The 69975-nt window shown below is 51.0% G+C and overlaps 1 protein-coding gene and 1 long non-coding RNA gene across 3 annotated transcripts in view; both read left to right on the top strand.

Annotated features, from left to right (window-relative positions):
* The first annotated feature begins 29142 nt into the window (after positions 1-29142).
* HS1BP3 (HCLS1 binding protein 3) lies at positions 29143-56869 on the top strand. Its single transcript, XM_043980164.1, has 7 exons — positions 29143-29349; positions 32233-32398; positions 40993-41200; positions 42934-43159; positions 53310-53488; positions 54744-54882; positions 55980-56869. The coding sequence occupies exons 1-7, from the start codon at positions 29315-29317 to the stop codon at positions 56242-56244; spliced, it is 1218 nt and encodes a 405-aa protein (XP_043836099.1). The 5' UTR covers positions 29143-29314; the 3' UTR covers positions 56245-56869.
* A 10573-nt stretch (positions 56870-67442) lies between these two features.
* The window catches only part of LOC122743775, a 5557-nt gene continuing 3024 nt past the window's right edge, over positions 67443-69975 (top strand). For both annotated transcript variants that reach the window (XR_006355024.1, XR_006355022.1), the window contains exon 1: positions 67443-67835. This is a non-coding gene — a long non-coding RNA (uncharacterized LOC122743775). The remainder of the gene's footprint in view (positions 67836-69975) is intronic.

The raw sequence follows: 69975 nt of genomic DNA, 5'->3' as shown, positions 1-69975 counted from the left end.
CTGCCCCTGTCCTCTGAGAGCTGCTGCCCTCTGTCCTCTGAGAGCTGCTGCCCTCTGTCCTCTGAGAGCTGCCCCTGTCCTCTGAGAGCTGCCCCTGTCCTCTGAGAGCTGCCCCTGTCCTCTGAGAGCTGCTGCCCTCTGTCCTCTGAGAGCTGCCCCTGTCCTCTGAGAGCTGCCCCTGTCCTCTGAGAGCTGCTGCCCTCTGTCCTCTGAGAGCTGCTGCCCCTGTCCTCTGAGAGCTGCCCCTGTCCTCTGAGAGCTGCTGCCCTCTGTCCTCTGAGAGCTGCTGCCCCTGTCCTCTGAGAGCTGCCCTGTCCTCTGAGAGCTGCTGCCCTCTGTCCTCTGAGAGCTGCTGCCCTCTGTCCTCTGAGAGCTGCTGCCCTCTGTCCTCTGAGAGCTGCCCCTGTCCTCTGAGAGCTGCCCCTGTCCTCTGAGAGCTGCTGCCCTCTGTCCTCTGAGAGCTGCTGCCCTCTGTCCTCTGAGAGCTGCTGCCCTCTGTCCTCTGAGAGCTGCCCCTGTCCTCTGAGAGCTGCTGCCCTCTGTCCTCTGAGAGCTGCTGCCCTCTGTCCTCTGAGAGCTACTGCCCTCTGTCCTCTGAGAGCTGCCCCTGTCCTCTGAGAGCTGCCCCTGTCCTCTGAGAGCTGCTGCCCTCTGTCCTCTGAGAGCTGCTGCCCTCTGTCCTCTGAGAGCTGCCCCCTGTCCTCTGAGAGCTGCTGCCCTCTGTCCTCTGAGAGCTGCCCCTGTCCTCTGAGAGCTGCTGCCCTCTGTCCTCTTGAGAGCTGCTGCCCTCTGTCCTCTGAGAGCTGCTGCCCTCTGTCCTCTGAGAGCTGCCCCCTGTCCTCTGAGAGCTGCCCCTGTCCTCTGAGAGCTGCCCCTGTCCTCTTGAGAGCTGCTGCCCTCTGTCCTCTGAGAGCTGCTGCCCTCTGTCCTCTGAGAGCTGCCCCCTGTCCTCTGAGAGCTGCCCCTGTCCTCTGAGAGCTGCTGCCCTCTGTCCTCTGAGAGCTGCTGCTCCTCTGTCCTCTGAGAGCTGCCCCTGTCCTCTGAGAGCTGCCCCTGTCCTCTGAGAGCTGCCCCTGTCCTCTGAGAGCTGCTGCCCTCTGTCCTCTGAGAGCTGCCCCTGTCCTCTGAGAGCTGCTGCCCTCTGAGAGCTGCCCCTGTCCTCTGAGAGCTGCTGCCCTCTGTCCTCTGAGAGCTGCCCCTGTCCTTGAGAGCTGCCCCTTGTCCTCTGAGAGCTGCTGCCCTCTGTCCTCTGAGAGCTGCTGCCCTCTGTCCTCTGAGAGCTGCCCCTGTCCTCTGAGAGCTGCCCCTGTCCTCTGAGAGCTGCCCCTGTCCTCTGAGAGCTGCTGCCCTCTGTCCTCTGAGAGCTGCCCCTGTCCTCTGAGAGCTGCTGCCCTCTGTCCTCTGAGAGCTGCTGCCCTCTGTCCTCTGAGAGCTGCTGCCCTCTGTCTCTGAGAGCTGCCCCTGTCCTCTGAGAGCTGCCCCTGTCCTCTGAGAGCTGCTGCCCTCTGTCCTCTGAGAGCTGCTGCCCTCTGTCCTCTGAGAGCTGCTGCCCTCTGTCCTCTGAGAGCTGCTGCCCTCTGTCCTCTGAGAGCTGCTGCCCTCTGTCCTCTGAGAGCTGCCCCTGTCCTCTGAGAGCTGCCCCTGTCCTCTGAGAGCTGCTGCCCTCTGTCCTCTGAGAGCTGCTGCCCTCTGTCCTCTGAGAGCTGCCCCTGTCCTCTGAGAGCTGCTGCCCTCTGTCCTCTGAGAGCTGCCCCTGTCCTCTGAGAGCTGCTGCCCTCTGTCCTCTGAGAGCTGCTGCCCTCTGTCCTCTGAGAGCTGCTGCCCTCTGTCCACTGAGAGCTGCCCCTGTCCTCTGAGAGCTGCCCTGTTCCTCTGAGAGCTGCCCCTGTCCTCTGAGAGCTGCTGCCCTCTGTCCTCTGAGAGCTGCTGCCCTCTGTCCTCTGAGAGCTGCCCCTGTCCTCTGAGAGCTGCCCCTGTCCTCTGAGAGCCTGCTGCCCTCTGGTCCTCTGAGAGCTGCTGCCCTCTGTCCTCTGAGAGCTGCCCCTGTCCTCTGAGAGCTGCTGCCCTCTGAGAGCTGCCCCTGTCCTCTGAGAGCTGCTGCCCTCTGTCCTCTGAGAGCTGCCCCTGTCCTCTGAGAGCTGCCCCTGTCCTCTGAGAGCTGCTGCCCTCTGTCCTCTGAGAGCTGCTGCCCTCTGTCCTCTGAGAGCTGCCCCTGTCCTCTGAGAGCTGCCCCTGTCCTCTGAGAGCTGCTGCCCTCTGTCCTCTGAGAGCTGCCCCTGTCCTCTGAGAGCTGCTGCCCTCTGTCCTCTGAGAGCTGCTGCCCTCTGTCCTCTGAGAGCTGCTGCCCTCTGTCCTCTGAGAGCTGCCCCTGTCCTCTGAGAGCTGCCCCTGTCCTCTGAGAGCTGCTGCCCTCTGTCCTCTGAGAGCTGCTGCCCTCTGTCCTCTGAGAGCTGCTGCCCTCTGTCCTCTGAGAGCTGCTGCCCTCTGTCCTCTGAGAGCTGCTGCCCTCTGTCCTCTGAGAGCTGCCCCTGTCCTCTGAGAGCTGCTGCCCTCTGTCCTCTGAGAGCTGCCCCTGTCCTCTGAGAGCTGCTGCCCTCTGTCCTCTGAGAGCTGCTGCCCTCTGTCCTCTGAGAGCTGCTGCCCTCTGTCCTCTGAGAGCTGCCCCTGTCCTCTGAGAGCTGCCCCTGTCCTCTGAGAGCTGCCCCTGTCCTCTGAGAGCTGCTGCCCTCTGTCCCTCTGAGAGCTGCTGCCCTCTGTCCTCTGTGAGCTGCCCTGTCCTCTGAGAGCTGCCCTGTCCTCTGAGAGCTGCTGCCTCTGTCTCTGAGAGCTGCTGCCCTCTGTCCTCTGAGAGCTGCTGCCCTCTGTCCTCTGAGAGCTGCTGCCCTCTGTCCTCTGAGAGCTGCCCCCTGTCCTCTGAGAGCTGCCCATGTCCTCTGAGAGCTGCTGCCCTCTGTCCTCTGAGAGCTGCTGCCCATCTGTCCTCGGAGAGCTGCCCCTGTCCTCTGAGAGCTGCCCCTGTCCTCTGAGAGCTGCCCCTGTCCTCTGAGAGCTGCTTGCCCTCTGTCCTCTGAGAGCTGCCCCTTCCTTGAGAGCTGCCCCTGTCCTCTGAGAGCAGCTGCCCTCTGTCCTCTGAGAGCTGCCCCTGTCCTCTGGAAGCTGCCCCTGTCCTCTCGAGAGCTGCTGCCCTCTGTCCTCTGAGAGCTGCTGCCCCTGTCCTCTGAGAGCTGCTGCCCTCTGTCCTCTGAGAGCTGCTGCCCTCTGTCCTCTGAGAGCTGCTGCCCTCTGTCCTCTGAGAGCTGCCCCTGTCCTCTGAGAGCTGCCCTGTCCTCTGAGAGCTGCTGCCCTCTGTCCTCTGAGAGCTGCTGCCCTCTGTCCTCTGAGAGCTGCTGCCCTCTGTCCTCTGAGAGCTGCCCCTGTCCTCTGAGAGCTGCTGCCCTCTGTCCTCTGAGAGCTGCTGCCCTCTGTCCTCTGAGAGCTGCCCCTGTCCTCTGAGAGCTGCCCCTGTCCTCTGAGAGCTGCTGCCCTCTGTCCTCTGAGAGCTGCTGCCCTCTGTCCTCTGAGAGCTGCCCCTGTCCTCTGAGAGCTGCTGCCCTCTGTCCTCTGAGAGCTGCCCCTGTCCTCTGAGAGCTGCTGCCCTCTGTCCTCTGAGAGCTGCTGCCCTCTGTCCTCTGAGAGCTGCTGCCCTCTGTCCTCTGAGAGCTGCCCCTGTCCTCTGAGAGCTGCCCCTGTCCTCTGAGAGCTGCTGCCCTCTGTCCTCTGAGAGCTGCTGCCCTCTGTCCTCTGAGAGCTGCTGCCCCTCTGTCCTCTGAGAGCTGCCCCTGTCTCTGAGAGCTGCCCCCTGTCCTCTGAGAGCTGCTGCCCTCTGTCCTCTGAGAGCTGCCCCTGTCCTCTGAGAGCTGCTGCCCTCTGTCCTCTGAGAGCTGCTGCCCCTGTCCCCTGAGAGCTGCTGCCCTCTGTCCTCTGAGAGCTGCCCCTGTCCTCTGAGAGCTGCTGCCCTCTGTCCTCTGAGAGCTGCCCCTGTCCTCTGAGAGCTGCTGCCCTCTGTCCTCTGAGAGCTGCTGCCCTCTGTCCTCTGAGAGCTGCCCTCTGTCCTCTGAGAGCTGCTGCCCCTGTCCTCTGAGAGCTGCTGCCCTCTGTCCTCTGAGAGCTGCCCCTGTCCCCTGAGAGCTGCCCCTGTCCCCTGAGAGCTGCTGCCCTCTGTCCTCTGAGAGCTGCCCCTGTCCTCTGAGAGCTGCTGCCCTCTGTCCTCTGAGAGCTGCCCCTGTCCTCTGAGAGCTGCTGCCCTCTGTCCTCTGAGAGCTGCTGCCCCTGTCCTCTGAGAGCTGCTGCCCCTGTCCTCTGAGAGCTGCTGCCCTCTGTCCTCTGAGAGCTGCTGCCCTCTGTCCTCTGAGAGCTGCCCCTGTCCTCTGAGAGCTGCCCCTGTCCTCTGAGAGCTGCCCCTGTCCTCTGAGAGCTGCTGCCCTCTGTCCTCTGAGAGCTGCCCCTGTCCTCTGAGAGCTGCTGCCCTCTGTCCTCTGAGAGCTGCTGCCCTCTGTCCTCTGAGAGCTGCTGCCCTCTGTCCTCTGAGAGCTGCTGCCCTCTGTCCTGAGAGCTGCCCCTGTCCTCTGAGAGCTGCCCCTGTCCTCTGAGAGCTGCCCCTGTCCTCTGAGAGCTGCTGCCCTCTGTCCTCTGAGAGCTGCTGCCCTCTGTCCTCTGAGAGCTGCCCCTGTCCTCTGAGAGCTGCTGCCCTCTGTCCTCTGAGAGCTGCTGCCCTCTGTCCTCTGAGAGCTGCCCCTGTCCTCTGAGAGCTGCTGCCCTCTGTCCTCTGAGAGCTGCTGCCCTCTGTCCTCTGAGAGCTGCCCCTGTCCTCTGAGAGCTGCTGCCCTCTGTCCTCTGAGAGCTGCCCCTGTCCTCTGAGAGCTGCTGCCCTCTGTCCTCTGAGAGCTGCTGCCCTCTGTCCTCTGAGAGCTGCTGCCCTCTGTCCTCTGAGAGCTGCTGCCCTCTGTCCTCTGAGAGCTGCTGCCCCTGTCCTCTGAGAGCTGCCCCTGTCCTCTGAGAGCTGCCCCTGTCCTCTGAGAGCTGCTGCCCTCTGTCCTCTGAGAGCTGCTGCCCTCTGTCCTCTGAGAGCTGCTGCCCTCTGTCCTCTGAGAGCTGCCCCTGTCCTCTGAGAGCTGCTGCCCTCTGTCCTCTGAGAGCTGCTGCCCTCTGTCCTCTGAGAGCTGCTGCCCTCTGTCCTCTGAGAGCTGCCCCTGTCCTCTGAGAGCTGCTGCCCTCTGTCCTCTGAGAGCTGCTGCCCTCTGTCCTCTGAGAGCTGCCCCTGTCCTCTGAGAGCTGCTGCCCTCTGTCCTCTGAGAGCTGCCCCTGTCCTCTGAGAGCTGCTGCCCTCTGTCCTCTGAGAGCTGCCCCTGTCCTCTGAGAGCTGCTGCCCTCTGTCCTCTGAGAGCTGCCCCTGTCCTCTGAGAGCTGCTGCCCTCTGTCCTCTGAGAGCTGCCCCTGTCCTCTGAGAGCTGCTGCCCTCTGTCCTCTGAGAGCTGCTGCCCTCTGTCCTCTGAGAGCTGCCCCTGTCCTCTGAGAGCTGCTGCCCTCTGTCCTCTGAGAGCTGCCCCTGTCCTCTGAGAGCTGCTGCCCTCTGTCCTCTGAGAGCTGCCCCTGTCCTCTGAGAGCTGCTGCCCTCTGTCCTCTGAGAGCTGCCCCATGTCCTCTGAGAGCTGCTGCCCTCTGTCCTCTGAGAGCTGCCCCTGTCCTCTGAGAGCTGCTGCCCTCTGTCCTCTGAGAGCTGCCCCTGTCCTCTGAGAGCTGCTGCCCTCTGTCCTCTGAGAGCTGCCCCTGTCCTCTGAGAGCTGCTGCCCGTAAATGACGCGCGGGGTGTGTGTGTGTGTGGGGGGGTGTGAAACTTACTGGCGTTCGGCCCACTCGTTTGGGAGGGGCCACACCCGGCCCGCCCTGAAGTTCGAGGGCTCCTGAGGTCCCGAGGAGAAGCCTCTCCGGAGGGGGTTTTTGAGGGACCGCCCCCAGGGATTGAACTCTTGCTGAGGGCAGGCTGAGTCGCTGCTGCTCGCCCGCTCTCCCCTTGGTGCAAGAAAGGAGCAGATGTCCCAGGTGGGCTGAGTGAGCACAAAAGCCCTGCATTCCTTTGAATTAGTTTAATTGGAAACAAGCTGGGGATTGTATAGACTTAGGTCAGAGCTAGAATTTATCTGTATTTCTTTTCCCCTACTTACTTGATTTTTATTAATTTCACCTTTGTTGTTTGATTAATTCCCAAGTGATAAAATCTCATCCTTTTGTGGAAAAGAAGCCATAAGGGTCCTTTCTTATTGGCCTGGGAGAAATATCTAAAAGGAGAGGGAGCTTTGAACCTAGAGGTCCTTCATTATTTCCAGGACCCCAATATTTTGGTGAGTCACCCAATTAACTCCATAAATTAAATTCGGCCTCTACAGGGGTGTCCCCTCAGAGAGAGGGCACCCCCGGAGAAGGAGGGAGCGAGGAAGCTCAGAGGTCACTCAAGCAGTGGCTTCCCAGCAATGGACTGGCTAGGACAAAGGCGGGTACCTGCAGATCACTCTTAGGGGAAGATACTTCACAATGGATTTCTTGGGGGACCCAGAGATCAATTCCTCAGTCCTTTTGATGTAGGAGGCAAAAAGGGGTTAATAGAAAAACCTAAGACCCAAGCTTTAATTCAGATATTAGCTCCAAAAAGGAGTTAGACCCCACTTAATGGATAACTTACAAGTCAGCATGCTAGGTTCTCTTACCCACAGAAATTAGTGCCCATAATGGGAACAGAGAGAGAGAGGCCATGATGACCTCAGACTAAATGACAGCCTATGGAAATACAGACTAGAAGAAATAAAAGAAAAATGAAGGTGTTTTGAAACTAGCCATGGGAACCAGAAAGAGACATGCGCAGAAAAGGTCAAATTTGTCCCCAGATTCATCTTATAATGTGTAAACCCGCAAAACACACCTCCACTGAAAAAGGTACTCTACTCGGGGGTTGGCTTAGGACCCCAGGAACTCCAAGTTAGGATAGGCCTTCCCAAAGGTGGAAATTATTATAATGAGACTGATAATCAGTTTATCCACACTATAAATATAACTCCCTTATTGGAGAGATACCTTTCCACTATTCTGGTTTTCTCCTTGTGGTCACCTACAGTATTGCAATAAAACTAGGGAAACTGAGTCACTGAGTCTTGTAATTCTTTTGGGGTGACTCACTATCAATGTGACCCCAAATTCCAGCCCACATTACTTTCTCCTCCCACCCCCCCCAGAAAGTTCAGCTCTTTCTAGGGACAAACCCAAGGGAACAAAAGAAATAGGCTCTTTGTCTGGCTCAGTGAAGGACCACACCTAGATAATGGACTTCGTCTTAGGCAGCTTGATGGAGGGTCTTCTCCCTGATGTTATCTGTACAGTTCATTTTAATTTAGACCTTCAAGTCACAGCAACCAATAGAAGTGAATGATGCTGGGGTGGCTAGGTGGCACAGTGGATAAAGCACCGACCCTGGAGTCAGGAGTACCTGAGTTCAAATCCAGCCTCAGACACTTGACACTTACTAGCTGTGTGACCCTGGGCAAGTCACTTAACCCCCATTGCCCTGCAAAAAAACAAAAACAAAAACAAAAAAAAGTGAATGATGCTTACCAATTAACTTTGATCAATGGATAATGACCCACCTCAATTAAAGGGATAAAAATGGGAAGAGGCCAAGAGTTCTCTAGTTCTCTCTCTTGTCTGACACTTGACTCTCTCTCTCTCTCTCTCTCTCTGTCTCACCAACCCCCCCCCCTTCTTAGGACATCGTAGGTTTTGTAGGTCTTCAGAACTCTGAGAGACAGCATGGGTCTTTGGGACTTTTCTCCTATGTATGTTAACTGCCACATGCTCAATTCTTTACTGGTATATATAATAATAAATGCTTGCTGCCAAAACTGGTGCAATAGCAATAATTTATAAAACACAGCCTAATGATTAAAAAACACACTCTCCAAGAAGGTTCCACAAGTTTGTCGTCCTACCGAGCCATGAATGAGGGGACCTGTTTGTCCCAGCATTGTCAGCATTGGGCTGTGATGCTTATAATGATGTTTGCCAGGTTGCTAGGGGTGAAATGCTCTGACCTCAGAGTTGTCTTCACTGCCATTTTATTTTATTCCATTCCAAATCCCTTCATTCCCACATGCCCTCCCCCCTCACCCATTAGGAAAACTGGACCCCTGGTGTCATGGCCTTGCCCATTCCCTTGGCAGAATTGAAGCCAGTGCCTAGGCTTGTACCTTCCATCCCAAAGACTTGCTCCTCCCCTCCTTTTGTGTCTCTTGCCACAGGAACCAAGCCCTCTGGGGTCATGGATTTAACTGTCAAGAGTCCCCCAGAGCGGGAGAAGGATGAGGCTGATGTGCATGCAGTGGATGGTCTTGACTTCTTCCAGGAGCCTGTTAAGGGCTAAAATTCTAGCTAGTCTGTCTAAAATATCTAATGAGTGGTCGCCAATAAATTATAAGCTTTAGCAAGAGTTAGACTTTTAAGCATTTATTAAGGAGAATAAGAATTTGGTAAAGAGAGAGAAAAAGGCCTAAATTCCTATCTATTAAAGGGAGAGCACATTTCTAGCTCCCTTCTCCGCCAGCGTCCTCAGGAAAGAGCCTGAGACCGAGCGCCAGTCTCTTCCTTCCTCCTCCCACTCGTCCGCGTCACTTCCTGATGCCTGGTCTTGCCCTCAAAGACCTTCGCTTCATGGGCAGAACTCTTCTATAGTAAGTATCCAGCAGGTGGCGTTATTCCAATCGTTACAAGCCAGACAAGACACTGGGTGGGGGTCCCTGGCCTGGGCCTCCTGGAAGAAGAGAATGGGCCGGAGCCACCCCAGGCATCATGCAGTATGTCCTCATCCCAGTGGCTGATTGGGAGTCCCAGTGATGGAGATAAACTAAGACTTAGTCCTTATCAATAGCACATCAAAGAGTTAACAGAGAAGCTAAATTTGTGTTCTTACAGTAACCAAGAGGGTATGAGTCCCTATCAGTCCTCACCACCAACAGAGACAGTAACCAGGGAGCATTAACCATTAACAGCTACTGATATTCCTAGATGACACAACACCTAGATACCAAAAACACAGAGACCCTCTGGCTTTGAAAAGTTTAAGCAGGGGCAGCGAGGTGGCGCAGTGGATAGAGCACCGGCCCTGGAGTCAGGAGGACCTGAGTTCAAATCCGGCCTCAGACATTTAACACTTACTAGCTGTGTGACCCTAGGCAAGTCACTTAACCCCCATTGCCTCACCAAAAAAAAAAAAAAAGTTTAAGCATGTCTTTAGGAGCATGTCCAGAAAGGACAAAATGTGTCCTTAGGTTCACCTTATGATGTGTAAAGATTGTTAGGAAAACTGGAAAGCAGTCTGCCAGAAACCATGTGGAGACCAATATCTTACACCACTTACCAAGATTAGGTCAAAATGGATACATGATCTAGAGATAAAGGGAGATAGAAGTAAATTAGAAGGACATGTAGCATATTACCTATCAGATTTATTGATGGAAGAATTTGTGAATAAACAAGAGATAGCATCATTAGATGTAAAATGGATGATTTTGATTACTTTCAACTTAAAAGTTTTGTACAAATAAGACCAATGTAGCAAAGATTAAAAGGAAAGCAGAAAATTGGGGAGGGTGAGTTAAAACAAGTTTCTCAGATAAAGGTCTCCCATCTCAAATATGTAAAGAACTTTCTCAAATTTATAAGAATAAGAATCATTCCCCAGTTGATAAATGATCAAAGGATATGAACAGGAAGTTTTCAGAAGAAGAAATCAAAGCTATCTATAGTCAGATAAAAAAATGCTCTGAATAACTATTAGAGAAATGCAAATTAAAACAAGTGTGATATACCACCTTACACCTATCAGATTGGTTAATATGACAGAAAAGGAAATTTATAAATGTTGGAGAAAATATGGGGAAATTGGGACACTAGTGCATTGTTGGTGGAGTTGTGAACTGATCTAACCATTCTGAATAGAAATTTGGAACTATGGCCAAAGGGCAGTCAAACTGTTCTGTCAAGATAATGGAATGTGGTAGATATGGGGATTTAGCAGATACTCAGGGGCCTACCTGGAGATTGATCTATGTTCTAAACTGATTGAATCGGGTGAGAGCGACTGCTGACTCACTTTTAAGCACATCTGGCTGGTACTTAAGAGGGTATTCTTAGAAGCTAAAAACTTTGAACTTTACAACAAGACCACCTTCGAGTCCAGTGAACCAATGAATTTGAATGACGCTAGCCAATCAACTTGAAGAACCTCCCATTTCTGGGAGGGGAACAGGAAGGAGGAAGGGGAAGCTGGTGAGAAACTTCTTCCTCTTTTGGTACGAGACATCTGTGTGGTGGCTGAAGACTTCAGAAGTGGGAGGTCTAGGAAGTCTAGAACTTCCATGCTATAAGAAATCTGTTCTCGATCTTTCTCTTTACTATCTTATATCTTTTAATAAACCCTTAAAAACATAAACTCATTTATCAGTGATTTTAGCCAGTTTCCCTCCAAAACTGGTGCGGGGGGGGGGGGGAGATTAGAACCCACATTTAGAATTTTAAATTACACAGTTTGGCTGACCACGAAGAGAAAAGCTGAATCTCCATCTTCTGATCTTCTGGTTGGTAAGATTTCCCCTCCCCTGTCCCGTTAAATTGGAAAGTACTGCTAAGTATTGGCTGTTTTTGCTTTAAATTTTCAAATGGATCTTTTAATCTTTTAAACCCCTTTTCTAGCTTTAGCTTCACTGATCAGAGAAGTGGGAAAGATTACTTGGATACTTTGTCAGTTTGAATTTAATAAATATTTTTTTATTCCTATTCTTGGTTTTGTCGGGGTTTGTTATGTGGTATGGAAAGTTTGGCATGCCATAGAGGATATTAGAATGAAGATTATTCCCCAGGATTTCCCATTAGGAAAGCTACTCATGGATTGGAATAAGGGAAAACTTAGACTAAATTCAACCATGACCAGAGGAGAGCTTATCAAACTGTTTTATGTGGCATGAGGCATTACAGGAAGAATGGCCCAAATATGGGTCATTTAATCCCCAAACATTGAGGCATGTGCAAGGAATCCTACACAAGTGTCCACCTGAACATTCACTTTTGGAAAATCTGGGCCAGAGCAAGCAGGAATTATTAATTATTAAGTTACACACTTTGTATACCTTTTTTTTTTTTTTAGTGAGGCAATTGGGGTTAAGTGACTTGCCCAGGGTCACACAGCTAGTAAGTGTTAAGTGTCTGAGGCTGGTGCTCTATCCACTGCGCCACCTAGCTGCCCCTCTTTGTATATCTATTGATCCAGCAACACCACTACTAAGTCTGTATCCCAAGGAGATCATAAAAAAGAGGAAAGGATCTACATGAACAAACATTTATAGCAGCTCTCTTTCTGTGGTGGTGAAGAATTGGACATTGAGGGAATCAATTGGGGAATGGCTGAACAAGCTATGATATATGGTGGTGAGGGAATACTATTGTTCTGTAAGAAATAATGAGCAGGCAGATTTCAGAAAAACCTGGAAAGACTTATATGAACTGATGTAAAGTGAAATGAGCAGAACCAGAAGAACATTGTACAAAGTAAGAGCAACATTGTGCAATGATCAGCTATGATAGACTTAGCTCTTCTCAGCAATAGAATGATCCAAGACAATTCCCAAAGACTCATGGTGAAAAATCCTATCCACATACAGAAAAAGAAGTATGGAATCTGAATGCAGATCAAAGCATACTATTTTCACTTTTGTTGTTGTTGAGCCATTCCTTCAATTAGCTGGACGACTTTAGGCAAGACCCTCCCACTCTCCAGGCCCCCACCCTGCTCATCTGTAAAATCAGTGGTGGCTGAGATCAGTGGTCAGTCAGCCCCCAGTGAGGAAAACCTCTGCACCTCCTCTAGGACCTGGGGATCTAGGCCCCTCCGCCCTCCGCACACCTGCCCACATTCAATTATTCTTGGCATTTGCGGGCTGCCACCGCATTCCTGAGGCCGGGTGTGGCCCTAGGACATTAGGGTCAGCCAGCATCTCCCCCAGACTCTGGTAGACAGGAGGAGCTTTGTAGATCGCACCCTCCCTTCCCAACTCCCGGTAGCCCCCTTTCCAAAAAAGCAGGTGAGATTCAGTAGCATTCAGACACCGTAGGGGAGGTGGGGGGTCTGAGGGCTGCCAGGCAGGCAGAGAGTGGACCCACCGTGCGTGCGTGTGTTCTATCGGGAGCCACGGTCCTTTGGACTCCAAGGAGGCACACTTCACATGACCTGCTTGCCCCACCCACCTGTTTTGCACTGTCCCAAAGGTGCAGGGCCCCGACTAGCCGCCCCAGCATAATATATTCCCCAAACCAAATGGCAGCCTAAGGGCCCCCACTACCCTTCCATACAGAGTAGCGCAGACACTCCTCGCTTAGGAAGATACCTCCTTCTAGGCCCAGCCACCCACGGACATACTCACCTGCACACAGACACGCTCACCCGCAGGCGGACACGCTTAACTGCCCGCGGACATGCTCACCCACACCCTCCTCCCGGCGTATCTGGGCAGCACGCTGCTGGCACAGAGGAAGACCTCGGGGCTCCTGGGCGATGCCGATTGCAAAGTTTACGGGGGCCGAGCCCGGAGAAGCAGCGCCGACACACGCGCGCACACCGAGAGACACACGCAGAGCCCCCCCAGACTGGCAGGACGGAGCAGACCCTGGGACTGAGAGGCACAGGGAGGGGGTGGCGGCCACCAGCCTTGCGAAGGTACCTGGGGGCGCCTGGTCAGCGAAGCCGGTGACAGTGTCAGCGAGAGCCCGTCGGTTGCTGCCCGCGGAGGAGGGGGCGGCGGCGGCAGGAGCGGGCGCCCCTCCAGGAGCGAGCGCCCTGCTGGTCAGGCTCCGGTAAAGGGACAACATGAATTGGTGCGGCACCACCGAGGGAGAGGAGCCGTTCCCCGCCGTCCAGCCCGCGCTGAGCCTGGGCGCTCTGGCCACCGACTCCACTGCCGACGGCGAGACGCGGTTGGCAGCCGCGCTCGTCGCCCCTGTCGGGCTCCGTCTAGCGCCGCCGCCGCCGCCGCCGCCCGGGTCCCCGCCCTGGTCGGCCCCCTGGGCCCTCAGCACGGCGGCCGCCTCGAGCCCGTCCCGGGGGCGGCAGGCGCTCAGGAGCCACAGGCAGAGCGCCGCGGCGGTGCCCAGGTCCATCGGCGGCTGCTCCTCCGTTGGCTGCGCGCTGCTCCGACAGCTGCCGCTGCTCTCGGCTGCGCTCGGCGCTCCGCTCCCCTCTCCGCCCGCTCGGGGTGAGCTGCGCTCGGGTGGCCTCAGCGCTCCCCTCTCGGCCCCTCTCCCTCCTCACGCCCCTCTCTTCCTCCGCTGCGCTCGGCCTGGCCCGGCCCCGTCAGTCAGTCGGTGCGCGCGCGGTGGCGGAGGGGTTTGATGGCTCCGGGAACTCCCCCGGACATCCGTGGTGTCATGTCAGCCGGGCAGCTGACTGGGGACTCCGCTCAGACGCAGGCTCTGTGACTGCAATGGCAAGAACCAGCCAGGGGCCAGTGGGGCCCAGACTCACTCTGCCCAGAGTCTGGCTCTGAAGGCCAAGAGGCTGGATGGCTCATCATCAGGCCCTGAGGGCCTCTGGCTGGCCCAGAGCTTCTGTCGGTCTGCTCATGATGAGGACACCTGGCAAAACAGCTGGCCTAGGTGGAGACACATACTGCATACCAGCCAAAATGAACCCAGATGCATTGAATTAGGGACCCAAGCAGGAGGGGGGAGAGGCTGGAATGTGCTGGCCTCCCTCACCCCCTGGCCAAATGCCACAGATGGCTTCAGGTGGGCCTCAGAGACCATCTCCTCCAGGAAGCCTTCCTGGCTGGCCTCACCTCACCCACTCACTCCCTCTTCTGACCAAGGTATTTGCCCACCCCTCTCTATAGCTCTGACACCGGCCCTGACGCTTTTCAAGCTATTCTTTGTCCCTGGAGTTTGACTAGGAGCCGCCTGAAGGCAGGAATGAAGCCTCCCCCCACAGCAGGGCCCAGACCCTGGCACCCACGGGGGACTAGATAACTCCTGGATGTCTGTCTGAGGAGGAAGGAGGAAGACCAAAGAAAGAGGGAGAATGGAAGGTCAGGCAGCTCGTGCAAAGCAGCTGGACTGTGACTGCAGCCTGGGGTTAGAGGCTGTGGGTCCCAGGCTCCTAGTGTCTCTCCTTGGCCACATTGGAAAACCTTCCCAACCCTGGGGGTGGCCCTTAGGGCATAGTGGGCAGTCTCCTCCTCTTCCTCCTCACCCTCCTCTTCCTCCCTCTCTCCTCCTCCCCCCACCCCCTCAGTCACACAGGGAGGGATCTCTACAAATTCCAGGCCAGGATCCTTGGCTCCTGCCAGTTGCCCTGGGGGAGAACGTCAGACTCCTTTGAAGTGTCCCTCATCCTGTCCCTGTGAAAGGCCCTGCCTGCCTTGGGTTGCTAAGGGCAACAGTCCTGGCATCCTCCTGGTCTCAGGACACAGCCTTCCCACATGGCTGATATAAGAGGGGAGTGGGGAGAAGGAAGAAGGGGGCACGAGAAGGAGATGATGGGGAGCAAGGAGAGAGAGGAGGAGGAAGAAGGGGAGAGGCAGATGAGAGGGGAAGACAAAGGAGAGGAAGAGGAGGTAAAGTCTTGCTTTTGCCATGGCCTGGGGGGAAGGACAAGCTGGGGCTGTGGGCCCTGGAGACACTGGATCCATGGGCAGGGAAACACTTCCACCTGCTGTTCACTGGAGTTATAGCAGCTCCTGGGAAGGCCTCCACCACTTCTCTCACCAGCTGGGCAGGGTGCCAGCAGAGAGATGTGGAACAGAGTAGAAAGAACATCTCCTGCAGCCCATCCATTTGACTGAAGGAGAAACTGAGTCCCAGACAAGGGAAGGGGCTTGCTAAAGGTCCCAGAATTAGCAAGTGGCTCACATGGCTGGGCTCAGGGTCAGCCTGTTTGCTCCATTGGGCTGACCAAGGGCAGAAATTGATCTTCACTTCAAGGGTGACCTAGAAAATGGGGGGGTGGGAAGAAAGAGCAGGAGCTTCCATGGAGGGCCCCTCCCCCAGCTCTAAGCAGCTGCCTTGGGGGAAAGCCCCCTAAGAGCTCCTGGGGCCAGGGAGCCACTTGGCCAGCAGGCAGCTCAGAGAAAGCCTTGTTGCATGGACTCCTAGAAACATGCAAGGTCTCTAAGTATGTGTGGCTTGTGCCCTGGGGCCCAGTTCAGAGGGGCCTCTCCAGCACAAGTAAGCTCCAGAGGTCACACTGCAGAGCCCTGGGTGTGGCATCTGTCAGGGGCCCCAGGCTCTAAGGTGGACTCCATCCCTGATTTGCACCCCCTCCCCCATTCTGAGCCTCAGTTTCCCCCTGTGTAGACCAGATGCCTCCTAAGGTCCTTTCCAGGGGTCAGTCCAACATGGGGGAGGGGGGGGGCTGCAGGATGACAGACTCTCAGCTGGGCTTTGGGGGACTGGAGAGGGGCTGCCTGGGAAGGAGGGACCTCTCCTGTCCTGGTATGGGATGGAGGCTGGGAGGAACAGGGAGAGGCTTGATCATGTCATCCAGATCCCCCTAAGGTGGCTACGAGGGAGACCTGGGAACCCTGGGGTGGAGGCAGCCTGATTCAGATCACAGTCCCTGGAACCCATAGTCTCAGGGAGCTGCCCAGGGTGCTGAGACAGTACTGACTACCCAGGGCCAAGTGGATTAAAGGCAAGACTTGCACTCAGGTCTTCCTGACTTTAAGGACAGCTCTCTATCACAGCATTTGACAGATGAGGAAACTGTAACGATTGGAATGACGCCACCTGCTGGATACTTACTGTGGAGGAGTTCTGCCCATGAGGCGGGGGTCTTTGAGGGCAAGACCAGGCTTCAGGAGGTGACACGGACTGGTGGGAGGAGGAAGGAAGAGACTGGCGCTCAGGCTCGCTCTTCTTTCCTCTGGACTCTGGCGGAGAAGGGAGCTAGAAATGCGCTCTCCCTTTAATAGATAGGAATCTAGGCCTTTCTCTCTCTCTTTACCAAATTCTTATTCTCCTTAATAAATGCTTAAAAGTCTAACTCTTGCTAAAGCTTATAATTTATTGGCGACCACTCATTGGATATTTTAGACAGTTTAGCTAGAATTTAAGCCCTTAACAGATGGCTGACCACGAAGAGGAAAGCTGAACCTCACTTCTGATCTTCCGGTTGGGTAAGAAATTTCTCCTACCCTTTAAACTGCTAAGTACTGGCGCACTGACTGTGTTTTCCCTTTAAATTTTTTCGAATGGACCTTTTAAACTCCCTAATTACCCTATTTTTGATTTTAGTCTGTTTAACCAGACAAATGGGAGATAAGATCATGTTAATGCTTTGTTTTTGTGGATTTTCTATTTTTCTTTTTATTTTTGTTAAAAGAGCCAGCAACTTACTCACACAAGGAAATATCTCTCCCTCTCCCAACCATGCTTTTTCAGAGAAACCTGTAGAGATTCCCGCAGCTTTTCCCAGTTCTAACACTAATTGTTGCTCTAATTTTGCATGCCTGGAGGCAATGACCCACCCTCTAGAAGCTTTTAATCCCCTAGCACCTGGAGGCAAAGTGGGGGAAGAGGAATACAGGCCTGAGTTCAAAATCAAGTCTGATTCAAATTGCTCTGGTCCCTCCCCTCCTCTCCAGACCCCACCCTCTACTCCTATGGCCAAGCCCATAGCTTCCCCTGCCTGGGAAGTCCAGAGATCTGATGCACATGCTCAACTTTCTCTAACTACATTTGCAGCTTCAGGCTCAGCCCTTTCCCAGCCTGGCTGTGCTTTTGAGACAATCTTAGAAAACTCTTTAAATTCCAGATATGCTCGTTTTGTTCATAATTTTGCTAACCTGCTTTTGTCTTTAATTAGTAATCTTATAAAGCATTTGTATGGTGAAAAGCCTGACAGACAATATAGAGGGGTTAAAGAAGAAAAACTTAAGCTGAATAAGAATGACAATCAACATAGTTCAAGACTCTGCTTCTTTTGCCATAGAAGGGTATATATTTTACAGAAATGTAGAAGTAAGCAGCAAGGTATTGATATGAGTATTGGGGATTTTAGATACCGGAATCAAAAGTGTTCTGAATTCACTCAGAGTAATAGTATCAGTTCAGAGGTTACATAGGATTTCTATGCTATTATATATACATTTTGAAATTAATGGTATGGGTTTATTTTCATAGAGATTTTCATGCTTTTGAGATTGTGTTTTATACTTAGTTTTTAAAACAAGGAGAATATTTGTAAAAGCTTTTCATAGTCATGTGATCAAGTTTATATTTTATAATACTCTTATTAATATTAAGTTCATATTCATTTAGATTTCCCTAGTTTGAATTTCATTGTCTTTTATTATTCCACGTGTATTTTCTTCTATTCATTCATCTATCTAATTTTGAAACATGGTTTTGATTTCATAATACAATGTTAATTCTAGGAGTATTGTGCTCCCATATTCTGAGTTATTTGTTTTTGCTATTTTTTCTCAACTGATTATTTGATCAAACTCTTTAAAGCATTTCCTTGGCAAATTGGTTGCCAAGGCAAGTGTAAATTGATTCTAGAAGTATTATTTTTGATAAGCATATTCCAAAAAAAAAAAAAAGAGGGGAACATTTGTAAAAGTTGTCTTTGAGATTGTGTTGTGCTTTAACTTGTATTTAAATATGTTCAGATTTTTCAAAAAAGTAATTGTATGCCAAGTAAAAAAAAAAGGTATTATTTGAAATTGTTGCATAATTATATATTATATTCTGAGTCAAGATGTATTCACATTTTTTGCAATCATTTATTATCCTCAATTTTTAAATCCATATGAGACTTGGATTATGGGAACTTATCATTTAAGACATTAATTGCCTTTATTCTGAGTTATCAGATGCCAGTTGGCCAAGATGCCATCCAATCACAAGAGGAATACATGCAAAGAGCAGACATTGAACTGTTACATGAGGGGAGACATGCACGAAGTTAAGGTATGGCCGAGGGAACGGCTTTTGACAAATGTTGAGGTTGGATTCTCCTGGTTTAATATTTATTTTATTTTTCCCCACAATATTGTACAGATGGCTGGAAGTATTCATCCCACCCATCTCACTTCTACACCTGGCTTCTATGCTCCCTCCTATATGCCTGATGCCATGGACATCTCAATCCCATGCATCTGATTAAGTCTGACTCAGTTTCTTCCAATATGTTCGGTGGCATGGACATATATTCCATCCACCTATTTTAAGCCTGGCATACTGTATGAGCAGTACATATTGCTCAAGTGTGGGAATGCTCATATCCCATCATTTCTCTGTTCTTTTATGGTAACCCCCATAATTATCTCAGGTGTCATGATAAATACAGTGTTGAATTTGGCCTTGACACCTGTTACCAATTATATTAGATTTTTTAATTTCTCATAATGGCATGAGGATAATTAGGCAGATGATGCAAAAAGTGATGAAACAAAGATAAAAAAATTATTTTTAATAATTAATATCGCAGCAATTATCTTCTCAATTACCCTCCATAAGGGGGGGACTATAGTAATATTATAATTTTAAAGAATGGTTCAATTTTTGTTTTATTATATGTTTCATGTGTAACAACTAAGATTCTGAATTCCCTTAGACATGTTTTTGAGAACTTTCATTGTTTGATTTGATTATTGACAAAGCTATTTTAAAGTTGTGTTAAGCTCAATTTTGTAGGAAATTTCCTGGATGATTACCAGCATCCATACCTCAACCCCTGAAAAGACTTCCATTCCACGACTACACCTAGAGGACATCTGAGAAAAGACTTTCAGAGACTTTAAATGAACAGTTTTGATTTGTTTTTGTTGTTTTTTTTTCTCTTTCTGTTATAATATACACCATCTGTAACATGTATTCTCTGCAGAGGCCCTCCCTTTGCAAGACCAATGTCAAAGCGTCAGTTCATGAGGACAAAAAAAAAAAAAATCGCCCCTCTGGACAAAACTTTCCTCTCTTCCTTTTCTATATTGTTGTTCACATATTATTAGTTAGCAATAGTTATTATATTGTTTTTACTGTTCCGTCAAGGAAACATTTTGTTTCTTGAGGAACAACAGGGGGGACTGTAACGATTGGAATGATGCCACCTGCTGGATACTTACTGTGGAGGAGTTCTGCCCATGAGGCGGGGGTCTTTGAGGGCAAGACCAGGCTTCAGGAGGTGACGCGGACTGGTGGGAGGAGGAAGGAAGAGACTGGCGCTCAGGCTCGCTCTTCTTTCCTCTGGACTCTGGCGGAGAAGGGAGCTAGAAATGCGCTCTCCCTTTAATAGATAGGAATCTAGGCCTTTCTCTCTCTCTTTACCAAATTCTTATTCTCCTTAATAAATGCTTAAAAGTCTAACTCTTGCTAAAGCTTATAATTTATTGGCGACCACTCATTGGATATTTTAGACAGTTTAGCTAGAATTTTAGCCCTTAACAAAACTGAGGCTCAGAATTTAAGAGGATAATCCAGGCTCACAAAGCTAGGAAGTGTCAGAAGCTAGGACCATACCCTGGACTTCCTGACTGCTCAGTCACTGCCCCAAAGGGCTTTCCTCATGGCAGCCCCATCAGGGAGGCAGGAGAAGCCTTAATGTACCCATTGCACAGGTGAGGAAATCGAGACTGGAAAAGGTACTTGTCCAGAGTCACTCAGCAGGTTATTGACTGTAAGCACTAAACCCTGGGTCTCTTACCTCTTATTCCAGGCTTCTCAATTCTATCAAATTTGGAACATCCCATGTGGAGTCATGTTCAGGGGTCTCTGTCATGAGGTTGGGTATTCATAAGCAAGCATGTTAGTAATATTGTAATATCTCTTACCAGTTCTTCTGCCCTGCTCTATGCCAGATTTTATCAGTGTTGAGACTAATGTTGCCACCCAGGGAGAGTGTGCTCCCAGGGTGGGAGGGTCTCTATAGCCTTGGAAGCCTTAAATATAGAAGGTACTTAATGTTTATTTCCCCCATGTGAGGTGATAGGCAGCATGGCTTCAGTCCAGAGAATGCTGGCCCTGGAGCTGGAAAGACCCGGCTGCAATTCTTCTCTTCCTCTCATAAATTCTAGTCACCCCCCTCTCTACCCCCTCAGTTTTCTTTTATTTTTAAAGAAATTTTAAAAATTATTTTCCAGTTACATATCACATATAAGGATAGTTTTCAACATTTGTTTACACTGGATTTTTAGTTCCAAATTTTTCTCCCCCCCCCACCCTGTTCCTTCCCTCCCTCCTCCCCAAGATGGAAAGCAGTCTGACAGGTTGTATACATACAGTCATATAAAATATATTTCTACATTAGTCATCTTGTGAAAGAACAGAGCACAAAAGAAAAACCTCAAAAAACTCCAGTCCAAAAGTAGAAGCAGTATGATTCAATCTGGATTAATAATTCACAATTTTCTTTTCTAGACGTTGAGAATATTTTCTATCATGAGTTTTTTAAAACTGTTTTGGATTGTTGCACTGCTGAGAAAAGCCAAGTCTATCTCCATTGTTCACCACACAATGTTGCTGTTACTGTGTACAATGTTCTCCTGGTTCTGCTCCTCTCAGCATCAGTTCATATAAGTCCTTCCAAGTTTCTCTGAACTCCTTCTGCTCATCGTTTCTTACAGCACAATAGTATATTCCATTACATTCATATACCACAATTTGTTTAGCCATTCCCCTATTGATGGGCATTCGTTTGATTTCCAATTCTTTGCCCCAACAAAGAGCTGCTATAAATATTTTTGTAGTGTCTTTTGTACATGTGGGTCCTTTTCCCTTTTCTATGGTCTCTTTGGGATACAGACCTAGCAGTGGTACCACTGGGTCAAAGGGTATGAACAGTCCCATAGCCTTTTGGGCATAGTTCCAAATTGCTGCCCCTCAGTTTTCCTACCTATAATATGGGGATAATAACTCATGCTCACAGTGATGAAGAATAGAGGAGAGAATTGTGGGACTGCTTTGCAAATCTTACACCCTTCTTTAGCTGTGTCAGCTGTGATCATTTATTGTACGAGGAAACTCCCCTCAGGTAGGGAGCAACCTCTAATGGGTTAATTAGTGTAAAGGAGTGGACAGAGCATGGGATGAGCTGTTGTTGTTTGTCCTTGTTCTCCTAGAGGACCACGACATCATAGGGTGAGGTCATGACTTGCAGTGAATGAGATTTGAGTGAGGGAGGGCTGTGCAAGGTCACCAGCCTCACTCTCTCCTCCAGAGCCATCCAGGTTCAGTGGCGAGATATACATCAGGACGACTGGAGATGGCATTGGATGAGCAGTCACTGAGGAGCAGTGTGAGTTTGTCTCTTCTGGGCATTGTTTCATCACCTAAATGTTCCCTAGAGCTCAGAAAAGGGGCTTGGCCAGATCCTAAACAAAGAAGTCAAATGTTTCTTCGACGTTGTAGGTCATTAGACCACCTTACCCCCGCCCCCACCCTGGAGTTTCAGGTACAATTTCCTCACTAGAATTTTTTGACTCGTGCCTAAAGCTTCCCCTAAAAGAGAACAAGATCTTTTCTAGATGTACTTGATGCACAAGGTGGATATCAGATATAAGACAACTATTTATCTCCTCCACCTTAAAAGGGGAACCACAAAAGCCTCCATATTTGAATGAACAAATATTTAAAACGGGAAACAAGAACATAACCATCACCTCTAAAATACTCTCTTGGAGGGAAAGAGAACTTTAAAGGACAGCTTGACAGACATCTCTGGGTACAATCTCAGCCAATTCCACTGTTTCTTGGCTGCCAGGACATGATGTGGGCTTTTTCCTTCCCTTCAGCTACAACATCCTTTTGTAGCTGGTCTCCTCTGAGAATCTGTAGAAAGAATTACCTTCTGGGCAACCAGCATTCACCTTGTTAAAAAAAAAAATGAACTATAATCTAGTCCAAAAAATTATAGAACTGTAGTTATATGAAAAATTATGACTTTAGAAAGATCATAATTTGAGAAAAATTATAATTGGGCCGTATGTCCTGCCGAGGTCGCCATTCAAATGTGAAAATATTTTTACTGACTTGGGGGTACTAATCTAACTGGAGGACTTATGTGGGGACTTTTGACTGGCTGGCTATCTGACTGCTATTAATTTCCTAAATCAATCTGTTAGGGCCTCCACACTGCTCCCAAATTGATAAGCAAACAATTAAGAAGCCTCTTAATTAAATAGTCTAGGCAGAGTGTATTTATAAAAATCAAGGTAAACGATAAGGCTAAAGAAATGCAAATTATACAACCTGTCTGCTTTTAATATAATATGGGCCGGTGCCTCTTGCCTTAGGGTATGCTGTTTGGACCAGTTCTCTACAACTTTCACCCTTTTTCTCCTTCACTCCAACTTTCACTTTATCTATCGACCCCCCTGAAAAGCCTTAGTTTCGTTCTCCTTCCTGGCTCTTAGCTTTTTCTCCATCTTCCCCATAGCGTCTCTAGTCTCCTCTCGCTTTCTCTATCTTCCAGGGTCCTTCTGGGCTCCTCTTAATCTTCCAGCCTCTTTTGCACCCTCCTAGTCCTCTGGTGTCCCCCCCCCCCACCTGTCTGGCCAGCTCTGTATATCTCTCTCTTCCGTCTCTGTCAGCCCCCTTTTATTAACCTGCTCTCCCAGGTGAAACCCTGGCTCGCTGTTCCCAAAGCTGGGAAGCAAACCCCAGCGTCTCAGAGGCTCCATGCCCCCCCACCCCCACCCTGCAGCTGAAGCAGAGGGGGAGGGGAAACTCCGCTTATGGAGCCTGAGGCTAATTTCAACGCCCACAAGCTCTAGGCCCTCTTCCCTCTTGGAGTATTGAGGTAGCCTTTAAGGATAGGATCTCTGCTTGGTCACTTGGGCTTGGGGAAAGACACAAACAGAAGCAAAAAAAGACAGACATACATGAGGTTTATTCATCAAACTTAGCCAGTTACTCCTGGCTCAGCTGCCAACCATAGGGACACACCAGGAGCCACTGATCATTCATGTCCTTTGGCAATGGCTCAGAGTAGGTAGCCTACCAGGAGCACATGTTCAGTTCTGTGGGAAGTTTCAGAATCCAGCAGATGGTGGGGGAGGGGTCCCAATGGCTCCATTTTATGAAAAATAAAGGGAAGTCTAGACAATTTCTAAGTTCCCCTACAGCTCTATCATTCTGAGTCAGGAGCAAGGCTACGGAGAAACCAGAGAAGCTTTTCTCCCAGAGGAGAAGGGGAACATTCTTGGAGTTGAGGTATCCCAGTGAGCTGAGATAGCCCACTGAGCTGAGGTAGCCCGTCGAACTGAGGTATCCCATTGATTTTACAGATCTAGAAATGAACAAGCATGTATTAAGTACTTCCTATGTGCCAGACGCCATACAGGGTGTGGGCACAAATGCAGAGAAAAAAACCTCTACTCACAAGAGGTTACTGGTCCAAGATCACATGGATTATGAGGAGTAGAGACAAGATTCAAACCCAGGTCCTTAAACTGAAAATCCAGAGCCTTCCCCTGTGCCAAGAGCCCATGTGGTAGGGGGGAAAGGGTGCTGGGCTTAGCATGAGGAGAACCCTGGATTCAAATCCTGCCTCTGACGTTCACTAGGTCAGTGAGGAGGTACTTCATTTTGCCTTAGTGAGAGCCTCCCAGTAGATTGTAAGCTCCCTGAGGGCAGGAACTTTCCTATTCGCATCTCTCTCTTTCCTAGTCATGTCCTCAGCATTTGACACTCAGCAGGCAGTTAGTTGACTTGCTTGTTGACTGCTTGACCTGCTGTGTGACTACTCTTGGAGCCTCAAGTCTCCTCATCAATGAATCAAAAAGAACAGCCTGCTCTGTGCTAGGCAACGTGTTAGGTGCTGGGCATCCAAGGACAAAGAATGAAACCATATTGACTCGTGAGGAGGGAGACAGTGCGTTACAACTTGATATCTGGGTGCACTGACTTCACTTCTCCATGCCTGCTTCCCCATCTACCAAGTGAGAGTTACAAGAACACCTCCCTCCCAGGGATGCTGTGAGGATTAGATGAAATAATATCTGTAAAGTGCTTTGCAAGCCTTAAAGTGATCCAAAGCTAGCTGCTATTAATATTGTTGTTGGTATTAACAAACGCATTTAGAACCATGTGCAGCAAAAACACAATTCAGAAAGACATGGGAATCTCTCAGCCTCAGTTTCCTCATCTGAAGGATGGAGCTGGTAGTGTCTTTGTTTTCCTGAGAGGCTTAGATGAGCTCCTGCCTGGTCAGCCTTGGGCAAACCTCCAGGCCCAGCCATTCCACTGCCAAGCTTTCGTGTTTTCTTTTTTTATTTTCCAAAATATATGTGAAAACAGATTTTAACATCAATTAAAAAAAAAAAAACCTTTGTGTTCCAACTTCCTCCTCCATTCCCACCCCCCACCCACTAGAATTCAAGCATTTCAAAATGTTATACATGAGGAGTCATGGAAAGCATTCCCACATTAGCTAGGTTGTGAGAGAAAACAGTCCAAAAAACCCAAAACTTCAGATTGAGGAATTGTCAAAGAGGAGAGAAAAATGGGGAAAAAAATGTGTTTCCATCTGTTTTCAGCTACTATCAGTTCTTCCTCTGTAGATGGGTTGCCATTTTCATAAGTCCTTCAGGGTTATATTGGATCATTGCCTTGCTGAAAATAACCAGAAGCTTCCCAGCAGATCATCTTACACTATTGCTGTTATTTTGTATACAATACATTTCACTCTGCTTCAGTTCATGTGGGTCTTTCCAGGTTTTTCTGATAGTATCCTGTTCATCATAATTTTTATATAGTACCTTAAACTTGACAGAGAATTTTCTTCATAATAGCCCAGCAAGGTAGGTACCATACATTTTGCCATTATAATCAATCATCATAACTATTTCCCTCCATCCCATTCCCTTCCCATGATATTTACTCTATTTTCTATCTTCTTTTAACCTAGTCCTCCTCAAAAGTGTTTTACTTCTAACTATCCCCTTCCCTGCTCTACACTCCCTTTTTTTCACCTTCCTTCCTTATCCTCTTCCCCTCCTACTTTCCGGTAGGGTTAAATAGATTACTCCTCCCAATTGGGTGTGAATGTTATTCCCTCCAAGGGCCAACTCTGATGAGATTAAGGTTTTTGAGCTAATTCTGTGTTCTAAATTTTCTTCCTCCCTCCCTCTTCAGCTCTCCCTATGAAATCAAGCAATTCAGTATGTCATACTTGTGCAATAATGCAGAACATCTTCACCTTCCTTGAAAGTGTTTGCTTTTTACTGCTCTCTCCCCCAATCTGCCCTTCCCTCCTTCCCCTCTCCCCCCCCCCCAACCTTATCTCCTTCCCCTCCCTCAGGGCAAAAAAATATTACTATACCTACTTGAATAGGTATGTTAGTCCTTCTTTGAGCCAATTCTGATGATATTAAGGTTCACTCACTCCCCAATTCCTTCCCCCTCTTCCCCTCCCCTCTATAAGCTTTTTTCTTGTTTCCTTCATGTGAACTACCTCTCCCCAGACCATCTCTCCTCTTCCCCCTCCCCGTCTATTCCTCCTGCACCTCAACCCTATTTTAAAGATGTCATCATGGGTTAGTTAGGTGGTACAGTGGACAATGCACCAGCCCTGGACCCAGGAGGCCCCAAGCCCAAATCTGGCCCCAGACACAAGACACCCCGCCCTGTCTGACTCACAAAGAACAAAACATAAATGCTTTACAGATATCATCCCTTCATATTCAGGCTTTTCCAAGCAGTTGCCTCCCATTAGGCCCCAGGTGACACGGAAGATGCTTATTCCTACTTTATAGTGAAGGAAACAGGCTCAGAGGATGGATTGTCTGAGGCAGCTGAGTGAGGCAGTGCATAGGGGGCTGGACCTGGGTTCAAGAAGACCTGAATTCAAATCCTGCCTCAGATGCTTCCTAGTTGTGTGCCTCTAAGGAAGTCACTTTACTCCCCACCCCCAGTCTATTTCCTCATCTGTAAAATGGGGTTAATAATAGCAACTGCCTCTTATGGGATTGTTGTGTGAGGGCCAAATAAGATTATTTGGGATGTGTTTTGCCCACCTTAAAGTGCTATGTGAATGCTAGTGGTGGGGTTGTCATTGTTAATGCCACAATGATATTGCCCAGGGACCCAGCATGTAAGTGAAGCAAGGACTGGGCCCCTAAAGAGGAAGGAAGAGATCTAATGAGTGAATTCTTGTAAGGCACCCAGCACACTGCCAGGCACAGAGTAGACACTAAATCAGTGTCAGCCATCACCACCATCAGCAGCAGGATTATTAAGTAAGAAGTTTTTAATCAACTCTGCCTCTGCATAGATCTGGGGTTGCGTGGCAATCCCTCCCCTCACTACCTGCCCCTGCTTGCCCAGAGAACTGGTGGCAATCCATCTCTGGGGCTCAAGCCCTTCCCTGAGGATGTGGCACCTTAGAAAAATCCCTGGTCCTGGAGTCAGGAGACCTAGACTCAGATCCCGCCTCTGACACTGACCATAGCTGTGTCCCCTTGGGCAAGTCACTTGAACCTGATTTCCTCACCTATCAAATGGCTGAGTTAGACTAGGAGGTCTTTCCTGGGCCCATGATGTTAGTGAGTGGGTAAGGGGAGGGTAGTGTCTATTCCCCATCCGCCATTTAGGCAATTACTGCTCTTTTCCTTCCCCTCCCCCACTCAGATCTGAGCCCCAGGGGCTCAAAGACCAAACTCAAGACAATGAAGAAGCGTCTCATCTCAGCTCTCTCCCCAAATTCTGACTGTCAGTCAGCTAGTGCTCAATAAACATTTATGAAGTGACTATTATGTGCAGAGAACCTGGCTAAACCCCGGAGATGCCAACAGAGGTTAGCAGGCCCCCTCTCCCAGAATTCTCAGTGTAATATCTTTCTATAAGCCTCTTCTATGGGTACGTTCTTTGTGCCCTGGGTGGAGGCAGAGGATGAGTGATTGAAAAGGGGCAGCTAGGTGGCATACTGGATAGAGCACCAACCCTGGATTCAGGAGGACCTGAGTTCAAATCCAGCCTCAGACACTTGACACTTATTAGCTTTGTGACTCTGGGCAAGTCACTTAACCCCAACTACTTCACCAAAACAACAACAAAAACAGTAGAAAAGCAATCATTTGAATGTCAGCTTTGGAGGAATGGAGGGAGGGATGTGAAGAAGAGGATGGAAGCCCTCTTCCTCTCCCATTATTTTCCATGACCCTGAGGAGTAACCCTCCCTCCTTTGGAGGACAGGGAGCTCCAGCTGGCTCGGGGCGCTCTGACTGCCTCCTCACTTCCTTGGAGTGTTGCCTCCCCCTAGGAGCCATCTTTGTGGACAGTCCACAACTCCTGGATTCTTCCCTAAGGCGATGCTCCCAGAGTTGAGGGAGGGAGGGGCAAATCTCTCCATTCCAGACCCCAGTGCTCGGGAAGCCCTGCCTGCCCCTGCTCCAGCAGAACTCCACCTTCCCACTTCCAAGGTATCACATCTCCGGTGAAGGCGCTTCTGTCCTGCCAGTCTGGCCAGTTTGTAGTGTGCGTTCCCTGGAGCGCCTCTTTTCCCTTGTGGTCCCCCAATATTTCTCAAATCTAGATCTATCCACCCACATGACCCTCATCACCTCACACCTAGACTGTCAGTCTACAAGCAGTGAGCATTTATTAGGGGTTTTCTATGAGCCCAGCCCACCAAAGGAGCCTGCTGCTAGCTCTGCCTGCCTTAGGTCTCTCCCCATCCCAGGCCATCCATCCTCCACTCAGCTGGCCAAGTCATCTTCCTAAAGTGAAGGTCTGACCCAGACAGGTCTTTTATTTGCGAACCAAAGCCCTTCACAGTGGGGATCCAGACACCCACTGCAGTATTTGCAGACACATCTCCCCTAGGTTCTCTCTAGGACAGGGTGTATGGGGTGTCCAGGGAGGACTGGCACCTCTGGTGTCAGGGCTTGTCCAGGGACACACACAGTAAACAATCTCAGCAGATTGAGGGCAACAGAGACCTCAGACCATTGGTGAGTTAGGGGAGTGTCTACCCCACGAATGGGAAGACATCCCCCATCAGAATGAAGCAGGCACTGGGAAGCATTTAGGGCTTGGTCAGACATCAGATGCCAAGGTCACCCATGGCACCGTGGCCATGGCCAGTGTGAGGGAAAAATCCATCCTCTTCTCAATAATTCTCAGGAACTCAGCAGCGAAGTGACAAAGGCTCTTTCTTCTCATGAGAAGGAGGCACCCTGGGGCTCGCAGACCCTGTTTTATACCCTAGTCCCTAACGCGAATGGACCTTCCTCTTTTTCATCACTGGTGGGGTTACAATCTACCTGCAAAAGCTAGCTAATTGGAACGCAGTATTCCCACCCCTCTTCCTTGTATGGGCATAACTCAGGAGTGGACCTTATACTTCCTTCTATGGACACAACTCTGGAGCGGACCTCATTGAGACCAGGGCTCCTTGAACCATGTGACCTTGCTAACCTGAGGGGGAGTATGACTGACTGTTATATCCACATTTCTCACACCAGTCATCTTGACTTCTGTCCTGCCACTGAACTGTGATGACTGGAGGAGAGAGTGAGGCTATGTGCAGCTCTGACTTAAAGCCAACTCACCGCAAGTCAAGACTACCCTGTGACGTCATCCATCTAATTGGGAAAATGAAGGAGAAACAACAACTTTCTAGGATTCAGCCAAACTGGATTTCTCTCACTATCTCCCACCTCCATGCCTTTGTACTGACTGTCCCCATGTGCTGCACCTCCGACTCGTCTCTCTTTGGCTCTGAGAGTCCTTGGTAATCTGGTTCCTTCTTTCCTTTCCCCTCCCAGTCCTGTACAATTCAGTGACAATAGCCTCCTTCATGTTCCGGCTAGAGGACACTCCTCCTTCCAATTCCAGCCACTTTCATTTGTCTCTCTACCCTCCCCCCACCCCATCTCTTTTATCTCCCTCTCTGTCAGTCTCTGTTTCTCTGTCTCTGTCTCTTCCCAGCTCCAGGTGTTTCCAGGTGGAGGGTCGCTGGGCATCCCAGCGAGGCGGCTCCCATTCTCGCTCCACCCCCGGCTTGGGCCGGACCCTCCCCGGCGGGGCGGGGCGCTGAGCTGGCCGCAGCAGGGGCGGAGCGCAGGAGGAGGAGGAGGGAGAAGGGAAGGAAGGGAAGGAGGAGGAAGGAGAGGAGGAGGAGGAGGAGGAAGAGGAGGAAGAAGTAGAGGAGGAAGAGGGGGCCCGCCGAGGAGCTCCCCGAAACGCTCGGGAGTGGGGCTGGAGGGCTGGCGGCTTCCATCCCGTGACTGTGACGTGGGCAGAGCGGAACATGCAGCCGGGGCCCTCCGTGCTCGTGGCCAGCAGGTGAGCCCTCGGGGCGGGGGGCGGGGCGGGGACCAAGTCTTCTGGAGCTGCGGGGGTCCGGCCGTCCGCCCCGGGGGCCCTTCACCGGGCCCCTGACCTGAGTTCTCCCCACGAGGGACGCGTGTTATCCCCGCGCCCTTGGTCCTGTCTCCCACCGGGGCCAGCACTAGGCAGGATCCCCCCCCCACTTCCCCGGGGGCGGGAACTCAGGCCCAGAGAGCCCCCCCGCCCCAGCCGCAGCCCGTCCGACTCTGTCCTGGTCGGAAGGAGAGTGCCCTGCATTCTGAGGCCGCCTCAGTGTCCTGGCCTGTGAAATGGGGAGGCCACTTGCATTACCCGGCCTCTCCTGGGAACTTCGTGTGTGGGGCTGGGGGAGCAGGGAGATGCTCTCGGGTCCAGGCCTTTGGGTCTCCTCCTTTGCTTCATTTTCCCTTTTGCTCCCCTTCTTTATGTTTACATACACACACACATTTTACAGAGGAGAGAACTGAGGACCAGGAAAGGGGCCTTCCCAGAGGGACACAGCAAGTCAGGGGAACCCAGAACTCCTGCCTGGAAGCCTGAGCCTCCCTATTGTGGGGAAACCAGGAGTCTGCCCTGCCTGCCACCTCTCAGCTCAGGAAAGGGTCTGCAGGGTTGGCTTGGATGGGCACACTGATGTTGACAGTCAAGCTAGGGAGGCTGGGGAGAGACCCAGATGAGATGGACAGAGGCAGAGAGACAGAAAGATAGAGGCAGAAACAGAGAGACAGAGATAGAGAGAAAAAGACAGAGGCTGAGAGAGACAGAGACAAAAACAGAGGCAGGGGCAGCTAGGTGGTACAGTGGATAGAGCACCCGCCCTGGAGTCAGGACTACCTGAGTTCAAATTTGGCTTCAGACACTTAACACTTACTAGCTGTGTGATCCTGGGCAAGTCACTTAACCCCAATTGCCTCACTTAAAAAAACCCCAAAAAACAGAGGCAGAGGCATGGGCAGAGAAAGGAGAGGGCTGTCCCTGAGCACTTCCTCAAAATGTAGGCCCCAGGAGGAACTCTCCAATCAAGCACCTACTGTATGCCAGGCATAAAGACAAGGTCTCTGCTCTCCAGACCACCATGGGGACACCATGCTAACATCTTGTCCAAACGAGAGAGGCAAGATCAATTGGAGAGAACCCACAGATTGGCTTCCTGTAGGGTCGTCACCGGACCAGAAGGAAGCAGGGATGAGGAGGGGAGAAGTCCAGGCCTTGGGGCACAGGCAGTGAAAATGGCCAGAGTCAGGGGGTGCTGGAGTGTCTTGTGTAAAGATGGGCCGAGAGGCCAGAGGCACTGGTCACGGAGAAGTTGTGAGGAGACTGAAAAGGCAGGAGGGCGTCAGGAAGGCTTTAAAAGCCCAACAGGATTGATGTTTGATCCTGGAGGGAACAGGCAGCCCCTGGCCTTTACTGAAGGCACGGGGACATGGTCAGTGCACTTCAGGGACATCACCTGGACAGCTGAGGGGAGGATGGAGTGGAGAGGGAAAGGACTGCAGGGGGGCAGGCTCCAAATGTTGTGAGGGAGAGGAAAGGGTGTCTAGGAGAGATGTTGTAAAGGTAGAGGGAGAAGAGGACCCAGGACAGACCCCTGGGGGATGTGACCTGGATGAAGACAGAGCAAAGGGGCCTGAGATGGAGCAGTCACACAGGTAGGGAGAGAACCAGAGGGGAGAGAGACAGAGACAGAGACAGAGAGACAGAGGAGACATAGACACAGACACAGAGAGTGAGAAAGGGCAGGTGCAGGGGAAGGGGTCAGTGTGTAGCTTTAGAAGGGAAAGTTGGGGGAGGGTAAGTTAAGAAGGATGTCAATAATGGGGTGGGGAGGAACAGGCACTGAAAAATGGCAGCCAGGGCTTCAGAATCACTGGGATGAGGAGGCTGTGATGGGGTGGAGAGAGGCCACTCCTTGAGGAATGAAACCAAGCTGTTTATCACCACCCAGAGGGGTCTAGCTTCAGAATGGCATCAGGGAATCAGGCAGCTGTGTGTCACTGCAATGAGGTGGCGGGGAACAAAGGGGGCCTGGAGCATGATGGGCTGGCTCCTCAGGGAGGCAAGGAAGCATCCCTCCTTCCTAGGCAGGTGCAGACAGGTGTAGGCACTTCAGGGGCAGATACATCAGGGTGAGAAGGCTGCTGGGGAAGTCTGGAGATTAGGAGAGGAGCCTGTCCCTGAGCGTCCCAAACCTCGGGACTCCTTGCCCCCTCCTTGGCGAATGGTCCCATGGAGAAAAGGGCAGACGTATTTCATCTGCCAGAGCACCTTGTGAGCTCTTGGGAATCAGTGGGCAGCATGAAGTGCTTGTCCCCTCCAGGACTTGGGGCACGTCTGAGCAGAGAGGAGAGCCTCCACCATCTGGAAGTGAGTTTTTTCCCAGGCTGGATTGTCAAGTGGGTGTATCAGCTCAGAGCTGTCACTGACCCTGTCCCATCAACTGGCTGGCTCTCCAGGTAAGTGTTGGGACTAAGAGTCAGAAGAGCAGAGTTCTAAATCTGCCCCAGACATTTGCCAGCTCTGTGATCCCGGGCCTCCTCAGCCTCCATTGCTTCACCCGAAGAATCAGGACATAGATGTAGTCCCTACCTGCCTGAGCGGCCGAGCGGAGGCAAGTGGGATGGGACACAGAGAGCGAGCTCCCCAGGCCTCCCCTCTCCCCTCCCTATGCAGAGCTCCCTGAGGGCAGAAGGGAGAAGCATCCCTTCTCCAGAATCTGGCCCACAGGAAGTGCTAAATAAGTGTTTGCTGACTGACCAACTGACTGACTCTCAGGCAGGTGTGTGCCCCTCTACCCTGTTGTCTTGGGATCCCTCACCTGCTGCCCTTCCCCCATCTCCTGTCCTTCTCCTTCCTCTGTAGGCAAGTTCAGAACACTCACACTGGCCTGGACCTCTCCGTCCCCACCTACCAGGAGGTCCGGGGGAAGATGATGTCCGGCCATGTCGAATACCAGATTGTGGTGGTGACCTGGCTACCGGCCTTCAAGTCGGCCAAACACAGAGCAGATGACATTGTCCAGTTCATGGTGAGTGCACATCCTGGTGCTGCTGTGGGCAGTGGGCCTGGCTCAGGCAGGGGGACATATGAGCCCCCTTTCTGAGGCAGGCTCTCCTCCGGGCTTTGGGCAGAGGCTGGAGGATGCTTGTCCGTGCTGTCAGGGGGAGTCTACTTCAGCTCTCACTCCATGATCCCAGGGGCTCTCTGGGACACCTCCCAGTCAGTGCTGAGAACCTGCTGTCCTAATTCAGATGAGACGTGATGAGGGCCCCCATTCATCTGTCTATTCAACCGGGCAAGCATCAATTAAGCGCCTGCTGTGTGCTGGGTTCTCTGTTTGATGCTGGAGATCCATACAGAGAACTGAAGCTCGGGGCTCTTTCCAACCAGGAGGCCAGAGGGGTAGTGTGTGTGTGTGTGTGTGTGTGTGTGTGTGAGAGAGAGAAAGAGAGAGAGAGAGCGAGCGAGTGCGAGCCAGAGAGCAAGCCAGAGAGAGACAGAGACAGAGAGAATGAGCACAAGCAAACATAAGCAAGCTGCCCAGCTCCCTGGGCCAGCACAGGAGGGGATGTGGGCACCTTTGTTTTAGAACTGGTGCTTGGGCTCTGGGACCTCGAAGCAACCCGGGCTGCCCATAGGTGGCACCAGGACCTCAGCATTCAAGCAGCTTATGTCCTGTCTATCCGGGAGGAATTTCCCTGTGGCTACATGAGCCTCCAAGGTCGAGTCAGCTCAGCATCCCTGGAACACACTCACCAGCTGGGCTTGCAGCTGAGCAGTGACTGGGGCCAAGGTCCAGGAGCAGTGCAGTGGGGACCATCACATCCCCCAAACCTCAGACACAGCAAGTTGTGGTCCGAAGTGTCCATCCCATTGGCACATGGGGTGCCCCCTGGCCTCCCTGGTACTGCCAACCATGCCAGAGCCCACGTAAAGGTCCCCACTGGTGCTGTCTTCTGCCTCCCCCCTGGAAGGACTAACACTCCCATTTTACAGAAGAAGAAACTGAGGCTGGACTCTCCTGAGGTCCCACAGCTAAGAAGTGTCAGAAAGTAGACCTCGAATCCCATGACTCCTGTCTCTCAGGCCAGCCCTGCTCTGTCTGCACCCGACCACATTCATTCCGAACATTAGCCTTGCTGAGCAGCCTCAGGAAATCCAACACATTCAGTTGTGTGACCTTCTGTTTAGTCAGTCACATCCCTTCTCTCACTGCCGGGGCACCCCCCCCCCCTCCCCCGCAGCTCAGTAAAGGAAAAGAAAGGAGGAGACAGAGCCAAGTAGCCTGGGTTCAAATACTCACATGGCCACTTACTGCCTGCAGACCCTTGGACAGGCAAATGTATCTCCCTGGGCCTCAGTTTCCACATTTTACAAATGAGAGGATGGCATAAGAGGACCTCTCAGGATGCTTTTAGTTTTAATTCTATGAGCACATGAAGAAAGCAGGAAAGAAATTACTGGCCTACTTTACATGTAGGAAAACTGAGGTCCAGGGGAATTATCAGGCCTGTAGAATTGATTAGAACGAGGAGGGGTTTTGGACATCGCCTGGTCCCATTTTACAGAGGAAGATACTGAGGTCCAGAGAGGGGAAGAATCAAAAGAAGAGTCAAGTCTCCTTCAGATCAAAATCCCAGGGCTCCTTCTACTGCCCCACACTGCCTACCCAAGTGGCTTCATGGGAGGCAATTAAAGTGGGACAAAACGACTCCCCCAAAGCCTCTCAGCTTCAAAGCCCTGGAGTTGGAGCAAGAGTCCCGAGCTCCACATTCCCAAGCCTGGGTTCTTCATGCTGTGCCATCACACTTGGGGATCCTCATAGTTCAGGGCATGCGGGCCTGGGTGGCGCCGGGCCTGGGGAGCTCAGCAGCTCAGCCTGGGCCTTTTGGAGTTCTGCAGTTAATCAGCCACCCACTTGGAGGCCCTCAGGAGACATGTGACTGTTCTTGGGCTTCTCCAATGTCTTCTACAAAGACTCATACACAAGTTCTCGGAACTCAAATTTTTAAAAGAATTTTTCCTCAATTGCATGTAAAGACAGTTTTAACATTCACTTTAGAAATATTGAGTTCCCTGACTTTACAGCACAAGGCATAATATCCAAGTCTGTGACCCTATGGAGTAGCACCATGCCCTTTCTGAGGCTCTGGACTTTCCACCTCCCAGTCTAACAATCCAGTCGGTTTTAGCAAGACAGATGAAAAATCAGGAGCCATTTGCACTGGGCCAAATATTTAGCATAGGCTGTATGGTAGGCCAGATGCTTTCAGATGGAGTTTTCATCATGTCTGGATTAAACATGAAATCTTGGTCCATTTCTAATGTACACACACACACATATAAATAATATAAATATTCATACACACATATATAATTTTTACTTTTTGTCATGTTTTAGGCATACACTTCTGCTTTTAAATATCTTGCTATTGGGTAGATGATGTTAATTTGATCTACCCCCAAGGCATTAAATAAAAAAATAATAATTCCTCTTTAGAAAAAAAATTTAAATTGGAAAAAAAATGAAATATTGAGTTCCAAATTCTCTCCCTCCTTCCTCTCTCTTTCACTTTTTTACTTGAGAAGGCAAATAATTTGATATAGGTTATACATGTGTAGTCATGTAAAACATTTCCATATTAGTTGTGTTGTGAAAGAAAACATAGGCCATAAAACGAAAAACACAAAAAAAATAAAGTGAAAAATAGTATCCTTCCATTTGCATTCAGACTATAGTTTTTTCTCTGGATGTGGAGAGCATCTTTCATCATGAGTCCTTTGGAATTCTCTTGGATCATTGTATTACTGAGAAGAGCTAAGTCATTCGTAGTTGATTATCACACAATGCTGCTGTTACTATATACAATGTTGATTCTGCTTATTTGACTGCATCAGTTCGTGTAAGTCTTTCTAGGTTTTTCCATTACAATCATATAAGACAACTTGTTCAGTCATTCTGCAAATAATAAACATCCCCTCAATTTTCAATTATTTTTGCCACCACAAAAAGAACTGATATTAATATTGGGGTTTTTGGTTTTTTTACAAATAGGTCCTTCGCCCGCCCCCCCCCCCCTTTTAAAAAAATCTCTTTGGGATATTGACCTAGTAGTGGTATTGCTGGATATGTTTTATACTCCTTTTGGCATTATTCCAAATTGATCCCCAGAATGGTTGAATCAGTTCACAACTCCACCAATTATTCATTAGTATCTTAATTTTCCCACATCTCCTCCAGCATTTGTCATTTTCCTTTCCTGTCATATTAGCCCATCTGATAGATGTGAGGTGGTACCTCAGAGTTGTTTGAATTTGTATTTCTCTAATCAATAGCAATTTAAAGTATTTTTATGACTAGAGGTAGCTTTGATTACTTTGTTTGAAAACTGCGGTTCATATCCTTTGACCATGTATCAACTGGGGAATGACTTGTATTCTTACAAGTTTTGACACAGTTCCCTATATATTTGAGAAACAAGTCCTTTATCAGAGATATTTGCTGTAAAAATTGCTTCCTAGTTTTCTTTCCAATCTTGGTTGCATTAGCTTTGTACAAAACCTTTTTACTTTAATATAATCAAAATTATCCATTTTATTTCTCACAATGGTCTCCATCCCTTGTTTAGTCATAAATTCTTCCATTCTCCATACATCTGACAGGTAAACTTGCTCTCCTAATTTGCTTATGTTATCACCCTTTATGTCTGAATCAGGTACCCATTTTGATCTTATCTTTTTGTGTGTGTGTGTGAGGCAGTTGGGGTTAAGTGACTTGCCCAAGGTCACACAGCAAGTTAAGTATCAAGTGTCTGAGGCCGAATTTGAACTCAGGTCCTCCTGAATCCAGGGCCCGTGCTCTATCCACTGCATTTTTTTTTCAGTGAGGCAATTGGGGTTAAGTGACTTGCCCAAGGTCACACAGCTAGTAAGTATTAAATGTCTGAGGCCGGATTTGAACTCAGGTACTCCTGACTCCAGGGGCGATGCTCTATCCACTGCACCACCTAGCTGCCCCTTATCCACTACATTTTGATCTTATCTTGGTATATGGTGTAAGATTTCAGTCTATACCTAGTTTCTGCCAAATTGCAACACATCTCTTCTTAGATAAGACCACCTTTGAAGAACTGAAAGCTTACAGACCCTCAGAACTAGATCTGAAAATAGGTGTACAAAACACCTGAAACTTACCACAGTGTCACCTGCAGCCAGGAGCAGAGTCCAATTTTAATATAAAGCTACAAGTCAAGAAATAGGCAGGGAAAATGAACAACAACAAAAAAGAATTTGATTATAGAAAATTACTATGGTGACAGGGAGGATCGAAGCACAAAGTAAAAAGATCCAAAGCCTCAAAGAAAAATGTGAATTGGTCTTAGGCTCAAACAGAATTCCTGGGAGCACTGCAAAAGGATTTTTAAAATCAAATAGTAGTGGAAGAGGAAACACTGGGGAAAGAAATGAGAGTGATACAAGAAAATTATGAAAAGAGAGTCAATAGCTTGGTAAAGGAGACATAAAAAAATTCTGAAGAAAATAACACCTTAAAAACCAGAATAGGCCAAATGGCAAAAGAGGCACAAAAATTCACTGAAGAGAAGATTTCCTTAAAAAGTAGAATTGGGGGACAGCTAGATGGCGTAGTGGATAAAGCACTGGACCTGAATTCAGGTGTACCCGAGTTCAAATCCAGGCTCAGACACTTGACACTAGCTGTGTGACCATGGGCAAGTCATTTAACCCTCATTGCCCTGTTAAAAAAAAATTAAAAAAAAAATAAATTAAAAAGTAGAATTGGCCAAATGTAAAGGAGATACAAAAGCTCACTGAAGAAAATAATTCCTTGAAATTTGGAATTGGGCAACTGAAAGCTAATGACTTCATGAGACTTCAAGAAACAATGAGACAAAGTCAAAATAATGAAAAAAAATAGAAGAAAATGTGAAATAGCTTGTTGGAAAAACAACTGATCTGGATAATAGAACAAGGAGAGATAATTTAAGAATTATTGGACTACCTGAAATTATTGGGCTATGATCAAAAAAGAGCCTATGCAGTATCTTTCAAGAAATTATAAAGAAAACTACCCTGATTTTCTAGAACCACAGGGTAAAATGAAGATCAAAAGAATCCATTATTCATTTCCTAAAAGAGATCCCAAAATGAAAACTCCCAAGAATATAGCTAAATAAAAAGAAAATATTGCAAGCAGCCAGAAAGAAACAATTCCAATATTGTGGAACCACAGTCAGCATAACACAAGATTTAGCAGCTTCTATGTTAAAGGATTGGAGGGTTTGGAAGATATTCTGGAAGGGAAAGAAATTAGAATTACAGTCATAAATTACAAAAGCTAAGTCTAATCCTTGTGCGGGGTGGGGGAGAGAGAATGGCTATTCAATGAAATAAAGGACTTTCAAGTATTCCTGATAAAAAGACCAGAGTTTTATAGAAAATTTGACTGTCAAATACAAGAATCAAGAGAAGCACAAAAAGATAAATGGGAAAGAGGGATTCAATAAGGTTAAACTGTTCACATTCCCATATGGGAAGATGATACTTGTAACTCCTAAGAACTTTCTCATCATTAGGGCAGTTAGAAGACCTCCACATTGACAGAGGACACAGATGTGAGTTGAATGTGATGGGATGATAAAAAGGGGAAAAAATTAAGGGATGAGAGAGGGATGTTTTGGGAGAAGAAAGGGAGTGGTAGAATGGGGTAAGTTATTTCACATAAGAGGTGCAAAGGAGCTTTTACAGTGAAGGGAAAAATGAGAAAGGTTGAGAGAAGTGCTTGAACCTTATTCTCACTGAAATTGGCTCAAAGAATAACATACACACTCAGTTCATTATAAAAATCTGTCTTACCCTACAGAAAAGTAGGAGGGGAAAGGGAGGGGGCTAATAGAAGGGAGGGGGGTTGGGAGCAAAACACTTTTGAGGATGGGGGCAGCTAGGTGGCGCAGTGGATAAAGCGTCAGCCCTGGATTCCGGAGTACCTGAGTTCAAATCTGGCCTCAGACACTTGACACGTACTAGCTGTGTGACCCTGGGCAAGTCACTTAGTCCCTATTGCCCCGCAAAAAAACAACAAAAAAACACTTTTGAGGATGGACAGGGTGAAAGGAGAAAGAAAGTAGGATAAAGAGGGGAAATAGGATGGAGGGCAAAATGGTTAGTAATCATAACTGTAAAAATATTTTCATCAAGTTTCTCTAATAAAGGCCTCATTTCTCAAATATATAAGAACTGAGTCAAATTTTATAAAAATTAGAATCATTTGCCAATTGATAAATGGTCAAAACATATGAACAGGAAGATTTCAGAGTAAGTAATCAGAGTTATCCATAGTCATTGGACAAAAAGCTCTAAGTCACTATCGATCAAAGAAATGCAAATTAAACCAATTCTGAGGTACCACCCCATATCTATGGGATTGATTAATTTGGCAAAAAAAAAGGAAAATGACAAATGTTGTAGGGGATATGGGAAAATTGAGCCACTAATGAATTGTTGGTGGAGTTGTGAACAGATTCAACTATTCTGTAAAACAATTTGGAACTATGCCCAGAGGGCTATAAAACCATGCATACCCTTTGACCAAGCAATACCACTACTATGTCTGTATCCCAAAGAGATAAAAAACAAAAAGAAAAAGGACCCATATGTACAAAAATATTTATAGCAACTCTTTTAGTAGTGTCAAAGAATTAGAAATTGAGGGGGTAGGGGCAGCTAGATGGTGCAGTGGATAGAGCACTGGTCCTGGAGTCAGGAGTACCTGAGTTCAAATCTGGCCTCAGACACTTGACACGTACTAGCTGTGTGACCCTGGGCAAGTCACTTAACCCCAATTGCCTCACCAAAAAAAAAAAGCCATAAAACAAAAAAGAAATTGACGGGGTGTCCATCAACTGGGAAATGGCTAAACAAGTTATGGTATATGATTGCAATGGAATAATATTGTACTATGAGAAATGACAAACAAAATGCTCTCAGAAAAACCTGGAAAGACTTAAATGAACTGATGACAGAGTGAAGTGAGCAGAACCACCATGACATTGTATAAGATAACAGCAACATTGTAGGATGATTGTGAATGGCATAGCTAGCTATTTTCAACAATACATGCAAGGGTGGGGGGGGGTCTGTCTTTTCTTTCACAACATGACTAATACGGAAATACATTTTGCATGATTGCAGATGTATAACCTATATCAAATTGTCTTCTCAACAACTGGGAAGAGTAGGAGAGAATTTGGGATTCAATATTTTTTTAAATGAATGTCAAAAACCATTTTGAAGGGGCAGCTAGGTGGCGCAGTGGATAGAGCACCAGCCCTGGAGTCAGGAGGACCTGAGTTCAAATCCGGCCTCAGACACTTAACTTTTACTAGCTGTGTGACCCTGGGCAAGTCACTTAACCCCAATTGCCTCACCAAAAAAAAAAAGCCATAAAACAAAAAAGAAATTGACGGGGTGTCCATCAACTGGGAAATGGCTAAACAAGTTATGGTATATGATTGCAATGGAATAATATTGTACTATGAGAAATGACAAACAAAATGCTCTCAGAAAAACCTGGAAAGACTTAAATGAACTGATGACAGAGTGAAGTGAGCAGAACCACCATGACATTGTATAAGATAACAGCAACATTGTAGGATGATTGTGAATGGCATAGCTAGCTATTTTCAACAATACATGCAAGGGTGGGGGGGGGGTCTGTCTTTTCTTTCACAACATGACTAATACGGAAATACATTTTGCATGATTGCAGATGTATAACCTATATCAAATTGTCTTCTCAACAACTGGGAAGAGTAGGAGAGAATTTGGGATTCAATATTTTTTTAAATGAATGTCAAAAACCATTTTGAAGGGGCAGCTAGGTGGCGCAGTGGATAGAGCACCAGCCCTGGAGTCAGGAGGACCTGAGTTCAAATCCGGCCTCAGACACTTAACTTTTACTAGCTGTGTGACCCTGGGCAAGTCACTTAACCCTCATTGCCCTGCCCCCCCCAAATAAAATTAAAATAAAGATAAATGCTAAAAGCAATTTAGAGCCACATTTTCAGTACCGGAGTGGGGATTAGACTTGTTCTTTCTGCCCCTTGAGGGCAGAACCAGGGGGCACTCAGGAGCTATGACAAGCCAATCTAGGCTTAATATCAGGAAGACCTTGCTAACTAGGAGACCTGTCTACCAGCTCACTGGGGCACAGTTAGGTACTTAATAAATGCTTGTTGCCTCAGTAACAGTGGATGGACTAGGGGAGTGAGCTTCCCCTCCCCAGAGGTCTTCAAGCAGAGACAGGATTACCAAGAGAGTTGTAGGTTCTGGGAAGGGCACAGGATGGACTAGCTGGTCCCTGGGGCTCCGTACTCCTCAGTAAGGGTTTCCTCCTGGGACTGTTCTTGGTACCCACACAAATCACTAGCAGTGGCTTGTGACACATCTCCACACCCTTGGGACACACCAGAGCTTTCCAGGCTAAAAGCCGCTGGTGCCCCTCAGAGGCAGCCCCCAAGCCCCTCTTTGCTCCCCTCTCACTGGATGACCTCTGCCCTTGGGCTGCCTTTGTGGCCGCATCAGCACGTGTCCATCTCATTCCAGGTTTCCAAAAAATACAGTGAGATTGAGGAGTTCTATCAGAAGCTGACGAGCCGATATCCACAGGCTGCCCTTCCCCTGCTCCCCAGAAAAATCCTGTTTGTTGGGGAGTCTGACATACGGGAACGGAGAGCCATGTTCAATGACATCATGCGTCAGATCGCAAAAGATGGGGAGTTGGCGACCAGCCCCGAGCTCCTGGAATTCTTAGGTGAGTGGCCAGGTGTTCCATTCTCAGCTACATTAGCCATCTTGACTTCTGGACGTGTGGGCATTGTTAGCTGAGGTCTCTGGGCTGGATCTAAATAGGTCTCTAGGGTGTCAGAGCTGAGAGGGCCCTTAGAATGTAGAACAGGGAATATCAAGTTTGGGAAAACCCAAAGAACATAAACCAGAGGTTAGGACTGGGAGGGGCCTTAGAACAGAGAACAGAGAAGGTCAGAGCTAGGAGGGGTGTTGGAACACAGAACACAGAATGTTGGCCCAGAGCAGGGACAGCTGCTACCTGACGTCTCACGGTGAGGCAGAGCCAGTCCTCCTGCTTCCTAATCCAGAGCTCCTGAAAGTTCTAGGGTCATTCTTTCGGGTTCTTTCCAGCTGAATTTCTATGAGTCTGAAAGTTACCAGGTCCCTTGCCAAGCACCAGGGAGCTTGCCATCAGGCAAAGGCTCTGGCTCAGCTTTTCCTCGTTATTTCCTAGAGATCTCTCCAAGTCTCTCGGTTCTCCCCACGCTTCCTGATCTTCACTGCACTTTGGTCCTCGCTGTGGGAGGAGCCCAGTACGCTAAGCGCTTCCCTGTCTTGTTTCAGATGTCAAGGTGGTTTCCACTTTTGGGCAATGACACAAAATGCTGCTAGAAACACTTTTGTGAAGACAGCTCTCTCTTTCCTCCCTGATCACTCAATAGGCATTTATCAGGTGCTTACTGTGTGCCAGGCACTGTGCTAAACACTTGGGATATGAGGAAAAGCAAGAGACGCAGTCCCAAACCTGAAGAAGCTCAGTCTAATGGAGTAAACAACAGAGAGAAAGAGAAGAGAGAGGGGGGATGGATGGATGGATGGATGGATGGATGGATGGGTGGGTGGGTGGATGGCAGAGATATGGATGTGGTAGACCAGATAGAGCATTTATCAAGTGCTTACTGTGTGCCATGCTGAACAGTCTCTATCCTCTAAAAGCTCACATTCATTTATTGCATATAAATCACACAAGAGGTTTGCAGAGGGGGTGGAGGGTCCCCTCAGAGAGGAGGGCACTGGCAGCTGAGAGGGAGCAGGAAAAGCCTTCAGCAGAAGCTGGGAATGAGGGAGCCAGGAAAGTTCAGAGGCCACTTGTGCAGGGGGTTCCCAGCAGTGAACTGGCTAGGACAAAATGGGGCTCGTGTGGGTGACTATGACCGGGCACCTGCAGATCCCTCTCCAAAAAGGTTCCACGAGTTTGCCAGCCATGGCAAACCAGCCATGACTGAGTGGACCTGTTTGTCCCAGGACTGACAGCATTGGGCTGTAATGCTTTTAACGATGTTTGCCAGGTTGATGGGGTGAGATGCTGCTACCTCAGAGTGGTTTTCAATGCAATTTTATTTTATTTTATTTTTTAATTTTTTTTGGTGAGGCAATTGGGGTTAAGTGACTTGCCCAGGGTCAAACAGCTAGTAAGTGTTAAGTGTCTGAGGCCGGATTTGAACTCAGGTCCTCCTGAATCCAGGGCCGGTGCTCCATCCACTGCACCACCTAGCTGCCCCTTGCAATTTAATTTTATTTCCCATTCTAAATCCCTTCATTTCCACATGCCCTCCCTCACCTATTAGGAAAACTGGGCCCCTGGTGCCTTGGCCTGCTATACCTTGCCCATTCCCTTGGCAAAATTGAATCCAGTGCCTAGGCTTATACCTTCCACCCCAAAGACTTGCACCTACCCTCTTGTGTCTCTTGCCCTAGGAACTAAGCCTTCTGGGGGCATTGATTTACCTGGGAGGAGTCCCCCAGAGCAGGAGAAGGATGAGGCTGATGGGGAAGCAGGGGACGACCTTGACTTCTTCCAGGAGCCAGACAAGACATTGGGTGAGGTTCCCCTGCCCAGCAGCCTAAGCCACCGGGGAGAAGAGGAGAAAGAGGAGGAGGAGGAGGAGGAGGAAGAGGTGCTGGACCCCCTGGGCATCATGCGGTATGTCTCTATCCCACTGCCTGGTTGGGAGTCCCAAGTACTAAGTTCTGGTAATGGCCCTGCCTTGTGTCTCCTGCTCGGCCCTTGGGCAGGCTCCAGGAGCTCAGGCAGTGATTTCTAAGTCTGAATTTGGGGTGACTGTCTCAGGAAGGCCCTTCCCTGTTCCTTTGGACTCCCTGCATTTCCATCTCCATTCTTTCTCTTTTCAAACCTGTCTCAGTTGAGCTCTTCTCTGTTTCCTAAGGACCCCAGCATGGCCTAGCCTAACTTTGGGCCCCCCATGGAGCACAGGACAGTGGGGCAGGAGGCTTGTAATCTAGAATTCAGTGCTCACCAGCTCTCCTCATCTGTAAAACGGGGGGTTGGGGGGAACAGTTGACTCTGATAGGTGCCTAGATTTAGAGTTAAAAGCATCTTATAAGTGGACTCCAACCCCCTCATTTTTTAGATGAAGACACTGAGGCACAAGTTAAGTGGCTTGCTCAGGGTCACATGGCTAGTGCGTTTCTGAGGCAGAATTTGAACTCAGGTCTTGCTGACTCCAGGCCTGGTACTCTGCCTCTGAGCTACTTTGCTGACCTGAGTTCAATTCGGTTCAACAAGTATTTTGATTCCTTCTGGGAGCTAGGCTTAGGTTCTGGAAATAGAGAAAAGAATCGGCCCCATCCTGCCTTCCCCACAGGCCTTTGATGCCAAGGATCTGACAGGAGGATGCAGGGGAGGGGCTTTGAAAACCTGCCCAATGCCTAGGTTCAATTGGCCAAGCCATTATTAAGCGCCTACTATGTTCAGGGTCTTGCAGGATCAAGAACCCAGGCTCAAAGAGCTGTAAGAGACTCTTGGAGGCCCCCAGCCCAACCCATCTGTGTACAAGACCCCAACAAGGAGTCATCCAGCTTCTGCTTAAACACCTTCCAGTGAGGGGAAGCTGGCCACCTGCAGAGGAGGCGCCTTGCACACTGTTCCTGCCCTCTGGTGTAAACTGGCCTCTCGGCAGTTCTCTGCCAATCCCCACGGCTCCTGCCTCTGCGACTTATGCCTCTTTCCCATGAGCATCCTGCAGGTGCTCCCTGAGTCCTCCTCCTCTTTGCTGGGCCGCACCCCCCCAGTTCTATTAATGTTGAAATGAAGGTCATCGGTGGTCTCTTGGTGGCCAGATCTCGTGGCCTTTTCTCATCCTCATCCTTCTTGACCTCTCTGCAGCTTTACACACTGTCAATCTCTCCCCCTTTTCTTTTCAAAACTAAAAGCATTTTTTATTTTTAGCATTCTTTAAATTTTGAGTCCCAGATCCACCCCCCTCCCATCTCCCACCTGCTGAGAAGGCAACAGAATATCAATTGTCATGATTACTATTGTTAACTGTTTCCCTCCATCCTATTCCCTTCCCCATGATATTTACTGTATTATCTATCTTCTTTCACCCTACCCCTCTTCAAAAGGGATTTGCTTCTCTGTCCCCCAGAATATCAGTTATCCATGGCAAATCATGCCAAACATATTTCTGTATTAACCACAACTCAGAAAAAGGCCCCCCAAAAGCACAGAAATTATTCTTCAGTTTGCATTCAGAGTTTCTCAGCTTTCTCTGTACAGGTTCACATTTTTTGTCACGGGTCCTTTGGAATTGAATTGTCTTGGAGTCCCCAGAGTGGCCAAGCCTTTCACGGCTGCTCATCATTGCCACATTGCTGTTACTGTGCACATTTGATCGTTGTTACAACATTGCTGTTACTGTAATCATCTCCTGGCTCTTCTCACTTCACTTTGTATCACTTCCTAGGGCTCTTGCCTTGTTTTTCTGAAACCACCTCCCTCCTCATTTCTTATACCACAAATAGTACTATACTCCTTCCTTACCAGTGGTAGCTAGGTTGTGCAGTGGATAGAGCATTGGGCTTGGAATCAGAAAGACTCCTCTTCCTGAATTCAAATCTGGCCTCAGACACTTACTAGCTGTGTGACCCTGGGCAAGTCACTTCACCCTGTTTATCTCAGATTTTCATCCATCAAATGAGCTGGAGAAGGAAATGGCAAACCACATTAGTATCTTTGCTAAAAAAAACAAAAACAAAAACCCAAATGGGATCATGAAGAGCCAGACATGACTGAAAAACAGCTGAATTCAACTTCTTTACGATCCTATACCACAATTTGTTCAGCTTTTCTCCAATCGATGAGCATTCCCTCAATTTCCAATTCTTTGCCGAAGAGCTTCTTGCTATATTTTTGTACCTATGGGTCCCTTTTCCCTTTCCCTCGGCCTCTTTGGAATACAGACTTAGTGGTAGTGCTGGGTCAAAGGGTATGCACAGCAATGGCCTTTTGGCCATAGTTCCAAATTGTTCTCCAGAAAGGTTGGATCATTTCACTACTCCACCAACAGCTCATTGGTGTCCCTATTTTTCCACATCCCTTGACGTATTTGTCATTTCAAATACTCTGAGGTGGTACCTCAGAGTTGCTTTACTTTGCATTTCTCTCGTCAATAGTGATTTAGAGCATTTTTTTCATATGACTATGGATAGCTTTGATTTTTAGCTGAAAACTGCTTCTTCGTATTCTTTAACCCTTTATCAATTAAAGAATGACTCTTACTTTTATAAACTTGACTCCATTCCCAATATGTTTGAGAAAGGAGGCCTTTTTCAGAGAAACTTTGTGTAAAATTTTGTATATTAATTCATTATCTATGCTACTTTTTAGGAAAATGTAGTTTCTTTAATTTTCTCTTAATTAGTTCTACTTTTGGTTTTTCTATCATAATCACTACCCCTGCTTTTTAAAATAGTATTTCATTATTTCTAATTACACATAAAGGTAAATCCTAACATTTATTTGAAAATTTTCTCCTTCCCCAAGACCATAAGTAATTTGATATAGGTTATATACATGCAATCATGTAAAAAATATTTCCATATTAGTCATGTTGTGAGAGAAGAAACAGACCAAAAGAAAAAACACACACAAGAAAGCTAAAATAATATGCTTCTATCTACATTCACACTCTATCATCAGTTCCTTCTCTGAAGAGGAATAAAATTTTTCATCATGAGTCCTCTGGAATTGTCTTGGATCATTGTATTGATGAGAAGAGCTAACTCAATAATAGTTGATGATCATACAATGTTGCTGTTACTGGGTACAATGTTCTCCTGGTTCTGCTCACTTCACTGCCTTTTTTATTTTAGCAGAAATTTATTAGATTCTGCTCCTGCCCTTTATTTTAACTCTGTTTGTGCCTTTCTGTTTCAAGCATGTGTCTTATAAACAACATACTGTTTGGATTCTGACTTCTAATCCATTCTACTATCTGCTTCCATTTTATGGTTGAGCTCATCTCATTCATGTTCACAGTAATGATTACTATGTATTCCCCTCCAACCTATTTTCTTCGGTTTTTCTCTTTTACTCTCTTTTTATACTGTCCCTCATCAAAAGTCTGTTTTGCTTCTGACCACTGCCTCTCTTAAATCCACTCTTCTTTTTGTAGTCCTTTTCCTTCTCCCCACCTTCCCCCCTCCCCTTATGTTTTATCTCCTTCCCTTCCTATTTTCCTATTGGATAAGATTAATTTCTATACTCAACTGAGTCTTCTTCCCTCTTTGAATCAGTTCCAATGAGAGTGAGGTCCAAGCATTGCTTGTCACCACCACACTCCCTATTTTCTCCTCCAGTATGAAAGCTCTTCCTTGCATCACTCTTATGTGAGAGTTTCCCTTTTCTACCTCTCCCTTGTTCCTTCTCCCAGTGCATCCCTCTTTCTCACCTAGTCATTTATTTTTGAGATCATCCTGTTATAACTGACTCACATCCATCCTCTGTCTCTGTAGACTCCTTCTAGCTGCCCTAATACTGATAAAGTTCTTAAGAGTTACATCTCATCTTCCCATGTAGGAATATACATATTTAAACCTTACTGAATCCCTTATGATTTCTCTTTACTATTTACCTTTTTATGCTTTCCTTGAGCCTTGTGTTTGAATGTCAGATTTTCTATTGAGCTCTACTCTTTTTATCAGGAATTCTTGAAAGTCCTCTATTTTAGTAAATATCCTTTTTTTTTTTCCTCTGAAGGATTATACTCAGTTTCACTGGATAGGTTGTTCTTGGTTGTTATCCTAGCTCCTTCAACTTCTGGAATATCATATGCCAAGCCTTCCACTCCTTTAATGTGGAAACTGCTAAATCTTTTGTCATCCTGACTGTGGCTCCACAATATTTGAATTCTTTCTTTCTGACTGCTTGTAATACTTTCTCCTTGACCTGGGAGCTCTGAATTTGGCTGCAATATTCTGGAAGTTTTTATTTGGGGATCTTTTTCAGGTGGTGATTGGTGGAATCTTTTGAATTCTATTTTACCCTCTGGATCTAAGATATTGGGCAATTTTCCTCTATAATTTCTTGAAAGATGCTATGTAGGCTCTTTTTTTGATCATGGCTTTCAGGTTGTCCAGTAACTCTTAAATTATTTCTGCTTGAGGGCCGCCAGGTGGCGCAGTGGATAAAGCACTGGCCTTGGATTCAGGAGGACTTGAGTTCAAATGTGGCCTCAGACACTTGAGACTTACTAGCTGTGTGATCGATCCTAGGCAAGTCATTTAACCCTCATTGCCTCTCCCCCCCCCAAAATTATTTCTGCTCAATCTTTTTTCCAAGTCACTTGTTTTTCCAATGAGATACATCACATGTTCTTGTTTTTGTTTTTTTGTTCATTTGATTTTGCTTAATTGTTTCTTGATGTCTCACAAAGTCATATGCTTCCACTGCCCAATTCTAATTGTTAAGGAATGACTATGTTCAGGGAATTTTTGTACCTTCTTTTCCATTTCATCCCTGACTTCTCTCCTCTCCATCTTTTCCACAAGGACAACATGAGACCTTTATCAAATCACTTTGCAGAAATCTTGGTTGGCCATCCATGTTCATCTTCCCTTTTAGTGGCCCCATCGCTGGAGCAAACAGCTCCCTGGGGTCTTCCCGGGCTGGCTTCATGGGATCCCTACGTTTTATTTTGCCTTCCCTTTCATGAAATGTCCTAGAATTTCCACAAGAACTGCAACCATGCTCCCTGATCTTTGGTTTGCTGATCATTCTCCCTTTGTTGATGGTCAGGGTGATCCTTGCTCTTCTCCAGGCTGTGGGTCCCTCCCCTGTTTTCCACAGTCCTTTAGATGTTCCTGGCAGGGGCTCGGCAGTCAAACCTGGATGTCTTTCCTCTGGGTCTGGGGTTCACTCAGAGCAGCCAGGAGCTCCCTTCCTCTTTCCTTCTCTCAGGGATACCCTCCCTATACTCTGATTTGGGCCCTTTGTAGCCAGAAAACTACAAGCAAACTCGAACCTGTGGCCACTCTGCCCTCTCCCTGTTGTCCACTTACCATGCTTCCACCCACCCACCCTCCTTGTAACCATCTCTATCCTGCAGGGCAGCTTTGGCAAAGCCATGTTTGCCCAGGCTCTAGCCTTTACCTTTGTCCTACACCAGCCTCACCTCCTTGGTATCTTGAAATCCCTGACACTGGTTTATAGGACCAGTTTATAATACTGGGTTCTCGGGCTGCTGCTGGGCCAGTGGCTTGCCCTCTCTGGGCCCCCTTTTCCCTCTGGATGGTGGCTGGTTGTTGAGGGTCCCCCAGCCTTCCTTGAGCCTTCCCTTGATTGCTAAAGCTGGTGGCCCTCCCTCCATCTTGTAGCCATTTCTTGAGTAGTCAGGGTCAGGCAGGGCCAGAGGAGGGCTAAAGTGGAATGAAAATCTTGTCAGCAGTGGCCCCCAGTGCTGCTTGTGACCCTGCCATTCCCCCTCTGGCCTTGTTTTGATAGAGATAAAAGTCTGTCCTTAGCTTAGTCTCTTGTTCCCAGTAAGGGATCCAACAGAAAACAGAGACTTGCCTTTCAAGGAGCCAGACTTGGGCTGCTCCTTTTTGGGGTAGGAAAATACTTTGTGGGTGCAGATAATGTTCCCTTGGATTTCCTTCTCATCCCAGGACGGGGCATAAGAGCCCGCCTGGTAGCCAGCCCAGCCCCTGGGCCTTTCCCTTAGCGTGACTGGCCTCCCTTTGGAGGGGCTGCCCATTTGGGTCACCAGGGTCAGGTCACTTCAATTTCCATTCCAGAAGCATAGATTAAGCATCTCCTGTGTGCAGGGCTGTGTGCCGGTTCCAGATGGCATGCCAGGTAAACACCTGGTGTCTTGCAAAGAGGCTAGAGCTGCACTCTGGGCCCTAAGCTGCTGGGTGTCTTGTTCGAGGGGCCCTCAGAATCCTTCGGGTCCATCCTTCCCCCCATTTTTGGAGGGAGAAAACTGAGGTGTCAAGAGGAGAAGGGATTTGCCCCAGGTGACAGGTGGGAGCCAGAGCCAGAATCACAGAATGTCTTTGTCGCAGGCCATGTAGGCTTTGAGGGGAGCCCCCAGCCCTGCTCCAGGCCACTCCTTCTCCCCTGGGCAGCGCCAGCTTGTGGGGAGCTTCCCCTCTCCCCAGCCTCAACAGGCATCCTGGGAGCTTCACTCCATTGCCCCCCATTTTGTTCTCTGAAGCTGATCTTCAGGTATTTGAACTAAACACCCACAACCACTCAGCAGCTCCTTCCACAGCCTGTGGCTGTCTGAGTCCCCTCCTCCGACCTGGCCAGTTTTGTGTTGCCCAGAAGTCTGGGGGGGGAGGGGTGAGCTCAGTGGCACGGCCCCCTCCCCTGTCGGGACACCTCACGCGGAATGTGAAGAGGAGGGGGCGGAGCAGAGGATCTCTGAGGTCCCTCCAGCTGGGGCCCTCCCTTCATCCTAGGAGCCTGGAGGCAGCAGAGGGGAGGAGCAGCGATGGCCTTCCATTTCTCTGACCCACACAAAGTACCTCACCTGGTGACTGAGGCAGGACCATGACCCCCCCCCCCCCCAGGTCACTGTCCTCTGCATCATTTCATATGCCTCCCATGTGTGCTGTTTCCCACATGCCCCCCTGCCCTTTCTCTCCCTGGGGCCCGGTGTGAAAGCAAGGGAGGGATCGTCACCCCCAATTTACAGATGGGGAAACTGAGAAGCCACAGGTGACTAGGATGCAGGCCTCCTGACTGCCAGGGCAGGCTCCTCTCCCTGACCCAGATGCCCAGCTCAGCTGGTAAGCTCCCATTCCTCCTAATAGTCAGGGGCCCTGCCTCCTCTAAGGTGCTGGGCGTGGCATTTTCTGCAGCCTTTGGGGGTTGAGGCACCAGCCACCCCCAAGTCATACCTGCTCTCAGTGTTGTCCAAGGGCAGCGGAGAGAGTCCTGGGTTCTGACTCTTCCACTTTTGACCTGTGTGACACTAGGTCAGTGTCTTCCCTTCTGCAGGCCTCAGTTTTCTGTTTGTGTGTGTGTGTGTGTGTGTCTAAGTGGATACACACACATACACATACATATACACATATGTGTGTGTGTATATATATATATATGTATATATGTGTGTATATATATATATATATATAAAAGTTTTTTCCCCAATTACATATTGAAACAACTTTTAAATGTTTGGGATGGATGCCTAAGGTCCCTCTGTGCTCAGGAACCCCTCGTGCTGATGAAGACAGCCTTGCCCATTTTATCCCTCCCTTTAATCTGTGCCAAGGGTCCAACCCTGGTAGGCTGCTGTCAGTGGCAGTACCCACCCTTGGGGAGAGCTGCCCCACCTGGGCTGTGCCCGTGCCTCAGACCTCAGCTGTCCATCCCCGTTGTGGCCAGGGTGGGGAGCCCGAGAGCTGCTGCTGGCATCTGGGAAGCTGCCAGCCTGAGCACCCACCTTCTGTGCTGGGAGAGCAGCCCTTCCTCCTCTGGAGAGGCCTGGGCCTGGTGGCTCCGCCCCAGCCCACCTTGGCTAATAGCAATCAGGCCTGCCCTTGGGGTCTGCCTGAAATCCTCCCTCCCTCCCTCCCCTGGGCAGCTTTGGCCCCAGGTGTAGCACTGATGTGTTGAATCCAACCCTCATTTCACAGCTGAGGAAACTGGGTCCTAGACAAGTTAAGTGACTGGCCCAGGGTCACCACTGCTGACTGTCCATCAGACTTGCAGCCTCTCCAAGGCCATAGAGATTTCTTTAGCGTCAGACCTGATGACCTTTTCTCAGTCTCAAGCCTTTTGTCTCCTCCCTCAGGAGCTTTGAGATGGCTGCCCTCTCCTCCTTCCTCTCCCTACCCGAGGGGCTCCCCCAGGGCTCTTCCCGCTGCTGCTTCTCATTTCTCTCTGTAGTTTTTCCTAATGGTATCCGAAGCTCCTTTGGGTTCCAAGATACCTTCCACACAGATGACTCCCGTGTATGTCTCCAGCCCTTACCTCTCTCCAGAGCTCCAGACCCATCTTGGTGGCTAACCTGTTGGACAGCTCCCCCTGGATGTCCCAGAGACCACTCTAGCCCAGAATGGCCTCAGGCCTTCCCCCTGCAGGCTGCTCCTCTTCCCAACACCCTCGGTGTCCCTGTGCCCTCACCCCCATGATCACTGTAACTGCCCCACGATCTACCGAAGGCCTGGCGCTGACCAGGCCCCTCCCCCATGGAAACTACAAGGGTAACATAGATACCGAGGGCCCCAATGGTGCTTTGGGTCCTCTGAAATCCAGGGCTAGCCTTCCTTTCCAGCCTTCTCTGCCATGACTCCTCCCCTCTGCGGACTCCGAGGTCCAGCCAGAGGAAAGTGAGAACTACCCAGTCTCCTTGTGCTGCCTGTGTCTGTGCCCCAGCCTGTCTGTGCTTTCTGTCTTTGTCTCTGTCTCTGTCTCTTCTCCTCTTTGTCTCTATCTCTCTGTCTCTGTCTCTCTATCTCACTGTCTCTGTCTCTGCCCCTGTCTCTATCTCTCTCCCTCTCCCTGTCTGTCTCTGTCTCCCTCCCTCTCCCTCTCTCTCTGTCTCTGCCCCATCTCTGTTTTCTCCCTCCTCCCCATTACAGAAGGTCACCAGGCAGAGGACAGATGACCGTTTGTGAGGGATTCTGGGTCGGACACAGGTTATTCTCAGTGCCTCTGAAGGACCTGTCCAACTCAGAGAGTCTGGGATTCTGGGACTTTATACTGAGCCCAATCAACTTTTTAAAATCATTGACAAAACTCCGTTTTCTCTCCGTGCCCTCCCCCCTTGTAACTAAAATGCAGAGTGGGCAGTGAGCCCCACCCATTTCCTCCTCCCTATCCCCTGTGACTTCCCGGGGGGCCCTGGCATTGTGGGGCTGATCTAGGGTGTCCAGGCTCTGCCGACTTCATTCTGCCCTCTTGGATTGATCCCTGATGGGAAGCCTGCTTGTGGCTCCTCCCAGCTTTTGTCACCTGCAGGTTGGGTGGCCAGGCCGTTGATAAAAACATGCAGCCCAGTGGTGTGGATACAGATCCCTGGGGCACGCCACTGCAGACCTTAACTGGGTAAGGCCCAGGCTCACCTGTCCTGGCCTGTCCAGAGGCAGCACCACCTCCACCCCCCTCCTCACCCTGGCCCCTCCTCCTGTCACTTTGTCTTGGTAAAGTGCCCCCCACCCTTGCCCTGCCCTATTCCTTTGTCAGTGTTCCTTCTCCTGGACAGTGGTGGGGGGGCATCTCCATGGTTGCCAAGGCCCCTCCCTGGGCCCCCAGCTGAGTCACCAGGTTTGGCCCTGGTATAGCACCCCGCCCCCACTGCCAGGCTCCGTCCATCAGCTCCCTTTCTCCTGGCCTCCTAAATCCAGACCTTGAGAACATTCTGGCTTTGGTGGCCCTGTGTGGAAAACACGCCAGGCTGGCTCACGTCCAGGCAGCTGCTGGGGCCCTTCAGGGCCGCTGGGGCCCTGGGTCCTGCCAGCTGGAGCCCTGCCTGGGGAAGGGGGCTCACTCCCGAGGGCATTGGGGGTGGAGACGCTCACGTGGCTCAGCCTCTTCCAGCCACAGCACGTGAGGGACGGCCAGATCCTGGCCTTGGCTGTGAATCCAAGGCCTGCCCCCTGCTAGCCCTGTGCCTACAGACCACATCGCTTCTTCTTTGGGCCTCAGTCTTCTCCTCTGTAAAGTGGGGGTGGAGAGGGGTGACATCACCTCTGGGGCTCCTCATGATCTGGCAGGAGAGCCCTGGACAGGGGCCAAGCACAGATCCCTGGGGCACCCCACTGCAGACCTCCTTCCAGAATGGCATCCAGACACTGAAGGCTACTCTCCTCTTCCTCCCCAGGTCCAAGAAGCCCAAAAAACCTGCTGCCCCCATCCAGGCCAGGCCCAAGGAAACCCCTCTGGGCTCAGGCAAAGAGAGCAGGCCCAAGCTGACCATCTTTGATGACGAGGCAAATGAAGAAGATGAGCTCTTTAGACCTCAGCAGTCGAGCTCAGCTCCTTGGGGTCCCAGCCGAGACGGTGAGTGGCAGCACCCTGGGCGTTCTGTCTGTTCTGGGTCTGGGAAAGAAAACTTCAGGGGAAGTTTGGCCTGGAGTCAGGAAGACCTGACCCTGACACTTAGTGGTTTGTGACCCTAAGCAAGTCAGTTACCTTCTGCCTCAGTTTCCTTTTCTGGAAAATGGGGGAAATCATAGTAGCACCTACTGGCCAATGTGTGAAGATCAAATGAGAGAATTTGCCAAGTGCTTTGCGTACCTCACAGTGCTGTGCGAAGCCTGGATCAGTTCAAAGATTGCCTCCTCCTGGAAGCCCACCCTGATTCTCTCCAGAGGCCTGGGCTGATGCCTTGCTGGGGCACACATCCACGGGATATCCTTGTGGGTTCGAGTTTTCTGCAGTAATTCTTATTCCCCCTAAGCTCCAAGGGGGAAGGACCCTGTTGTTGTGCCCGGACAAGGGAGAGGTTTGGGCTGAGCTCCAGCCAAGGCAGCCTCGACTCCCCCTCCTCAAGCAGAGCTGGGGTCCTTCGTGCCCCTCCCTCTTCCTTCCCTGCCTTGCCTGGCCCCAGCTGGCCTTGAGTCACCCTCCTTCCCTTGCCACCCTGGCCTCCATGCTCAGCTCAGAACCGCTCCCTTCTCTCCTTCCCACTCACTCCCCGGCCTCAGCCCCACCCACAAGCAAGCAGGCAGGCCCCCTGCAGCCCAGTGGATCAGCACATCTCACACCCACATCCTTGGGACAGGGTCTGGGATTCCTAGCGGCTTCCTGAGGCGGGCCTCTGCACTGCATTTGAACTCGGGTCTTCTTGCCTCCAGCCCAGCACTCTGCACTGGGGCCCAGAGAGCAGGGTTCAGGTGGGGATGAATGAGGCTGGTGGAATCCCAGAGGGAGTCACGAATCTGCTCTGTGTGGTCCCGGAGGTCGTTTTTTAGTTTGTTTCCAATTTAATCTAGATCGCCAACTCTTCCCTGTGGGCTTATGCCCAGATTCATCAGGTATTCTTCTTGTGTCACTAGCACCCCCTCCATCATCCCCCCACCAAAATAAAAGCCCTCCAAGTCACCCAGAAGAAATCCACACGTGCTCTTCTGCACACACAGTTGAGTGACATCCAAGAGCATCTCTCCCCCCTAATCCCCCTCCCCTGGGGCCCAGGATGGCTCGTTCTCAGCCCCGTGCCCAGGGTCCCTGAACCCTGCCAGCAATGAGCTCATTGCTTCACACACAGTAGGTGCTTCATAAGTGGTGACTGGTTGGTTGCCTCTCCTTCTAGGCCTCAGGTTGTTTGATGACCCTGACCTAGGGGGAAAGGTCTCCCTGGGAGATTCCTTGCTTCTGCCAGCTGCCTGTGAGCGCCCCCAGGAGCCCACACTGGGCCCAACACGCACGGACATCAGTGATGACCTGTTTGGGTATGTACTTCGAGGGGCTCTTCAGCTGGAAGAGAAGCCCAAGGGACCTAGGCCCAAGGGGAAGAGACTTGCCCAAGGTCACACGGGGAGGTGTCAGGTAGAATTCACACCCGGGTCCTCTGGCTCCCCCTCCAACTCCCCCTCTGTCCCACTATTGGGTGAGCCCAAAGGCTTTGCCAGGGCCCCCAGCAGACCCTGTCCCACAAGGCGAGAGCCTCCTACAGTAGAGCTCTGGCACCTACAAGGGCTGCCCTTAGTCAGGAGTCCCCTGCTTCAGCACTTGGGCGGGAGGAGCATTGTGGGTTGGAGGGGTTAGTGGGTTCCTTGGTGCCAGCAGCTGCCCCAAGGCTGGCCCTAAGCAGGCCTGGAGCCCCCTCCCCATGGCTGGGCTCTCAGATTTCCTGTCTCTCAGGGATGTTCCCAGAGGCAGGGGAGTGTTGTGGTTAGAACTGGCCTGGGGCTGCCTCACTCTCCTCCCTCTATAAAATGGGGGCCCCATCTCTCCCAGCCTCTGGCACCCCTGGGGACTGATGGCTCAATCACTCTTCTCACTCGGACTCGGTCCTCTACCCCCTGACTGGCCCCCAGGATGGGGTGGCCGGGGCATCCGGCTCAGCCGAGCTGAGGGCCCGAGGCCAGCAGAGCTGGTGGCCTGTGCTCCTGTCACCGATGTGTCAGGGCTGTTGTATCTCCAAAAGGGGATGGGAGGCAGAACTCGGCCCTTGCTCTTGTTACCCAGCATGCCTTTCCTGGGCCAGCTCTGCCCCGGCCATGCCCTCTCAGAACCCTCTGTCCCTCCTAAGCCCCGTTTACATCCTGCAGAATGTGAGCCGCTTGGGGGCAGGGTCTCTGTTTGTCTGTGTCATCTAACAGCACTTGGCACTGAAGAAGTGATTGGTTGATGGGGCTTCCCCCTCAGGATCGCTGGGCACCTGCTTGAGTGAGTTTGAAGCCATCTGGCCTCAGGGTCTGGGAGAAGGTAGCAGGCTCAGGGCTGGGCCTCTGGGATGGGCACAGCCAACCTCAGCCCTGCTGAGGGATGGGCACTGCTGGTGCCAGGATCTGCTTGCCAGCTCGCTCTCTCCTTTGTTCTTCAGAGTGGAAGACTTGGACAAGATCTTGAGCTTGGGGTCACAGCCCAGACCCCAAGCCCTGCCCAGGGCCAGGCCGCGGGTGCCTGCCAAGCCAGCCATCCCCAAGAAGCCTGTGATCCTGCCCCCGAAGGTGGGCGCCCCAGAGCTGAGGGCAGCCCCCCGGGAGGACCAGCCGCAGGTGCGGGCAGAAGCTCTGGACGAGCTGGGCATCCTGAAGTACATCCAGGAACAGAATTCTGCCCAGAGCACCGCCCCCAGTCTCTTCTGAATGAGCCCGGCCCCCTCAGCTGGTGCGCTGCCCCAGAGCAGGCCTGCCTGCCAGCCCCCGGCACCTTCTGCAATCACCTTTAAGCCTGGGTCTGGCCTTGAGGAGGGAGAGCTTGGGAAGGGAGAGCTTGGGGAGGGGCCCAGGGCTGCGGAGTGGATGGAGCAGGGCAGACCGCCTGGGCAGAGGGAAGGAACAGCCCCACCCAATGGGAGGAAGGCACGCTGGCACCAACGGAGGACCAAGAACGTCTGGGAGCCAGGACTCCTGGCCACGACAGCTCCCTCTTGGCACGGCAGGCGGCCTCGAACACATCTGTGTGGCAGCTGCCCCACATCAGTGCCCTTTGTTTGGAGGGCTGCTGGGGCCCCTGGGTGTTCCCGCTGCCAACGTCTCCCTTGATGTCTCTGGGTGAGAGGGTCCGGGGGAGACCCCGTGAGGGCCCCCCTTTCTAGCTGTGACCTTGGGCGGGTCCCTCATTTCCCTGTGCCTCGGTTTCCTCATCTGTAAAGTGAGGAGAAGACTCGCCGGCTTCCCGGAGCTTTTGCCAAGTGCCTCGAATGGCTCTCTGTCTTGGGGGGAATCGTGTCCGGGTGCCCGGGGAGGCGCCCAAATAAACCGAGATAGAAGCGAGGTCACTCGGGCCCGGCCTTTCTAGAGAGTGCTGTGCCCTTGGGGGTTGGCAGGTGGCCTCATCCTGGGGGGTGGTTGTAGGAGGCTGTTTTGGGGGGCAGGGGGGTAACGGGGGCCAGGCCTCCTCCTCCCCAGGCCACCTGGGTGAGTGTCCTGGAGGAGGGACTTCTGGGGCTGGGAAAGCTGTCAGGGGCGGGGCAGAGGCTGAACGAGGAGGGGGAGGTGCAGAGGCAGACGGGGGTGGGTGTGGGGGGGGTAGGGTGGGGGCAGACAGCCTTCTCAAGCCAGCACTTGCACTGTGGGATTCCAGCCTGGAGGCGTGATCACCTTGTTGGGGCCAGGCTCCATCTGGACCCCTTGCCCTGATCTGGGGGGCAGGGAATAAGTAGGTCCTGCTGGGGGCTGGGTGGGGGCCTGTGGGATGGGAATGGAGCAGGCTCTCCCGCATCACTGTCCTCTCCCTGGGCTACAAGAAGGCTCTGGGAATTCGAGGCTGGGAGGTGCCCCAAGATCATCAAGGGCAGCCGGTGCCTGAGCTCCGAGAGCCTCTGGCCATCCCTGCCTGTCTCCTGGCCACGGTGGCCATTGGCCCCACTATCCAGGTTGGGGGGGGGGATGCTACCCAAGCCATCAAGGGCAGGGTCCCTGAGGGGCAGAGGCCAGCCTGGTAAGGGTCACATCTCAGCCTCAGTTTCCTCTTCTGTAAAGTGGGACCCTGTGGCACCACCTTCCTCAGTGGGTGGTCATGCAGACACCTCTTAGGTATTCTAGAAATGGGGCCTGTGGCCAGCTAGATCCCCCCTTTACTGCCCTGGAGACAGGCAGGGCTCAGGTTCTGAAAAATAACTTGGAAGTTCCCAAGGATCCGAGCCAAGATTCCCGAGTGGCAAAACCAGTCAGAAATTATTTCCCATCTCTGTTCCCATCCGCCTGATTTCCCAGCCAGACTTTGGGGTCCCCAGGGACAGGGCCCTTCTCTGGGCCCGGGGCCCCACCACACAGGGCTGGGGGGAGGGGGGGGCTTACTGAGCAGCTGATCGAGTAAAAGGCTTCTCTGAGGAGGTCTAGACCTGTAGTCGCCCATGACTGGCAGATGTGCGTATGATGAAAAGCCCCAATGCCCATGGGGAGCCCCCCATCAGTCATCAGGGGAGGATGAAGAGGGATCGATCCAAAGTATCTACTCCCTACAGCTTGTGTACCTTTAGACTTGGGTCTTCTCCTCTCTGGGCCCTGGTTTCCTGCTCTCTGAAATGGGTTGGGTGCTAGGATGAGATGTTCTCAAAGGCCCCTCCCAGCTCTGATAGTCCATGTCGCTTTGGCTAGGATACAGATCAGAACATGAGGTGATAGGTATAGGGGCAACTAGGTGGCACAGTGGATAGCACGCCGGCCCTCAAGTCATGAGGACCTGAGTTCAAATCTCACCCCAGACGCTTACTAGCTGTGTGACCCTGGGCTAGTCACAAGCCCAATTGCCTTAAACATCCGGGGCCATTTCCAGTCATTCTGATGTATATCCTGCTACTGGACCCAGATGTCTCTGGAGGAGAGAGTGAGGCAGATGACCTCACACAGTCCTCCCTCACTTAAATCCAATTCATTGCAAGTCATGACATCACCCTGATGTCATGGTCCTCTTTGAGAATGAAGGACAAACAACAGGCACAGGAGATTTGATTAGCTCAGAGCCCCCCACCAGCAGACCCACAGGGAAACAACATGCAATGTCGGGGCATTGTGGACTAGCCACTGTGAAATGAGGGGAGACCAGCCCTGGGCAGTGAGCAGAGTACTGGATTTGAGCCAAGGGGCCTGGGTTCAAATCCCAACGCTTATGTCAGATCCCAGCTCTGTTACATATCAGCCAGCAGTGTATGACCTTGGACAAGTCTTCTCCCTCTCTGGACCTCATCTATGAAATGGGCATGGACTAGATGTCCTAGGACATACAAGCAGCTGTGATGTCCTTCCCAGGGTGACCCTCTGGTGCCTAACAATGTGATGGTCCCTGAGGGGGTGACAGGAAATGCCAACAGCCTAGGCCTCCCCAGGGAGCTCAGCTGATCATGTCCCTGAGGCACCAGCCTGCTAGCCTTGGATGCTGAGCACAACCTGACCTGCCCAAGACCCCGCCGATCTGAGGGTCTGAGGTGGAGCGGCCCCTCGAGGCTTCCGGGGGGGCCCGGGAGGGGCCCTGGAAAGGCTGGGATTGTCCCAAGTGCACAGCCAGGCAGACTTAAGGCCGCTGGATCTGGGCTGGATCTGACTCCCGTCAGAGGTCTGAGGTTCAAATCCAGACTGTGGGTCTTTGAGTGTCAGTTTCTTCATCTGTAACATGGGCACAATAATCCTTGCATTAACTCCCCCAACCCCCCACTCCCCTCCCCCAGCCCCTGTCCCAGGGCCATTGTTAGGGAAATGCTTTCAAAGGGGAAGGGTCGTCCGTTGTTGAAGTTAAGAGTCCACAGTCAGCTCTTTTGGGGGAGGCGGGAGAGAACAGAGGATGTCTCTGCATTCAGAGAATACCTGGGGCCCGGAGTCTGGATGCCTGTGGTCCGTCATCCCTCTCCAGACTTCCCCCCGCCGTCCCCGGCTATTTCAGAGACTTGTTTTCCAAACGGGGATGTCAGGCAGGCTGGGGTAGGGGAGGGGCCAGGAAGCCAGAGAACTGGGGTTCCTCAGCTTCTTCATCCGTTGGGTGGGGGGATTCCCACTGGCTGCTGGCCAGTCAGGTCTGGGGGAGTCTTCTGAGAATGGATGGAAGAGGGCGGAGTCCGGGCATGTTGGAGGAGCAATGGCTGGTGGGTGAGATCAAAGTCGGCAGACCTTTGCTCGAGTTCTCGGAGGAAAGATATCCTGGGCTCCCCCAAGTACTCGGCATGAGCAGGAGCGAGAAGAGAGTCTGGGAGACCCAAGTCTCCGAAGCAACAGCAGGGGCAGGAGCCCAGGATGGGCAACGATGGCTCACGAGGCCCTCGGGAATCTAGCAGGGAAGCCCGGAGCCTTTGTAAGCTTGAAGCTTTCCAGCCCAGTGCTTGCCTTTGCCGTCCTGCCTTCCTTTAAAACTTAGAAGCTTAAGAGTCATGACCCAAAAGTCAGGCTTAGTAGGTGCTTTGTTCACAAGTCAGGCTTAGTAGGTGCTTCCGTCTCCAAAGCGACATCAAAAGAGGGTGGCCTGTAATGTGTCCCCGGGCTTGGTTTTTCTTTCCCTTTCACTGGGGGGAAGGGAGGGGGAGAAGAATGTTAGCAGAGACATTTTAAATGACCGTGTAAAAATCCATCGTGGACAGATTTCATGTGGCCCCCAACTCTGCCCAGCTCGTCTATCTAGCCCGCGTGTAATCATTACATTAGTACCGTAGCTTATTTCTGGCTCCTGTGATCATCCTTGGCAGCACTTCTTCACTGGTTCATTGTCCTTTCTTTTCTTTTGCTTCTGCTTTGTTACCAATTGAATGATGTCTGTGATGATGGGGTCTTCCCCACTCACCCTCACGTGGGACTAGGCTGGGGCAGAGGCTTCTGGTGCTTTCTTCTTCTTCCTCTTCTTCTTCTTCTTCTTCTTCTTCTTCTTCTTCTTCTTCTTCTTCTTCTTCTTCTTCTTCTTCTTCTTCTTCTTCTTCTTCTTCTTCTTCTTCTTCTTCTTCTTCTTCTTCTTCTTCTTCTTCTTCTTCTTCGTGGGTTAAGTGACTTGCCCAGGGTCACACAGCTAGTAAGTGTCAAGTGTCTGAGGCCGCATTTGAACTCAGGTCCTCCTGAATCCAAGGCTGGTGCTTTATCCACTGCGCCACCTAGCTGCCCCTGGCGCGCTCTCTCCATGTGGGGTAACCAGCCAGAGCCCAAGGGAGTGGGGTGCGTGTGCTCCATGGGGTTCAAGAGAAAGGGAGGCACTTCCCTATCCCTCTGCCTTCCATTGTGAATGGGTCGAACTTCCATAATCAGAAATGAAACCTCCTAGAGCAGAGACCCATGAATGACTCTGGTCTAGCCACATTGGGGGGAGAGAAGGGACAGAGTTCAGAGCAACGACCATAATGGGTGTTTGGAGGTTTCTCACAGCACCTCTGGGACACACACAGTGCAGTTTCATCATCCTCATGTTACAGAGGGGCAGGGGTCAGCCAGCTCCAGACGGCACTTCCAGAATTGGCCACGGTACCTCCCTCCATCCCTCTGTCCCCTACAAGCTCTCCCTTGTCTCTGCCCCTCCCCCCACCCCCCATGGCTGTTTCCCTGCAAGGGCCTGGGAGATGCCTCAGGTGGGCTGGGCCTGGTTCTAGCCCCTGCCCTGGACAGATAAGGAGTGTGAGGTGCTGTGATGGGATGGATGGTGTATGGAGTGGCTCCAAGGGCCTGAGGGCTCATGGTTCTGGTTCTGACTCCGGTTTCCTCTGTGTGACCCAAACCTCCTGTGCTCCTCTCTTTCCTCCCCCTGCCTCCTCGATGCCTTGAGCCCCCTCGGGACCATCACCCTCCTCTGCCTTCTCAGGACAGATTTCCTCCTTGACCAGGTCACTGTCACGCTGCCCTCTGCTCTTGTCTCACCCCAGGCAGGCCCCACCATCGGCCTCCTGCAATCCTGCCCCCACGCTGCTGACTGGGTCCCCCCTCCCATGGCCTGCTCCCAGCCGGGCCCTCCTGTAGAGAGTAGGCCAGGCCTTTGCACTGGGCCTCCCACAGGGCCCTTCCTCGCTTCTCCCTCTCGGCAAAGGACTTGGCCTCTTTCCTGAGAAATTAAAGGCTATGGGAGCCACAGCTCCCTCTTCTCCCCTCTCTCCATTTCTCATCCCTCTCCCTGCCTCCTGGACCACCTGAAGTCAGTGGGCTGGGCCCAAGCACCTGCCCCCTGTGGGCCTCAATGTCTTCATCTATAAAATGGGGAGATGTGACTGTGGTTGGAAAGCGTCCGAGGTCTGGGTCCAACTCCTCATCTGTGCTTTGTCCAGTCTGCCAGCAGCAGCCCAGCACCCTTTGCACTGCACTGCACTGTGCCAGGCTCCCCCCCACACACACACACTCTCTGACATTCAAGGCTTCTCTTTCCCTGAGATCCTGGGGAGGGGGGGCACTTCTCTAAATCACAGGGGTTGTGTTGGGGTGGCGGGAAGGGCTCCCTGCCCCATAAGCTGGGGGTGCCTCCCATTGTGCTGCGATGGGGAGGGGGGCAGGAACCCTGGCTGCACTTTACTGAGGAACTGACCCCAGGTTTTCAAGTCATTGCATGCAGGGTGGGCATTTGACCTGCGTTGTCTTCTCAGGGAACCCCAGAGCAGGCAGCCCCTGGAGAGCCCAGAGAGGAGCCCCGGTCCAGCCGGACTCTTGGTGACCCCAGGATGGAGCCTGGCCGTTAGAACTGCATTTATGAAGCACCTACCATGTGCCACGCACCATGCTTAGCACTGAGGATACAAAAAGAGGCAAACGTTGGTGCCTGCCCTCAAGGAGTCTAATGGAGGAGACAACAGTTCTAAGGACAAGACCGCAGGCAGAGTGAGGTCCGTGTGCGACAAGGACCCTGGGTCGTGAGGGCTCTCCCCTTCATGTAGCCAGGGCATCATGGGGGGGTGGGGCGCGGGGCAGAAGAGATATCTCCGGCCCCTTCTCCAAGGGAGAGGGGAGCCCCCACCCAGAGGGGCTACCGGGCCAGGAGTGTGTCTGCCTGCGTCCTCGCTCATTGGGGGGAGATGGCCAGGCTCCCTCTAATTTGGGGTCACTTTGTTATTGGGGGGACGGGGGAGACCTGGTGACCCCAAGCTTTATAATCAGCCTCCTAGCAGTTCCACAATGAACACTCCTAATGAACAGCCGTGAGGCCCCCTTATCTCAACTGGTAACAGTAATAGCCCTCAGAGGTCTCCAAAGGAGGGAGCCGCTCCCTGGGAGGGAGGAAGCCCCGCCCAGCAAGAGAGAGGCTCCTGGATCTCGTCCCTGGGGGTGGGGGACTCCCTGGCATCGCTGGGAATGAAGATGTGATGGAGGCTCCTCATCTTCTCCCAGTCTTCTCCTTCAGCCCCGCCCCTCCCCTCGTCGGCCCCCTCCATCTTCCATGTCAAAGCTAAAAGCCAGGCACCCAAATGATGAGCCCCCTGATGGGGGACTGGAGAAGGCTGGGGCTCTCTCACCTCCTGCCCCGCCCCTTCCCCACACAGCCAGGGCATTTCCCTCTACCAATAAGGAGAGTCCAGAACCAACACATTCTGGGACAGGGGAACACAAGCAGACACGTCGAGACAGGATAAGTAGGAAATACCAGCAGAAGGAAGATGCCCGAGTGAAGAGGGGCTGGGGAAGACTTCCTGCAGGAGGTGGGATTTGAGTGGGGTCTCAGAGGAAGCCGGGGAGGTCAGTGGTTGGAGTGGAGGCGGGAGAGCGCCAGGGTGACACCAGAGAGAATGCCCAGAGCATGAAAAACAAACCCATTACAGACGTGTGTAGTCAAGCAAAAATGAATTCCTGGGGCAGCTAGGTGGCGCAGTGGATAAAGCACCGGCCCTGGATTCAGGAGTACCTGAGTTCAAATATGGCCTCAGACACTTGACACTTACTAGCTGTGTGACCCTGGGCAAGTCACTTAACCCCCATTGCCCCGCAAAAAAAAAAAAAAAAGAATTCCTGCACCAGCCATGTCTCCCTGCCCCTGAATGGGCAGTGGAGAGGGGGAGGGGAGGGAGAAAGAGACAGAGACAGACAGAGACAGAGAGAAAATATAAAATGCAGAAGGAACAAGAGGCAGAGACAGAGCATGTGCGTCTCTCCTCCTGAGGTTCAGTAAGGGCAGCGGGCAGGGGCCCACTGCCTCTGTGTTCCTGGAAGGTCTGCCCATCTCAGCACAACCCACAATGGCACGGACTTTTGGAAGTTCCTATATCACACTGGGCTTGTGGGCACCTAGAACCCCAGGATCTTTTTGCTGGGTCCCACACAGGTCTAGCCATACCCTTCTGGTATGTACTGGTGAGGCTCCTCCCTGTCAGATTCTGTCTCCAGACAGCCCAGTGTTCCTACTTACAGAGGTCTCTGGGGATCCTGGCTCTGTTCCCCAGAGTTAGCTGTCCCCCTCAACTCTGTCATCTGCAAGCCTGGTGAACTTGCCAGGATACCTCATCCAAGTCCCTAATGCACCGTTAGAGAGCGCAGATGCCCAGGGCCCTCCCCTGAAGACCTCCTGCCAAATCAGTGGTGAATCATTGGCTCTGGCTCTGGGCCCGGCCCTTGCCGTTCAGGTGGGTGCCCGGGTCTTCATTGATGCAACAACCCTCCAGGATTAATCCTGGGTCTCTGGGAGGAGCCCTGGGGTGCTCCAAGCCTTGAGGAAGAGCAGGGGCGGGGGGAATCCTCCCCTGCTGGGATAGCCTTTAGCCCCCCGCCCCCCCCAGCCCCCAGATGCCAGGTCACCCAGGCACTCCCGCTCCTGAAGGAGGCCTTAAGGTTAACAAAGCGCCTCCCCCCACCATGAGGCAGGTGTTCCAGAGCATTAGCCCATTTCACAGATGAGGAAGTGTCGTGACAAGGCCGGGCCTGCTTCGTGGGACTGGAGAGCCCAGGCCACAGGAGAGCTTTTGACCCCTCCAGGACAGACAGATGGTGCGGGGCTGCCCAGAGAGGCACCCTGGCTCTCTCCGAGCATCGGGGAGCAATTGATTCTCTTGTCTGATCTCAGTTTCGTCATCTGTAGAATGGGGGCCGAGACTCTCGCACCTTTGTGTCAGAAATGTGCCGACTGGCAGGCCGGGGAGAAGTTGGGGGGGGCACCTTCCCGGGCCCCCCAGGCCACACCCCATGGCAGCCAGCTGCCCACCACCCCCTCCAGGATTCCAGCCCTTGGATAGTGCTGCCAGAACCAACCTGAGAGCCCGGGCATCACACCTGGGGGGCCACTTCCTCCCAGCTCCTGGTGGGCACCGGGACATCTGGGGACCCCTAGGGAGGGAGCGCACCTGCCGGCTCAAACAGACAGAGAGGGCGTGGCTTCCTCACCCCAGCGTCCAGAGAGGCCCCAGAAGGAAAGAAACTTATCCAGGGTGATGTGATCAGACCCGGGCAGAGACAGGACCAGCCCTGGCATCCTCCCACTCTTAGGGCACCCCCAGTGATGCTACCCCGGGTGGCACTGTGCTATCCACTTTACAGGCGAGGAAACTGAGGCCCAGCATCCCAGAGTGCCTACAGATTGGAGCCAGCATTCAAACTCGGGACTTCCTGATCCCAGGTCCAGCGCTCTGCGCTCTCGAGCTGAGCAGGCTTCGGTCTGATGAGCCTGAGTTGTCTTGTGTGTAAAGTAAGAATGGTTACAGTCGCTAGCATTTCTGCAGCCCCCACAGCGTGCTGGGTACGGAGCCAAGCACTCCACCATTATGATCTCATTCCACCCTCACAATCACTCTGGGAGGAGGAAGCTGTTATTAAACCCATCATACAGATGAAGAAACTGAGGCAGACAGAAGTGAAGTGACTTGCCCAGGGTCCCAGAGCTAGTAAGAGTCTGAGGCTGAATTTGAACTCAGATCCTCCTGACTCCTGGCCCTCTGAACCTCTTAGCGACGGGGCTACATCTCCTTGGGGTTCTTGTGAAGAAAGCACTTTCCCAGCAGAGGATCCTGTAGAGAAATGAGGGCACGGCCCCAGGGCTCAGGAAACCAGGGAGCCAGAGCCCAGTTGGGGGGAGGAATGGGGTGGGGTGGGGCTACAGAAGCTGGATGGGTTATCTTCCCCACCCCCGCTTTCCTCCCCGCCACTGGCTCCAGATCTTGGGAACCCAGTGTTCCCAGTGAGGCTGAGGCCAAGACCATCCCCAGAGCCTCAGAGAGGGGGAGAGTTGCTGGCCTGGCCTGGGGCCTGAGCCTGGGCCTGAGCCAAGCAGCCATGGCCTCCAGCCACTCGGGTTGTTTTTCTGCCCCTGTCCCAGCTAGGGGCTCTGCTGACGGCAGAGGGGCCTGTCTCCTGACTGCTTCTCCTGCCCCTATGGCCTCTATCGGGCCTTTGGATGTCCCTGAACCCCGTGAGGGTCCAGGCATCTTGTGTGAGTGTGGAGCCTGGGAACAGACGTGTGCTTACACATACACACACACACACCACATACACATACATGCATACATATACACACTGTGCACACACATACCCCCACACAACACATACACACACATGCAGACATATATACACCATGCGTGCACATACCACATGCACATACATGCATATGTATACACACTGTGCACACATATACCACACACATGCATGCATGCACATACGCACTGTGCACACAACACATACACATACATGCAGACATATATACACCATGTGTGCATATACCACATGCACACACAAGCATGTGTATACACACTGCACACACATATACCACACATATACATGCATACACATAACACTGTGCACACACATATACCACACACATGCATGCATGCATATACACACTGTGCACACATATACCACACACATACACCACACACATACATGCATACATATATACACCACACTCACACACACACCACATACACAAACACACATACACAGGGTGGGGGAGAACAGTGGTCAAGGTGACCCGACCAGGTGACCCCAACAGTCATCAGACCATTCCCATGGACATGAGCTCCTAGACATTATCGAGTCCGACATGCTCATTTTACAGATGGGGAGACGAAGGCCCAGACTGGGTAAGGGACAGAGTGAAAATTGGAACTCAGGTCCTCTGACTGCAAACCCAGGGCTCTGGGCACTGCCCTCACCTGCCCCTGGCAGCAGCAACACATGGCATCTAGGAGGAGGGCCTGTGTGCCATTAGCTCAGCCAAGAAGGGGTAGGAAACTGGCCCCTCAGCAAGTGGGACAGGGGCGCTCCTATACCTTTGATAATGGGCCTGGCCAGTGCTCACTGCCCCCGGGTAGGCCAGATGAGGAACAGGGGTGTGTGTGTGTGTGTGTGTGTGTGTGTGTGTGTGTGTGTGTGTGTGTGTGTGTGTGATCTCTGTATACAGGTGTGGGCGTGTATTTAAAAATACACAAAGAGAAAAGGCTCCCCTGTCTTCAGTGGGGCATTCAAAGGAATGTGTATTCTATTAGTCCCCTAAACATCTACTTCTATTTGGGAAAGAGGCATCTGTTGGTGTGGGAGACGTGGAGCGCACTCTGGCAACAGAAGGCCTGTCTCCTTGTTTACTTGCTGGGCACTGAACGGGCCCTTGTATAGCTCTGAGCCCCCGGCTTGGGAGCCAGGGCTTCATCTCTTCCAGTTCCAGCTTCCTGCGTTCTCTGAAAAGTCCTTTTGCCTTGTTTGGCCTGAGGGCGGCTTTTATTGGTGTCTTTTGGCTTTGATTTTTGGAAAGTTCTAAACACTCAAGGCTCCATCTCTGCATCCAGGCTGGTCAAATGAGGACTGGGATTAAGAAGCCCAGGACAATGGGCAGGAACTGGCCCAGGAAGAATTTTCTTTCTTTGGCTTCTGGCTCTGCTGAGTGTCCCAAGGCCTGGAAGGCTGAGCCAATGGGACCTCTCAATTCTGTTCCACTGTGCAGCCCAAGGCCCTGTTTGGGGGCTGGGAATGCACGGCCTGGAGCCCAGCGACAAGGGGGATGCAGCCAGATGGGGGTGAGGGGCGACCTGGCCTAGGCCCTGCATGGATGGGGAAGGTTGCACCAGAATCCTTGGGCTCCCCCAGGAGGCCAGTCCTGTGCCTCCTTCAAGCTTGGGGGGGTCAGTGTAGGAAGGACATTGGCCAGCTGGAGAAGGGTCAGAGAAGGGTCCAGGGGCCACGTTGTGGCAGGATCCAGTGAAGAGAAGAGAAGGCCCTGGAGATACAAGGTGGCTGGGCTGAAGTATCCCCTGCGCTTTATTCTGCTGTTCCCAAAGGCAGAGCCAGGAGCAGCCAGTGAAAGATCCAGAGGAGACTTCAGAAAACCCTTCTGAGCCAGCAGAGCCGTCCCAGTGTGGAGTGTGCTGCCTCTGGAGGAGGTGAGCACCCCCCCCCAACTCTCCAGCTCTTCTAGGACCTTGGAGAGGGCATGCTCCCTTAGGGGTGGGCTAGGGTACAGGTCTCCCAGGTTCCTTGCAAGGAAGATATGGTGATCCCTTCCCTGCCATATTGCTCTTACAGGATGTCAGCTTGAGAAGGGGCCTTCCTCACCCTGACCCCCTTGTTCAGGGACCAAGACCCTGCATACTTCTCCTTCCACCCACATTCCCTCCCCAACTCCGAGACAGGCACAGGTCAACTGTGCCTCTCACAGATTCAGGGGCCATTGTGGCTGGAAACTTTAGCTCCAGGAAGCCCCATTCAGCCCCTCTCTGCCTCACAGCATTGCCACACTTAATCAATCATTAAGTTGCACTTTACCTATTGACTCTGATTGATTTTTTCCACTGAGTCAGTGGCTGAAGTCAAAGGATGGGTCACAGTCTCAAGGGGCAAATGTGGCCTCCTCATAAGTCTGCTGACGTTTTCCAAGCCATCCTGTTGTTGCCATGGAGTGGCTCAAAGAGCTTCACACACAGAGGGGATCCAGGCAGGGCTGAGTTCAGAATCTGTCCATCCATTCATTGTTCATTCGTCCGTCCTTCAATCACTGACTTATTCATCAATTGATCTGGTCAATCATTCGCTCAAACCCATCTTCTTTGGGCAGCCTACAAGAGCAGACCCACTAAAGTTCAAAACAGTCCTATGTCCTGTCTCCATTTCTGTCCCAAACAACTGGACCATAGGTCCATCATCTGGGATTGTCAGCCTCTCCCCTGGGAGCCGGTCTTTGAGTCAGAAGGCCCATCTGTTGTCCATAATTCTTGGTATGTGACACACCCAGAGTCTATCTCAGTGAAAAATAAGTTTGAAAAATCTCACCACTACAGCTGCAAAGGAGGCACAGAGGGCATCTCCTCCAAGCCCTTCATTTCTCCAGTCCTAAAGAAGAGAAGGGACCTGTCCAAAGTCACCCATGTAGTAAATGAAGAACTGGGAAGTTCATTAAGGAAAGTTGCAGATGAATGCATGCGTCAATGCTTGCCTGCATCCAGCCAGCCACCTGGCCTTCCATCCACCCATTCATCCACCCACCCATCCACCCATCCATCCATCCATCCATCCATCCATCCACCCATCCACCCATCCATCCATCCATCCATCCATCCACCCATCCATCCATCCATCCGTCCATCCATCCATCCACCCATCCTTCCATCTGTCCGTCCATCCTTCCATCCGTCCATCCATCCATCCATCCATCCACCCATCCACCCATCCTTCCATCCGTCCATCCATCCATCCATCCATCCATCCATCCATCCATCCATCCATCCATCTATCACCCATCCTTCCATCCAGCCAGCCAGCCAGCCAGCCTTCCATCCATCCATCCATCCTTCCATCCATCCAGCCAGCCAGCCAGCCAGCCAGCCTTCCATCCAGCCAGCCAGCCAGCCAGCCAGCCTTCCATTCACTTACCTATCCAGCTACCCTTCCATCTATCCTTCCATCCATCCTTCCATCCATCCATCCATCCATCCATCCATCCATCCATCCATCCATCCATCCATCCATCCATCTAGCTTTCCAGCCAGCCAGCCAGCCTTCCATTCACTTACCCATCCAGCTACCCTTCCATCTATCCTTCCATCCATCCATCCATCCATCCATCCATCCATCCATCCATCCATCCATCCATCCATCCATCCATCCATCTAGCCTTCCATCCATCCAGCCTTCCATTCACTTACCTATCCAGCTACCCTTCCATCTATCCTTCCATCCATCCTTCCATCCATCCATCCATCCATCCATCCATCCATCCATCCATCCATCCATCCATCCATCCATCCATCTAGCTTTCCAGCCAGCCAGCCAGCCTTCCATTCACTTATCCAGCCAGCTACCCTTCTATTCATCCATCCATCCATCCATCCATCCATCCATCCATCCATCCATCCATCCATCCATCCATTAAATAAACAAGCATTTATTACATTCTTACTGTTTAGCACACTCAAGCTGAGCCCTAGGGAAGATATAAGAAGATATGGATCTTGTCTTTAGGGAGCTCACAGCTTATTTGTGGTAGCAGGAGAGATAAATACAGTCATAAATGCAAAGAGGAATGAG

Source organism: Dromiciops gliroides, chromosome 2 (genome assembly GCF_019393635.1).
Source record: "Dromiciops gliroides isolate mDroGli1 chromosome 2, mDroGli1.pri, whole genome shotgun sequence".
In the NCBI taxonomy this organism is placed as follows: Eukaryota; Metazoa; Chordata; class Mammalia; order Microbiotheria; family Microbiotheriidae; genus Dromiciops; species Dromiciops gliroides.
This window is presented reverse-complemented; position numbering and strand designations above follow the sequence as displayed.

Coding starts and splice junctions, on each gene's coding strand:
- HS1BP3 (XM_043980164.1), top strand. CDS start 29,315: ATGCAGCCGGGGCCCTCCGTGCTCGTGGCCAGCAG. Junction 53,489..54,743: donor TTGGGGTCCCAGCCGAGACG/GTGAGTGGCAGC, acceptor CTCTCCTTCTAG/GCCTCAGGTTGTTTGATGAC. Junction 54,883..55,979: donor ATCAGTGATGACCTGTTTGG/GTATGTACTTCG, acceptor TTTGTTCTTCAG/AGTGGAAGACTTGGACAAGA.